Source organism: Rhinolophus hipposideros (assembly GCF_964194185.1).
Source record: "Rhinolophus hipposideros genome assembly, chromosome: 20".
Classification (NCBI taxonomy): domain Eukaryota; kingdom Metazoa; phylum Chordata; class Mammalia; order Chiroptera; family Rhinolophidae; genus Rhinolophus; species Rhinolophus hipposideros.
Window position 1 is genome coordinate 17893366 of NC_138066.1, and position 72089 is coordinate 17965454.

At 44.1% G+C, this 72089-nt stretch overlaps 1 protein-coding gene and 1 pseudogene across 5 annotated transcripts; one reads left to right on the forward strand and one right to left on the reverse strand.

Moving 5' to 3' along the window:
• Nucleotides 1–11364: 11364 nt before the first annotated feature.
• LYRM9 (LYR motif containing 9) lies at nt 11365–36925 on the forward strand. 4 transcript variants are annotated; one of them, XR_013992080.1, is made up of 5 exons: nt 11365–11423; nt 26711–26854; nt 28497–28589; nt 29658–30755; nt 34400–36925. XR_013992080.1 is itself a non-coding variant. In XM_081030252.1 (4 exons), the coding sequence occupies exons 2-4, from the start codon at nt 26729–26731 to the stop codon at nt 29302–29304; spliced, it is 234 nt and encodes a 77-aa protein (XP_080886378.1). In that variant the 5' UTR covers nt 11365–11423; nt 26711–26728; the 3' UTR covers nt 29305–31332. The 4 variants fall into 4 exon arrangements, 3 of the variants coding, with proteins under 3 accessions (XP_080886378.1, XP_080886376.1, XP_080886377.1); XM_081030252.1 differs by lacking the exon at nt 34400–36925 and having other exon boundaries at nt 29290–31332; XM_081030250.1 differs by lacking the exon at nt 34400–36925 and having other exon boundaries at nt 29658–31326.
• A 26564-nt stretch (nt 36926–63489) lies between these two features.
• LOC308489307 (hsc70-interacting protein-like) lies at nt 63490–64518 on the reverse strand (annotated as a pseudogene). Its single transcript has one exon. The product of its transcript is annotated as a hsc70-interacting protein-like (transcript).
• Between the last annotated feature and the right edge of the window lie 7571 nt (nt 64519–72089).

Consider the following 72089-nt stretch of genomic DNA (forward strand, 5'->3'; position numbering starts at 1 on the left):
GGGTGTGGGAAGGGCAGGGATCAGTGGCGGCATCTGCCATCCTTTCTTTTCCTATACTGCCTTACTGTAGATGTCCAGACAGTTCCGTACGATATGCTTGACCTATTTTTTCTTTCTAAGGTACATTTACTATTGAATTTCTTGCAATTGTTGAATTGTGTGTGGTCATCTCATCTATCCTCTGAGGGCATGAGTTCTTTCATGGCAGAGGCTGTATCTTGCACAGCCTTGATCTTGTAGCATTCCTTATACTTAGATGCTCAGGTAGCATTCCTTATACTTAGATGCTCAGGTAGCATTCCTTATACTTAGATGCTCAGTCAGTAGTGCTGAATAAATACATGGGTGAGGAGAAGTGCTTTTCCATTATCCCATTACCTTGTGTCTATGGAGTGGGATTGGTCAATTACATTGTGCCAACAGCACAGATAAATCAGCCTTATCCAGGTCTCACAAAATGTTGGAGCAACGAGGAACATAAACATCCTCTTCCCTGCCCTCTGGTGATGCACTGGGGCCAGAGAAGAGTCAGATCTGGTACCATATTGACTCTACTCCCAAGACAAAAGTCACAATTTCAATGCACCACCACTGTCCTCTCCCCCTTCCCTCTGGCTCTCCTTCATAAGGAAGACCCGCTCTCCCCTTCAGAATGTTAGAAACACTTCTTTTAAGTTAGAATGCAAATATTTGGTGGGGAGGATAGTCATGAGGATTGACATTTTCTAAAGAGTTCTGAAATTGCCCTTCTTGTACATTTTGGTCATCTGGTTTGGGTGTAGAGATGGAAATCCCTCAAATTTACCTCATGACACAGGGTTACATTTTGACGATGCCAGGCCAGCTGGCCCCTGAGAAGTCTGTTACCATGGCAAACAGTAAGGTCACCTTGTGATTACCCACTTGACCCGAGTGTGTTATGTCTAGACACTCACCCTGAGGGCGACATCACCCAGGAAAGAGATCATAGACCCGCTTTGGTTCCTGCTTTGTCACATTTTCTTCAGCCTCTTGGACCAAGTCAAGGTTTCCAGCTCTTTTTCATATTCACATCTGGCATTTCCTTGCTCTCTGCTCTCTCAAGGCAGGGTTACTTTCAGTGGACAGCCGCTGCCTCTCCCTCCCCCAATCCAAGAAGGGCCCCAGCTTCTATGACAGCAAATCCATTGCACCATTTAGGTTTAATTAGAGCACAATGACAGATGATTAGCTTACACATCAAAGCACTGAAACAACTCAACAAATTGGCTCCATCCCAAAGCCTAGCACAGGAGCTGGCCTTGAACTCAGAGGTTCTGCCCGCCGGGACTGCGGAGTTCTCGATAAAAGCTCAGGAGCCCCATGCAGAGGCACACAGAAGGAGTTCTGCTTCTCAAGGGAAGAAATGGATCCTAGCTGTTTCCAGCCCTAACCGTGAGGCTTCGTCTCTCTCACCTTGACTTTCCACCTCTAAGCCCTCCCTTGGCTGCTGCTTAAAGTTCACATGCAATCGACTCTCAATTCTTTGGGGCCTGATTTATCAACCCATGAATTACCGAAGCCCTTTGCTATTATAATTCTCTTTTTTACCCTGTTACTGTCCAAGTGAGATTTTGACTGTTCATTCAGACACCTACCAGGAATGAGAGAGAAAGCAAATAATTTTCAAACCAGGCTACTTTGGCTACCAGCTGATGATTTGTTTGTTTGTTTGTTTGTTTGTTTGTTTGAGGTTTGATGGGGAAGGAGATAGAAACTATAGGTTGCAACAAAGTAAATTAATTATTTCTCAGTCTCCTTCATGCACCCTCTCCCCAGTCCTTATAGATGACCAAGAGCCAGGTGAACACTTGAGAGCTGTCTTTGCCTTTTGTTACATATTTCAGACCCTTTATTGTCACGCTGGGGTTCCAGAGAGGCTGATGATATGTTGGGAGACATAGCAGTTTGATTCTTCTGGCTCAAAAGACCAGATTCATACTAACAATCACTTACTTTGGTGAGAAACAAAATCAAAAAAATCCCTAGAAGTCCATCTGGTAGTTGAAGTGAATCGACCCTCTTACTTGGGTTCATCAAAACAATTGGCATGTCCTGCTTCAAGGTCATACCCCTAAGTCAATGCCAGAGCTGAGACTTGAATCTAGGTCTTCCTTCGTAGCCCTTATCTCTCCGGACTATGTGATCTTTCTAATTGTTGGGGAAAACACAGGGTTGCAGCCACATAAAAATCTCATGGAGCACAAAGGCTCAAGCCTCTCTCCTGAACAATTGATGGAGACGCAGTGCATGGTGGGCTTGTCATTTCCTGGCCGAGGGCCTTGGGGGTGAGTGGACATCAGCCTCACCACTGTGATGTGGGCAGACAGATGAATGCTGGCTGCCTCTAGCACAGGACAGTGGGCGGAGCTGTACTGGGTCCAGATTGCTGTAAGCAATGCACTTCAGGAGGAGGATGACATGGCATTATTAGCATAAACCAGGAGCCTATTGATCTGGCTGATTAGAAAACCTTCCAAGGCACTGAGGTAATTAGCACAATTTACGGAGTAGCAGTTATCAGCTTCATTGCTTAATTAACAGTGTAAATATCTTTCTAAATGACATTTTGTAATCATGATCAGACCCTCTAGCATTTGCCCTGTTCATTGCGAATTTCTTCCCAGATGTATAGATAGTCGCCTAGTTTTCATGCCTAACATCACATTTCTGCATCACATACGATAAAGCAATTGCACGTGCCCCACATCTTCTCTGTTGTATCTTACTAGGGATCTGTTCTGCCTTCCTCTCTCCAGCCCCAAATACACAGTCTGCCGATTGAATTGCCAATTAAAAGTACTTAATTAGACATGAAAGGGGAGTTCTGTCATGTTCTGGATTCTGAACTATTTTTTATTTATGTGCTTAGCAGGATAAGTCATCTTAAATTAGCATCACATTTTTTTCCTCTGAAGAGCATGTGAGAAATGAGGCTATTAGGAGGAGAGGCTTAACACAATATTTGTGTACACTAGTCAGGGGTGCAGAGAATCATCCCAAACACATATGTTGCTTTGGCAAGCAAGATTACTTTTCATGTTTATTTTGTTTCCTTATCATTTCTTGTTGAATTCATGTTTGCGATAGAATCTTTGGCCTGCCTAATGAAACCTATGTGCAGGGAACTTGATTGTTTTATTTTATTTTACTTTTTCTATATTCAATTCATCTATTCTTTTGAGCATCAAGTGCCACACTAAAAGATTATTGTTCCATGTCTAAGTTCCAAATGACATAGACACAAATTCAAATCTTTATGGAGACCTGGGAGTGGAAAGTTCAGAGGCTCATAACCTTCACTACAAAGAATGCCCCGAAGGCTTTCCATTACTGGAGGCCTGATGATTTCAGTTGCTGGATTATTCACTTCTGATTTTTTTGCCCCCAGAACTTCATGGTCAATGCAGTGACTCTTTCACAAAGTGTGCAGAAAGGGAATTTAATACAAACCCGTGTATATTACATTGATAAAGCGATAGGGAAGGCAAAAATGAGTTTTAGAGGAATTTGCTGTAGGTTTTAATTAACCGTCTTGCCCTTGTTCCCCATTATCATCGATTTGTGTGATGAGTGCCAATTATATGTGTCATAAGTATACTCTTTTTTGCTGAAGACAAGAGATCTTATGTGTGATGCAAATAAGGGTTCTCAGAATGCTAATTTTGTAATGAGCCAATGCATTCTTCAAGGAGTTTATAGTCGAGTGGGGGAATAAAACATGTGCATAAATAATTATAATGCAAAGTAGGAAACTGGTGTGTCAGGAGACAGTACAGAAAGAATTATGGGCAAAAAAGGGGCTGGAGAAATAAATTATAATTGAGAGATTCAGGAAGGCCTGCTTGCAGGTTGGAGAAAATTGGCATCAAAGCAAATTGAGAGTATTGGGTGTGGTTTCCAGATGATGGAAACAGCAGGAAGAAAACACAGCGGTGGGACAGTATGAAATTTACGTGAAGAAGAAGAAGTTTACATGGCTGTTACAGGAGAAATGTGAAGGGAAGCACTGTAGAGGACGCTGTGAAGGTAAATCAAGGCTTCATTACGCAAGACCTAGAATCCAGGCTGAAATCAGCACCGTTTTCTGTAGATCAGAGGTCGGCAAACATTTCTTTTTTTTTTTTTGTAAAGAGCCAGAGAGTATATATTTTAGGCTTTGCAGGACATGTGGTCTCTGTCACAACTACTCAACTATGCCATTGTAGCACAAAAGTAGACACAGATAATATGTAAATAAACAGGCATCGCTATGTTCCAGTAAAACTTTACTGATGGGCCCTGAAATACGAATTTCATATAATTTCCATGTGTCATAAGACATTTTCTTTTGATGTTATTGCTGTCCTCTGTTATTGGGGCAGGCCGGGGAGTGAAGCTGTAACGATCCCTGAGCCTCTGAGTTTTGTTTTATTTTATTTTATTTTTTTAATTGGGGAAGGGGAACAGGACTTTATTGGGGAACAGTGTGTACTTCCAGGCCTTTTTTCCAAGTCAAGTAGTTGTCCTTTCAGTCTTAGTTGTGGAGGGCGCAGCTCAGCTCCAGGTCCAGTTGCCGTTGCTAGTTGCAGGCGGAGCTGCCCACCATCCCTTGCGGGACTCGAGGAATTGAACTGGCAACCTTATGGTTGAGAGCCCACTGGCCCATGTGGGAATCAAACTGGCAGCCCTCGGAGTTAGGAGCATGAAGCTCTAACTGCCTGAACCACCGGGCGGGCCCAACCTCTGAGGTTTTTTTTGCCTTTGGCCATATCCCCATAGCCACAGAGAGCCACGTGCTGATGAGCTTGGATCCAGTGGACGAAGATCCTCAAACATAGGGCATCAAGTGACTATAACGGCATATGCATGCATTGGGCGTTGTGCTTCTATCACTGCTGTGGGCTCAGGACCAAGCTTCAGTAGGCAGCCCTAGGGCAACATGGGGGCTGTGTGCTCCCAATGGACTGAACCATATTTGGTAATTAAAAAGAAAGACCTAGGTCAAGAGTTTGGACAATCCATGTATGGTAAATGTAGTACTCAGAGTGTCCTCTACATTTATGAACCCACACTTTGGTATACTGTACTCTGACAGCCCTAAGCCGCCTTCCCTGGGCTGAATTAGGTCTTTCCATATATCAGCAGGCTAATAATAACTTCCATCCATCTCTTGGGTGAGGTTCTGTAGTTTCCAGCAAATGATTTTCCTCCTCCCACCCCTACACCCCTCACTGTACCAACCTGCCCTCTAGGACTAGAGTTAAAACTGGTGGTCTGGTGGGAAGTCTCACAGCCCCTGCCAGCTTTCCTTCCTGCCCAGATTCCCTGAGAGCTAAGACAGGGCTGAGGGAGGCAGGTCTGGAAGGAATGTGGAACCAGCTTTTTCCTTTGTGAGCTGGATCAAAGCAGTTATCTATCTTGTTTCTAGATGTATCTGACATAACAAAGGGTTTTTAAAAATCATAAAATACAATGTATTTTTTTCCGATTTGGAATTACATGTTTATGCTTGAATAAAATGAATCTCATTTATCTCCTTCCCCTTCATCTTCTTTGCCCTTTCTTCTCTTACCTAGAAAAGTCTTTAATTTTTTTTTCTAACAAGAACTAACACTGAACAACATATGGCAGGGAAAGGGTTAATTAGGTGACTGACTACATTTTACAACTTTCAAGAAGGAAGGTGTAGTCAGCTGACCCAAGGATGCTGAGAAGGGCAGAGATGGAACTGTTATGTATGACAACAGGGAAGCCATTGGAAACCTTGTTAAGAGCAGGTTCAGTGCTGTGAAGATGGAAGCCAACTGTATCCCCTGAGGGGTGAATGGGGGAAAGAATGAAGAAGGGTAGACAACTCAAATGATGGCTTCTTGTCATTTAGGTCTCAGTTTAAATGTCACCTCTTTGTGCATACGTAAACTTTGGAGTGATCTAAAGTAGCCATCTGGTGAGTATTACTTGGCCATATTTTTTCTCTGCACAGAACTTATTTATGACCTGATCATGTCTTCTTCCTTTCTTTGTGGTTCTCTGCCACTGGGACACCACGTGTGTACAATGATGATAATGTTTTATTTTTCTGTATTCCCCAGAACCTAACAGGCTCCTTGGTACCTGGTAGGTGTTCTATAAACATTTGTTGAATGAGTGGATAAAAGTTCGGTGGTGACTGAGAGTGGAGAAATTTCATGGTGCTTCTCAATCTTTAATGTGTCTAGGGATGACCTGGGGATCTTGTTAAATGCAGATTCTGATTCTGCAGGTCTGGGGTGGGAGATTCTGCATTTCTCCCACGCTCCCAAGTGAGGCCAATGCTATTGGTCCATGAAAACCACATTTGGAGTAGCAAGGTCTCTAGACCACTTTGGTATGTTGCTTAAAATGAACAGAATTGATTAATGAAGGAGGAGAGAGGGGATAACTATATGAGCAAAGATTTTAGGAAGGCAGAGGGAAACCTGTGGAGGAATTGGTTTTTCAAAGGTGGAGGGAAGCTTTCCTCAGTGTAACAGGAAAGGAGAAGCGGTGAGAAGAGGAGAAGTTCTTGACTGAGGGTGTCTAACTTTTCTATGAGGTCATCAGCTACCAGTGAGGATAGAGGTGGGTTATGGGAGTTCTGAGAAATAGTCATTTTTTTCCCAGGCAGCATCAGTATGCCTTCGAATTGGAATCATAAATTTAAATTAAAACCCATCAGCTCTGTTGTGTAATTTTCTCAACAGTAACCTGCTTGGAGAAGGATGGTAGGTTCATCTACAGTGAGAGTGACAGAGGCTGAGAGGAACCAGGTTGTTGAGGGTATTGGTAAGAGGGAGTGATTTTAATGGTAGACCACAGTGAAGCACAGGCACTGGGAGAGACACTGCTACTCAGTCCCTGCTCTCGTGGGGCTGTAGTGGGAAGACAATATACATACATATGCATGTCCCATATGCAAATATATCACATGCAAATGTATCATATGCAAATCTGTGTGCATACGTAATTAGCAGAACCACCCCCAGACTGCCTGAACCTTACCATTGTGTACACTTACAACTAGCTAACTTACAACTGCCAGCACCTGAATCTCTTTGCTTAAGATCATGGAAGGCCAGAAGTAGTACCAGGGGGTTAGCACCCCTCAGAGCATCATTCAATCAGTAACTAACAGGAATTAATGTATAAATACCCAGCTCTCACGACTCTAGGATGGGATAAGTGGTGTGTGTTCCATATTGGTTCCCTAGCAGCATGAAGCTCAGTTGCCCATGGTGGTAACTTGCTGGGCAAAATTCTCTTTATGAGCTGCCTTCCCTTCACGGTCTCATTTCCCTGACTGGGTGTTTTCTAGGATCATCTACCAAATAAACTACTTGTTCTCGAATCCTTGCTTTAGAGTCTTCTGGGAGAATCCAAACTAAGGTAGATACAGTAATTATAAACTGTGATGCACGCCATAGAGATAGTTCCAGGCTACTATCTGGGGGCAGAGGGTTTCTGCTTCAAAGTCGAGTGGATGTGGGGACAGGGGGCATCAGGGAAGTTGAGGAAGAGACCTGTGAGTTGGGAGCTAGAGGAGGAGCAGGTAGAAGGAACATGGGGCATTTGAGGTTCTGAAAGGTCATTTTGGCTGCAGCAGGGGACCAGGAACATGGAGTGAAGCCTAAGACACCAGACCCTACAGGGTCTTGTAGGATGTGATAAAAAAGTTTAGCCTATTTATTCTGAGAACAATGAGAAGCCATTCAGGGGGCTCAAAAAGGACAGGGACAAGATCAGATCTGCCTCTAACAAAAAGTGGACAGGAGATCAGGAGTGGGAGAGAGGGAGTTCAGGGGACTCTGCTATGACACAGGATTTTGCATGGAGATTTGCATTTGGAGGAATCTCAATAAATGTTTACTGAAATGCAACGTAACTATTAACTATATATTTGATTGACCAGACACCTAATTTCCTGGTCAAAATGAATAATGGTTTCCCTTAATTAATGATGACCCTTTGTTCAGGGCTGCTTCCCTTAAGTTTATCAGGTCTTTCTCTTTGGGAGAACACCAAAAGGATAACTTCCTTCCTTTTTCTCATTCATCCCCCCCCCTCTTTCTTCTTCTCTTCTACAACCCTCTATCTCTCCTTTTCCTCCAAATAATCCTATTTAATATTCATTATTTTGTAGTCTCCATTTCTATTAATTGTAGCATCAATTCTTACCTGTGGCTATCTTAAGACTCTACAGATGTAGTCAGTGGAAACAGAATTATACTTTGTGAACAAGGTTATTTTAAACCGATCATTAGTCAAATGCTATCAAAATGCAAAGAAGAAGAATGTTTCCAAGCATGTTCTCTCCTTTGTTAATATCACCATATACATATCCAGCATTCACTTGTACTTTTTATGGGAAAAAATCCATTTCAAAGGTGATTTATACAAAAAATTGTGTGTGTGTGCATGTTATTTATAATCTGAAATCATGAGACATTGAGCATATTTTTAAGAGATGAAAAAGTGGAGACATATTCAGAAATGACATACATCTGATCATCGGTGTGGTCTCATGTGTAGCCACTGTAAATATATTACTACAAGAAATATACAAGGATATTTACCAGTCAGCAAGTTTAGATTTATGGAGCTGCAGAAAGTAACACAAGACAGAGGTCCAGGAAGGCTTAAAATCCAGGCTGTAAATTACTCTCTAAGAGTATGCTGTAAATAGTCACAATTGTACCCTTTTCCCTTTTGTGCTCCTTTTTATAAAAAATCTTGAAATCCTCGCTCTTCCCCTTCTTCAACCCAGCAATTAAAGAAAAAAGACACTAGATGTCTGAGATTTCACATAATCTTTATACCCAATATTTTCATTGTCTTAAAACAAATCTTCAGTAGTTGGTGAGGGTTATGCTTTACAGCACCCTGAGGTAGAGAAGATCCGTTCATTGGGTTTTCCATTTTTACTCTGGTGTCCCCTTTTGACACATTCACCAGTCACCCCAAACCTCTCACCCTGTGTGTTGGCAGGATTTGAGACATGCAAATTGCAAACTGGTAAATAGCAACTTTGCATATTTTGAATAGAAGAGAACAACGTGGTACCACTCATTCTGTTCGCAGGGAAATCTGAGATAATGGAGTTGAGAGCAAGGGCAGATCGAGGGTCCTAAGTGTTTTCTTCAAAGTGTTTATTATGCTTATTAAATCTATTGTAAGTGATGAATTAATTTGAATTATTTACATGGTCAACCTTTGAGACAATAACCTGATTTAATCAGTGATGCAAATGTATCATTTCTCTTTAAAATCTAAAAACAGGTTTAAACCGGAAGAAGCATCAAAACTTGCATCTTTTCCTACAAATATTGGTTACAAACCTACAGTTGTCAGGTTAAATGACATAATGTCAGAAATCAAGAGAATGTGGTGATGTATTTCTTAGGAAAGTTTCTAAACTCCCCTGTGAGCATATGTCCCCTGTACAGTCAACGCTTGGGTGACAAATACTTCGAGTAAAGTTTTTAATTCCATTTATCTGTAAATATCTTGTATTGTCTGACATGAGGGTGTTCATCTGCTAAAGTTTCAGCATAAAGGAAAATGACATAGTAGTAAGAAAGGTTGGGTTTTCATTAGACTATGAGCCTCGTGTCATTTTAGGGACTATTTGGACTGATAAGAATTCTTTAGTTTTACTGCTGAGGCTGTAAGAACCTAAAGTTGATGTCAACTTCAAGGTATTATAATCCAATTATTTAAAATATTTAGGTTACCATTATGACTTGGAAAAAAAATTGGAAATTGTTGTCCAAGCCCATCCTACTTTGGGTTATTTTTTTCTATAAGGAATTGTCTAAAGACAGAAGAGGCACAAGGGATTCTGAAGGTGCAGTCTTTCCGAGGTAGAGTGAACAGCTTGCATCTTGAATATTTTATGAGATCTAGGTACTAAAACAATGTTTCTGATGCAGGAACACAGCAATCTAGGAACAAAAGGGAGATGGGGCCAAAGAACAGACTGTGAAATTTCTTCAAAATAATAGGTGATCCTAAGGCTGAAAACAGGAATGGATGGTGATACTGCAGATTGTTTCTAATAAGGGTTTTAAGAGCTTAATGACTTATTGATTGAATCTGCACTAATGATGTGACCCTGAATATGCATGTATAAATAAGAGGGCTGAGTTATGACGGTTCATTTGTATCTTGCAGATATATCTGGTTTAAATTTACATGTTAAAAATAAATTGAAAGGTTGAGGCAATTATCTGAATATTTCAGGGGTTGGACCCCTCCCCCCTGATTTAGAGCAAGGCTAGTATGTAAGGTGAAGAAGTAAAACAAAAAAGGGAGAGAAAACTCTACAGGGAGTTAAGAAAAAACAAAAGGGAGAAAAGACTAAAAACCACTTCTGTTAAGAAATATCCTCCACTTCTCTTATCCAAAAAGAAGAAAATAGATTCACAGGTGCCACAAGGAAGCAATGTTTTTCCTTGGAAAAAAAAGAAGGAAAAGAAAAAAGAAGAAAAGAAAGTTGTCCTGTTAAATCAGCTACACATTGGAGTCTGTCTGTATAAGGAAATCAGCCTTTTCATTACAAATAGATTTTAAAAGCCTTAGAGAAGAGAAACATGAACAGAGCAATATTATCCACTAACAACCTAACTCCCTTTTAGACATCAGCTGAGAGAAGATCATCATTGAACAGGGGGTTTGTCTGAAGATAAAGACTCATCTTTATTTCTTTCAGGACATAAAACTTGTATTTAAATAAATTCAGAGAAGCACTTTAGCTTTAAACATGAGAGAGTGGGGAGAGCTTATTTAATAAAATAGCATTATTTCATTTTCAAAGAATGATACTGGCAGTAGCTCTGAGTTTAAATTCTGTGTTCTTTTCTTCAATTGTAATTATAGATGGGTCTGCAAGGAAGCGTGCCTATTACTGTCATATTTATTCTTTTGACAGGTGTTATGGGGCTGTAATTTGATGAAATGACTCAAAACGCAGATTCCAATCCAAATATAATTCCTGTCATCAGCACGAGTGGTTTAGGAAAAGTCCTCTAGCAAGCTTTTCACAGATCTTGAACACCCCTAATATTTTAGCAGCAATCCATGTTCTGCTAAATATGGGGGAGAGCCTGCCTTCGGGGCTTATTTCCAAGGTAGCAACAGCCAGACGGACGAGTGGATGTTTATGGTAAAGGAGGCTGTTAGTGGGACAGCTTTCTTTTTCAAGTGGGTGGGTCTGATCAGGGAAGGGGCACCCAGTAGGTATCGCATGTTGGGCTCCCTTACAAACAGACCCCGAGTCCCGCGTGTGGCCGACAGAGGGCGCTCCGCCCACAGGAGCCAGGCGGAGGCGGGGCTGCGCCGGTCTGGGCGCGCAGGCGCACTCGCGGCCCCGCGTCCGCCGCGTCCCGAGTTGAAGTCCCCCAGTGGAGGTTGGTGAGCCGAGCGGCGCAGGCGGAGGGCGGGGGCGCGGGCGGGCGCGGCCAGGAGCCGCTGGGCGGCGGGACCAACTGGGGTGTGAGGCATCGGGCGCAGTCGGCTTTGCGTGGCCCGTGGAAAACCTAGCGGCGACCCGCGCCGGTCCCTTTCCTCCCTGGCCGCCCTCGTGGCCCTGGAGAGCCAGGTGCCCAGGACGCGGCTCCCGGACGCCCCAGGCCTGTTGAAGGCCTGGCCGGGAAGGCTGGGAGGGGCGGGGAAGGCCCAGGACGCCGCGGGGGACGTGCGGGCCACGGGCAACCCAGGAGCCCGAGGAGCCCGGCAGCGGGGCCCACGAGTGAAATGGGCGTTGGCTGGCACGCACCTTTGAGGTCAGCTTCAGTTTGCCCATTTTAAAAGGTAGAAGGGGCCCCTGCACGCTCCATCTGACCAGAGCACCCGGTGAGCGCGGTTACCTGGAGTGACCTTCACGTGTCGATTCCTGCGTCTGAATACCACGATCCGGTCACTCCGTGGCGGAAACCCTTGAGCCCTTAAGACTAACCTTTTGTTTGCTTTCACGTAACATACAATCCACCCATTTAAAACGCACAATTTCATGTCGTTAGTACGTTCACAGAGTTGAGCATCGTTCATCACCATAATGTCAGAACATTTTCATTACCCCCCAAAGAAACCCCTCCTGTAGCTGTCACCACCCCAGTCTCCCATTGCCCTCAGCGCTAGCAAAGTGCTAATCCATTTTGTGTCTATAGATTTGCCTATTCTGCACATTTCGCGTAACTGGAATCATACAATGTTGGGTCCTTTGTGGCTAGCGTCTGTTGCTTAGAATGTTCTCAAGGTTGACCCATGTTGTAGCATGTTGTAGCATGTATGAGTAGTTCATTTCTTTTTATAATAATTACAAAATAATATTCAATTGTATGAAGGTACCATGTTTCACTTATCCATTCATCAGTTGATGGACTTTAGGATTAATCTTTTTTTTAAGATTTTATTGGGGAACAGTGTGTACTTCCAGGACTTTTTCCAAGTCAAGTTGTTGTCCTTTCAATGTTAGTTGTGGAGGGCACAGCTCAGATCCAGGTACAATTGCCGTTGTTAGTTGCAGGGGGCAAGGGCACAGCCCACCATCCCTTGCAGAAGTCCAGCCGGCAACCTTGTGGTTGAGAGCCCACTGGCCCATGTGGGAATCTGACCATCAGCCTTCCGTGTTAGGAGCACAGAGCTCCAACCGCCCGAACCACTGGGCCGGCCCCCTTAGGATTAATCTCAACTCCTCACCACCTACCAGGCCCTTCTGGATCTGACCTCACCTTCCTGGCCAGTATCTTCTTTGCTCTTGCCTGCCCTCCCTTCCTCTTTGGGCTCCTGTGGGCCTGGCAGTCCCTTTCTCCCTTAGGCGTTCATGCAGGCTGAAGGCTGCGCTCTCTGCCTTCACCATCCCTCCATCTTCACCTTCACCCAGCCAAATCCGACTCATCCTTCAGATCTCAGATTAATTGTCCCTTTTTCAGGAAAACTTCTCTGACTCTTGACTCGGTGAGGGACCGGGTGAGCCAGTCTCTCAAGGACGTGAATTCTACTTTGTAGTATTTAGTTATAATTGAATGATGGGTTTTCACCGTCTCTTATTAATGTGTAAGTCCATAGGATCAGGGGCTGTCTTGTTTGTTTCTGTATCTTCAGCAACTAACACCTTGTTGGTGCTCAATGACATACACACACATGCTTACTATGTGTCAGGCACTGTACTATACTAGGAATACAGCTACAAACAAGATAAACTCCCTGCTCTTATGGAGCTTACATTCCAATGGGGGACTACAAATAGAAACAAATGTAATTCAGGTGGTGAAGAGTGTCATGAAAACAACTAGAAGGGACTATACAAGGTGTGACAATTAAGTTCGTGAACTTGTTGCAATGATATTGCTAACCTTTTTTGATATCAGAGGGATTATTCATTACGAATTTGTACCAAGTTTAAACAGTTAACCAAGTTTACTATTTGGAAGTGCTGAAAAGGCTGCATGAAAAAATTAGGTGACCTGAACTTTTCACCAACAATTCATGGCTCTTGCTCACAACAATGCACCAGCTCACACGACACTGTCTGTGAGGGAGTTCTGAGCCAATAAACAAATAACTGTATTGGAACGGCCTCCCTTCTCACCTGATCTGGCCCCCAGTGACTTCTTTCTTTACCAGAAGATAAAGGAAATGTTGAAAGGAAGACATTTTGATGACATTCAGGACATCAAACGTAATATGATGACAGTTCTGATGGCCATTCCAGAAAAAGAGTTCCAAAATTGCTTTGAAGGGTGGACTAGGCACTGGCATCGGTGCATAGTTTCCCAAGGGGAGTACTTGGCAGGTGACTGTAGTGATATTCAGCAATGAAGTACGTAACACTTTTTCTAGGATGAGTTCGCAAAGTTAATTGTCAGACCTCATAGTGTGATCAAGGAAGGCCTCTTGAGTGAGACCTACAATATGGGCACCCTGAAGAGTAGTTAGGTATGTGAGGGCCAGCAAGGAGGCCAGAGGGAGGGGAAAGGAGAGAAGAAAAGGAAAAACCAGGTACTTTCAGCTCAAGGGTCCTCTCAGACAAGCCCTGGGTATGTGTAGAAAGAGCTTGAGTTAGGAAGGCAGAGACCTGGGTACAAAGCCCAGCTGTGGCTCTCACCTAGTTCTGTAAGCCTCAGTCTTTTTCCCTCTGTAAAGTGGGACTAATAGGGCTGTAGAGTAAGCAGTCTCTATAAAGTACCCAGCCCAGTGTTTGACACCTGGTAGGTATTCAATACATTAGTTCTCTTCTTTTACCCTCAAACCAGGGTGGTATGTTGTGGCCCGTGATGGGAGGCCATTGGCACAAAGCAGTCTGATATTACAATGATTCAGTCAGGTTGCTGATTGCTGTGCTCTGAGACAAACCTGTTTGCCTTTTGCATGATTTTTCCAGTTTGCTTTGTCTAGGATAGCTCACCAGGTTCCCGTGAGACTTGTAAAGGCTCGGGGCGGTTTGGGCTGACGGATGTGATGTTCAGGGTGATTCCTTAGCCTTTGAGATAGCAGGTGTGGTAGGAAGAACTGAGGATTCAGAACCACAGGGCCCGAGTTTGAGATGTGGCTCTGCCACTTGTTGGCTTCGTGACTTCAGAACAGTCACTTGCCTCCTGGCTTTAGTTTCCTCTCTCGTAAAAGGGAATCAATCAACACACATTTATTGAGCTTCTGTTATGTTTTGGGCACTGTTGCTTGTGGAGGGGTGTCTAATACAACATAGTCTCTAGGTTCCAGAAGCTTATAGTCAGCAAGGAACACAGATAGCCAGGTAGAGTAGGAAAGGGTAAGATGTTCAAGCACCTAATATGTGCCAGCCCCTTATGTTAGCTTGCTCGATCTTTGCAAGCCCCCCTCCACCCCATGAGGTACATATTCTGTTCTCCAGTTTACAGAGGAGGAGGTAGAAGTCCAGAGAAATCAAGCAAGTTGCCCAGGATCACACAGCTAGTAAATGGCAGAGGTAGACTCCTAAACCAGAGTTGTGTGTCTTCAAAACCTACTCTATGCTCTTCCATCACATTGTTACATAAATGATTATAGTACAGAGTGATGACCCCTTATAGGAATATGGATAGCATGGGGTGAAAGCCTGGAGGAGGTGACCTAGGAGCTGGATCTTTAAGGATAAAGAGGAATTCTTAAATGACTGGATGAAGACATTTTTCCAGTTTGCTCTGTCTAGGATAGCTCACCTATCCTACGATGGAGTATTACTGTGCCATGAAAAAGAGTGACATCTTATCATCTGCAGCAACATGGACGGACCGAGAGGATGTAATGCTAAGTGAAATAAGTCAGGCTGAGAAAGGCAAATGCCATTTGATCTCACTCATGTGTGGAATCTAAACAACAGAAAAAATGAACAAACAAAACAGAAATAAACTCATAGCTATAGAGAACAAACTGATGGTGGCTAGATGGGAGTGGGGTTGGGGGGTGAGCGAGAAAGGGGAAGGGATGAGGAAGTACAAATTGGAGTCCCAAAATAGTCACGGGGATGTGAAATACAGTCTGGGGAATATAGGCTAGATTGTAAAAACTAGGTATGGGTCAGATGGGTACTGGACTTATCGCAGGCATCATCTCATAGATTATATAAATGTTAGCTACTGTGCTGTACACCTGAAACTAATATAAAATCATGTTTACTGTCAACTAATCAAAAAGTACTGGGGTGCCAAAAAATGTATACATATGACTTGTATTCATCTTTTGTTATTGGTATATGTTCAATATTACAATTTTAATATAATTTTTTCCTTTCTTAAAACGTGTATACATTTTTGGGGCACCCTCTGTGTGTATATATACATACATATATATATATACACATATATGTGTGTATATATATATGTATGTGTATATATATATATATATATATATATATATATATATATATAGTCATGGATGTAAAGCAAAAACAAGGAATTCTTGAGGTTGGTAAAGATTTCAAGGTGGGAGAAGGAGAGGTGCTGAAAAGCACAGCACACTTCAGAGGTGCTGTTCACAGTACCAATGAGCAGCCAGCACCGGGGATGTGCCAGGCACCAGGCTAAGTGGTTGAAGGGCCTTATTGAATCCTCAGAATGATTGTATGTAGGAAATACTGTTAGTGGCTCCGTTGACAGATGTGTAACAAACTCTGAGATGGAAGTTAAGAGACTTGCCCAGGGTCCCACAACTGACAAGTAATGCAGCCAGGATTTGAACCCAGACTGTCCCACCCTAAAGCCCATGAACTTAACCTCCAAGTTCAGAGCGTGGCTAAAATACAGGAAGGGTGAGAAGGACGGCAGGAGACGAGTTTGATGACAGAGGTTGGAACCAGCTTTTGGAAGGCCAGGGGTAAAGAATACTCCACAGAGGTTTTGGAGAAGGGAGGGTGACAGGGTATGTTTTTTAGAAAGTGTCCTTTGGCAATGTGGGGGCTGGACTGGGAGGAGAGGGGCTGGTTGGGAAGTATTGGGATAGTCTGAAGGAGGCGTTGTTACAAAGCTGGGAACCAAGATAGTGCCCAGGGGGTGTAGAGGGGTACGGGGAGGTAATGAAGGGGTGAGGACTTTAGGGGAGTGTCTTGAGAGCATTGACAGGGTAGGAGAGGGACTAGATGAGTGAGGATTGCTGCCCCATTTCTAGCTTGGGAGAAGGTGCACGTACAAACTGGAGCCCCAGAGTTGGGGGCAGCAGAACCACTTTGATCCTATATCGTGACTTTTCTAATCCAGAAGAATAATTGCACATTTAAACAATGGCCTGTGCAGGCTTAATTTTTAGCTTGCATCAGTGCTCAATAGGGTATAATTTCTGGTTGTTTTCTCTAGTTCCATTCTCTTTTTACACTCCTTTCCTTCCAATATATAATATTTTCCCACTTAGTTTTAGGTGCCCTATGTCAGGGCGCAGGTTAGGGAAGGAGACAGTGGGGTTAAATGGGGCTGTAGGCCTGTTTCTTAGCATCTGTGCCAGTGATACCACTTGGCTCCCAGGAAATCCCTCTGTGGCTTTATTTTCCCTCTTTACCTTTATTCTGTCATGTTTTCTTTTGGGTTTCCTAAGAGCCTTTTTAGCACGCCCTTAGTTGCCCCTTTCTTTTGTCTGTGTAATTGACATCAACCCGCTGACTTCTTTTCATCTTTATGCAGGGGGAACCCAGGTGTCCTTGGGTTTCTGAAAAGCCTGAAGAAAGGTTTTATGGTGAAGGTTGAAAAAACAAGTACTGAACAATAGAACAATCAAGTGCTCTCATGAATGCTTGGACCTGGTCCTGAACAAGCCGGGCGGGGAGTTCTCTGCGAGGTCCTTAGCCTCATTTGGGCAGTCTTTTGTGGATGGCTCAGCTATGGACATAGCAGGTGGTGTTAGAAGCAGGTACCGGCATGGGCTTTGGAATCAAATAGACCTGACCCTGTACTAGCTGTATGGCCTCTGGCAAGTTACTTAACCTCTCAGAGCCTCAGTTTCATCTATAAAATGGGGCTAATGATATGAACCCCATACGATTGTTGTGAGGATACATGAGATAACACAGGTAAAGCTTTCAACACCTACCTGGCACATGGTAGCTAGTAAGACATGCCATCAGCTTTGCAGAAGACTTGGCGTAGGCCTGCTCGGTAACACGTCAGGCCTTTCACCTCTGTCGTCCTAGGGCCACGTCCACCGCCATGCACATGCTAGGTGCTCTGAATGGCTTTGGATGGGTGACCAACACAGCCTGCTGGAGCTACTCTCTCTCTTTGTACCCCATTTGTACCTGGTATGTGGTTGTTTCTGTGCTTTTGTTGTGCTGAACTGAGTTGAGTTGGATAACCGACAAGGCCAGGCATCCCAGAGATTGTGGCAGATTGTGACTCTGGACTGAACTAACAAAATACAAGATGGGAAAACAAACTTAAGACTTGTTCATGGAAAACAAAAAAGAATAGCGCACAGAACACAAAAGAGCGGTTCATGGAAAAAAGGTGCCTTCGAGTTGAATGCCAGGGCCACGGAAGGGCCCAAACAGAGAATGCGGTCTGAGTTGCATTCCTTAAATTCCCAGGTAGAGGAGAGGTGAGCTTGCCACCTGAGCTCATGGAGCGGGTGAGAGAACGCAAGCCAACTGTGGTTTTCAGCGTGAGGTTGGTAGAGGTTGTGTGTGTGTCCAGAGGAAGGTGAGAGGGTGGGAGAAGTGGGGAGATGACAGCACCTTCAGGATGGTAATCTGGGAAAAGAAATGACTGAGGGGCTGGGGTAATTGGAATAATGAACGACTGGACTTGGGGGAAGTTTCGCAGAGACTTTAGCCCTGCAGGACAGAGCTGAGACCTACAAGTAGAATTTTACAGAGCAGGTTTTAGCTCAGAAATAAAAGGGTTTTCTGACAGCTCGGGCTGCCAGACAGAGGGAGAAGAGATTTGTTTTACCCTAGAGGGGAGAAGGCGGCTTTCAGCTCTTCAGTGTTCTGCTTTCGGAAGATTGCCCACTTTGGACTGTTTTTCTGTCCCTTGAGTTAACACCTTTTACTGAGGGCCAACGATGAGCCATGCCATGCTGCCTCAGGGATTTTTATAACTTTCTGCCTCATAAAAGGCTACAGGATAAATAACCAGAACTCAGTTCTGATTTAGGAAAAAGCTAAATAAATTTCACCTGGTCAAAAGAAAAACAGGTTTTTTTTCCTTCCTGATATATTCAGAGCTCACTGAATCGATGAAACCCACAAACCTCTGCCCCAGCCCGTTTGTAGCAGAGGCGTCCTTCGACAGGCCATTCTTGTTTTGGATAGAAGCATTGAAAGGGCATCCTAACACACTGCATTTGCTACTTTTCCAGGGGTGGAGAAGGGCCGGGGAGAGGGACCTCCTATTTAGTGAGCTGCTGCCACGAACCACGGACGTGTGCTCTCATTCAATTCTCACACAGTCCTGCCATGACTTGGGCCCCATGTGCTCGCACTATTCTCCTCAGTCTTCAAGGTACAGGAAAGTAGCCTGAAAGTTGTTGGGACGAAGGAGGATTCCATTGGAGCCCCTCTATTGAGTGACCCCTGTGTGCCAGGCACTACAGGGGAAACAAAGTGACAGAGGGGCAGAGCCAGGAAGAGGGTAGAGTGCACGGGGGATTTGGCTACAGGTGGTGGTTGACTGCGCAAAGCCTTGAACACTACCCTCTTCCCACATGTAGCGTGGGACCACACTCCAGCATATGCATAGCGATGGCCCTAGAGTTTGTTCTGTAGGTGCCATTGAAGGATATCAAGCAATGGACTGAAAGATGAGTTTTGGTTTTAGAAGCCCATTCTGGCCGAGCATAGGGAAGGATTGAAAAGGAGACATGTCAGAAGGGTGTTGGATCAATCCAGGAGAGCGGCTCTGAGAGCCTAACAGAGCCTTGGAAAAGAAAAGGCCCCCTTTCCTTCAAGAACGCAGGGAGCTGAAAGCACTAGGACTAGAGCCAGGGCCCACATCCCAGTCCTGCCTCTCCCTACTTGTGTATTCGTGGGCATGTCAGCTCACTTCTCAGCTTCAGTTTCCACATCTGCAAACTGGGGATGATAATGCTTTTTGTAAAAGTGTTTAGTGGTGTTCTTAGTACATCAGTTAGCTCTCAGGCAAGAGTGAATTTCACGTGGGGGGAACTGGAGGATATTCTTATCTGATGGCCTCTCCAGACGGAGTGAAGTAGGGGGCGTCCGTTGCCTGCAGGGAGTTCCTGCCCATGAGCTGGAGGGAGGCTGAGGAGACTGGAAAAGGCGTGGAATAGATGAGTGGAAAAGGGAGGGTGTTCTGCCAGAGGTAATGGCCAGGTGTACCCAGGCCATGGTGGACCCTGCGGAGAGCAGAGGTCATCCCTTTATAATGGGCAGGAGCACAGGTCAGTCTCAGCCACATTCGGATCCCCAGGACCAGAAGGCAGGGAGAAGGCTGAGCTGTTGTTTTCTCAAGTTTGGGGATTGGTCAGATTTTGAGGTTATTGGGTCAGCAAGCATTTATGGAGGAGTCCACTGTATGCCCAGTGCTGTGCTAGGCATTGAGGGAACAGAGATGGAAGAATCTGACACAGTCCTTGCCCTCGTGGGCATTTGGTGTGGTGGGGGACCTGGACCCTAGGAGCACGGGGGGATCTCCTGACCTAAGGCTGTAGTCAGACAGGTAGGGAGAGAGTCTAGTTCTGTGTAAAAGGGGATTGGAGGGAGAAACCAAAAGGAAATGTATTGAAAGAGTGTTAGGAGCTCATAGGCTCAAGGGAGAAGGCTGGAGAACTGAGCAAGAATCTAGACATTTCTGAAAGTCCAGGCAGCAGGACCTACAGGGACAGTGCAGAGCAGGAAGAAGCTGGTCAGGACACGCTACTGCTGGGGGACATGGACCCATTTTCAGGCTCTTTGTAATAATGTTCATGAACCGCTTTCCAGAGGTGGGAATCCTCAGTTGGCCTAGCTTGTCTCTAATGCTTTCCTTGTGGCTAGGAGAGATAGAGCACTGGTGAAAGTCTCTGCAGGCCAAACTCAATGGGAAGACGTCATCCCTTAAAAAGAAATTGGGATGGGGCAGCTGTTAGGAAGAACCACAAATGTCAACCACAGGATGAGTACAAATCCATTTGGAGGCTGGGGCTAGTTTCTGGCAGCATCCACCATGACTCTTGGAACCAGACTTCCTGGGCAGAAATCCTGGCTTCTGCACTCACAGCTATGTGACCTTGGACAGATTTCCTACTTTCTTTTTGCCTCTCTCTTTTTTTTCTTTATTGGTAAAGGGAGAGCATAATGGTATCCTCTTGTAGAGCTATTGTGAGGATTAAAATTGGTTCATTCATGTGCATTGTTTAGGACCTATCCCATGATAACTATTCAGTAAGGCAGCTGCAGTAGTAATAGTAAGTGATTTTTGTTGTTGTTAGTAAAGGAACTTTATGTAGGTGGTGTGTCAATGTACCTGGCAGGGAGGGGAGTGATGTGGGGTGAATCTGGGCAGGTGACAAGGCTTTAGGAATTGGTATCAGCCTTTATCCATTCAGTGATGGGAATGCTCTGGAAGGATTTGTCTAAAATAACTTTTTGTTACGAAAATTTTCAAACTACATAGAAGTTGAAGTGACCGCACAGTGCCCAGCCTTATACCTGCCATCTAAAAACAGTCTTAACATTTTGCTTTCTCTTTCTCGCCCTGTCTTCCCCCTTGCTGCGTTGTCTTCTGCTGAACCACTTGGAAGTCAGTTGCAGACGTGATGACACGTCACCTCTAAATAATTCCACTCGCATCTCCCAAGGATAAGGACATTCTCCCACGTAAACCACAACATCGTTATTATACCTGAGAAAATTAATAGTTAATAGCACACACTGTCACGTCATGTCCAGCTGTGGGAAGATTTTCAGTTGGGAGTTAGAGAAAGTGCTGTGACGGCCATGTGGAGGGTGGCTGGAAGGGGGCTGAGGGCAGGTAAATAACTTTCCAGTAACCCAGGTGAGAGGTGATAAAGTCCAAACTAAAGTGATGTGCGGTGATGAGGGCTGAGCATGGTGGCAGGGGCGCTAGGTCAGTAAGGGCTTTCTGGAGGCAGTACCAGACCGCAGGACAGAGTGTTGAAGAATCAGGAGCTACAGGAAACGGGTATTGTGGGAAGGAGTAGGAAGATGGATATTGAACATCTACTGGGATGGATAAGTTTACGTGTCAACTTGACCGGGCCATGGTGCCCAGATATTTTGCCAAACCTTTTTTTGGATGTGTCTGTGAGGGTATTTTTGGATGAGATTAACATTTAAATCAGGACGCAGAGTGAAGCAGATTGGCCTTCCCAACGTGGGTGGTCCTCATCCAAGCACTTGACTTGAAGGCCTGAATAGAACAATAGACTACTCTCCTCTGAGCCAGAGAATTCTCCTGTCAGATGGCCTCAAACGGAGCATCAGCTCTTCAGATTTTGAATGTCTTTCTTCCTATCTGTCTGTCTGTCTATCTATCTATCTATCTATCTATCTATCTATCTATCTATCTATCTACCTACCTACCAGTCATTGGTTTTGTCTCTGGAGAATCCTAACACATCTGCTATTTGCCTGGCCTTCTGTCATAGCAGGTGAACATGACACAGGCGGTCGTGGAGTGTGCCGCTTGGAGCTCAGTTTACCTGCCTTGGCGGTGAGTAGCGAGAGATGTGCTGAGGGGTGGGCAGGGGCCAGAACAAGAGAGGGCCTTGTATGGATTCTATTCTGGAGACCAGTACTTTCCAAACTTCAGTACCACTTTCCTGATTTTTGTCATATCCACATTTCAACTGCCTTCTTATTTGCTTGATACATTTGAAAAAAATTAGTTTTATGTCATTCATTTTTAAAACTGTTTTAAGCCACTATACCTATGGAACTGTGGGATTTTTTTTCTCATTACACATGAAACTCAATATAAAATCGTTACAATAAAAAGATGTTGGTCCATACACTCCTTAAAATAATTTCATATTTGCCCCACATTTTGGGAAAAGTTGTCATAAGTGATAGGGCGTAAGGGTGGATATTAGGAGTTTTAGGTGGGAACATGACATGCTGAGAGTTATGTTTTGGAAAGATTCACTCTGGCTGATGAGTGGAGAATAAATGGGAAGACAGGGAGACCCGCTGGAACTCTTGGAGTTGTCATGCGAGTTATGGTAAGAGCCTTCACCAAGGATGTGCAGTGGAAGTAGAGAAGGGGGGACTGATTTGAGGGGCCATGCAGAGGTAGAATTTGATAGGACAGAGAGACCATGGGGCATGGGAGGTGAGGGAGGCGGAGGAGTCTGGGTTGGCTCTATGATGGTTTTGGTGTGGTTGCCTGGGAATATGGCATTGCCTTCACAGAGGCAAGGAGCCCAGGTGGAAAGGCTCAGGTCAAGTCCAAAGAGCAGGATGTGTGAAGCAAGTGCTCCCAAGGCCATAAGGTTGGAATAGAGTTTTAGCAACGATGTTGTGAGTTTCATTGCCCCTTCCATAATAGCAAACCCACACTTCAAATTAAATTAAAGCATTTTTAGTTTAACTCTTCTGAGTGGACCCACACATGCATTTTCTGTTAGTTATTACTGAGAATGACTAAGAATTATAATTGAGCTGAAAATAATCTCCCGCCTATACTTGCCGGGTTGGTTTCTAAGTATTGCTTGGATTTTTAAGTAACGAAACAAAGTTGTGTTCTTTCCAAAGGTTAATTTTGAAGACTGCAGCTGGTAACCATCTGTCACACGACTAGCATTTTACAATATTTGATTAGCACTTTATATGGTTTGGGGAAGCCTGCTAGTGGAGTCTGCCCATCCGGTTGGGGGCTTCCGTGGTATGTCGTCTGTGATGGCCCTTGAAGGTCTTTGCCCCCATTGCGTGGGTTTCCCTCACTTTGTTGGACTGAAGCGTGGCCAGTCAGCCAGGCAGGTTGATACTCGTGGCAACAAGACTTGAGGGCCTTGCCCTGTCTGCATTCTTCCTTAGAGCTGGAACCATCAGAACTCATCGTGTGAGCAGAATCTGGGAGATTAAGATTTTTCCATCAGTTAGGACTCTTGGTTGCAAGTGACAAAACAACAAACCCAAGCTGCTTGGGTAAAGGGGACTAATTGGCTTGGGTCATTGAAAGGTCTAGGGGTGGGACTGCAGGGGTGGGACTGCCTTCAGGTGGATGGTTTTTAGGGCTCAAATGAATTCTTCAGACTTGGTTTTGCTGAAGTTCTTAGCTCCGCCTTCTGCTGTGCTCCAGTCTCAGGCTTCAAGAAGAGGCAAGATGGCTTCCCTAAGAGAGGATCAAGTCCTCTCAGCATCAGGTCTAGAGACAGGGAGCTGAGTCCTTTCCAGTCATTGCTGCAGAGGTGTGGAGATTCTCTCAGCTTCCATTATGTGCCCATCTGAACCAATCCCAGTGACCACATGGATGCAGGTCTCTGATTGGTCAAGCCTGGAGTGACGCCCCACCCAGATCTTGTGGGCTGAGACCTGGAGAGGAATGGATCGCCAGTCTCACATGTAGGGCTCTTACTAGAAGGGAGGATGGATGGTGAGGGCAGACAACCACTTGCCCACCCCAATGTCCCGACTAGAGCCTAGAGTACCAGGAACAATTGGCACACTTAGCTGTGGAGACAGACATTTATTGTTGCCAGGAAGTAGAATGCTGGAAGTGGAATGAAGGAGCCTCTGACACCAGCTACTTAATGAGTTTCTTTATTAGTTTAAGGACCACTGATAGTTTTAGAATTTTAGAATTCTGGTTCTCTTTTTGATGAGGAGAGAGTTGCCTTTCTTTCTTTCTTTCTCTTCTCTTCTCTTCTCTTCTCTTCTCTTCTCTTCTCTTCTCTTCTCTTCTCTTCTCTTCTTTTTTTTTTTTCTTTTCTTTCTTCTTTTACTTTAAAACTAAGGCCAGTCACTTCATCTTGGTCTTTTAGCTCCTTCATTTGGAGCATAGTCAGCTTCTCTGTCATGGAGGGGAAATCTGCAGAGAGGAGATACCAGATTCCATTCAGTCTGGTTCCACAAACAGGGCACAAGCGCTGGGGCCTGGGCCAGGCTCCGCAGGCCTGGTAGCAGATGAATCCCCGGCAGTTTGGGAAGCACTGTAACAGCTCCATGAACAGGGTACTTCAGTCCCCCGAGGGAGGGACAGTCAGGAAGGGCTTCCCAGAGGAAGTGAGACTGAGCTGGACCTGGTAGGATGAATGTGAGTCTCTCACCCGGAGAGGGGAAGGGAGCTCCACACTAGGGGGCTGCATGTACAAAGGCACCGAGAGGTGACATACTTGCGGGTTTGGGGGATCTGGGAGAAGCTCCGTGTGTCTGACTGTGGGATGAGCCCAGGACACGGAGTCAGTGTGGAGGAGACTGGGAAGTGACAGGCCGGAGCCAGGGATGCCAGGTAAGATGCTATGGCCGAGGTCCAGGCAGGAGCCTACCAGGCAGTGAGCATAGAGAAGGAGACGGCTGTGGGCTGCAAGCTACTGAACGGAAGCCTAACAAGTCCTTATGTTCTACCATTGGAAACAGAAAATCTATACTCTTTTTTTTGTTAAATGTTGATAATTCTCTCTCTCTCTCTCTCTCTCTCTCTCTCTCTTAAATATTTATTGGGGAATATTGGGGAACAGTGTGTTTTTCCAGGACGCATCAGCTCTAAGTCAAGTCACTGTCTTCAATCTAGTTGTGGAGGGTGCAGCTCACTGGCCCATGTGGGGATCGAACCCGTGACGTTGGTGTTATGAGCACTGCGCTCTAACCAACTGAGCCAACCGGCCACTCCCAAAATCCATACTCTTAATTAGAGTGTCCTGCTTTAAAAAATAAGAGGCCAGATTAGAGTTGTGGGTTCTTTGGAAAAAGCCATTATTATACAGAGTTTAAAAATACGGGTTCTGCAGACCCAGCAGTTCCTTTTATGGAAAACTCAGGAAAATGCAAACTAATCTGTAGTGACAAAGCAGTGGTTGCTGTGGGAATGGGGAGTGGCGAGGGCAGGAGGAAGGTATTACAAAGAGACACGAGGAAACTTATGGGGTGCAGATATTGACTCTTGATTATGATGATGGTTTCTTAGGTATATACTTGTATGTATGTCCAAAGTTATCGAATTGTACACCTTAGATATGTGCGTTGATTGTATGTTAACTACATATCAATAAGACTTTTTTTTTTTTTTTTTAATAAAAGGTGGGCTCTGGAGCCTGTCTGGGTTCAAATCCCAGCTCTGTCCTTGGACCAGCTGTGTGACCTTGGGCAACTTGTCAGACCTGTCTGCTGATTGCTTTATTTTTTCATTTTATTTATTTATTTTTTTATTGGGGAACAGTGTGTTTCTCCAGGACCCATTAGTCGTTCTTCAATCTAGTTGTGGAGGGCGCAGCTCAGCTCCAAGTCCAGTCGCCATTTTCAATCTTAGTTGCAGGGGGTGCAGCCCACCATCCCATGAGGGAATTGAACCGGCAACCCTGTTGTTCAGAGCTCACGCTCTAACCCACTGAGCCATCCGGCCGCCCCCTCTGCTGATTGTTTTTTTAAATGTGTGCATTAATCACAAGTAAAGCGAACAGGACAGAACAAGCGCTCAGTATTATTCCTATGAGTATTTATAACACACAGTAAAATGAAATCATGTGCCCAGGCCCTGGTACACCCCGACAACTCTGTAAGCAGCTGCTTCTTCATGCAGAGCCCTCTAGAATCGTGTTTCTCAAATTTTAATGTGCATCTGAATCTCCTGGGCATCTTGTTAAAAGTGCAGGTTCTGTGTAGTAGGTGTGGGGTGGGGCCTGAGACTCTGCATGTTAACCAGCTCTCAGGTGATGTGCATGCCGCTGGCCCAGGACCACCCTGGGAGTAGTGAGGTTCAGACCTCTGGGCATCCTGCCCTCCGTTGTTTGAGGTTAGCTGGTTTCTCAGCAATTGCAATGGCGGGGTTTTCCTGCCGGTCTGCCCTACTCCACTTGTTAACGACACATTCTAACCCACCACCTGAAGATGGCATCCAGAAAGAAGACACCAAGATGAGGCTGCACATTGTGCCCTTGGTCCTGGAAGGCTTGCTCTGGGCGGAGACTTCTGCAGGACTAAATGCCCAGCCCGAGCTCAGGGTCTGGGTTCCGTATGGTGTGGCCTGTGGGGGTTCTGCCTCTACGCTGTATGAGGCCTGCTTCACAGAGCGCTGGAACCTGGGGGCCAGGGCTGAGGACTGGCTTGATGCCTTATAAGTGACGCTGTGTTTTCCAGGAACAGACAGTCTTGCGGATGGCCCCACTACCGGGGGCAGAGCTGGTCCAGACGCCGCTGCAGCTCTACCGATACCTGCTGCGCTGTTGCCGGCAGCTGCCCACCAAGGGCATCCAGGAGCATTACAAACATGCTATCAGGCAGGTGGGAGCAGGGTACGCCACCCCTGGGGCAGGTGGGGGGTACTTTCTCTAATAGGAGGCCTATCATGGGGTCGGGAGCCAGGGGCAGGGGGCAGGGATGGTCTTTCAGGTGGTGGTGGTGGGGCCACATTTTGGTAAAAGCCACTGGAAGCCACTGCTGGGCAGCCCAGCTCCTCTGTCTGGTTTCTGTTTAGGAAACAGAGTATGCAGCCTCCAGTTCTGTGCCTGATGTGAATAAGGCAGCTAAGGGGAGAATTAAAACAGCGTGGGGTACAACGTCATTTTGACAGGCGTTTCTGCCAACCATGCACACCTGAATTTAATTATGAGAAAATAGCAGGTAAACACAAACTGAGGGACCATCTACCACGTAACTGGCCTGTACTCATCAAACGTGTCAATGTCATGAAACACAAAGAAAGGCAGAAGAATTGCTCTGGTTTAATGGGGATTAAAGAGATGTGACTACTACATGCAATGTGTGATCTCAGATTGGATCCTGGACCAGAAAAACGCAATTATTAGAAAGGACGTGGTTGGGAAAATTCATGAAATTGGACTATGGACTATAGATTAGATAATAGTATTGTATCAATGTTAAATTTTCTGAATTTGATTACTGTGGTTAGTAAGAGAAAACCCTTGTTGTTGGGAAATACACACTGGAGTGTTTAGAGGTTAAGGGTATGATGTCCTCCACTTTTCAATGCCCCCCAAAATTTGATACAAACACATATGAAGAGAGAATGATAAAGCCAGAGTGGCAAAATGTTAACAATTGTTGATTCTGAAAGGCATTCTTTTATATTGAAATTATTGAAATTATTTCCAAATAAAAAGTTAAAAACTAAAATTAATACAAACATAATGTGGAAAGTGGAAAAAGAAAAATAGTGGTAGCAACAGAGGGCTGTGGAAACGTGGAGAAGGGAGCAGTCAGTTGTATGAGGGAGTCAGGGAGGGCTTCCTGGAAGTGAGTATTTGAGCTGCTCCTGAAGACGAGGATGAGGATGTGTGGGCCCGAGGGGACCGGTGCTTTGGAAGGGCCCTGAGTGCCACACCAGTGAACCTGACGCTCACACTGTGAGCTTCTCGAGGGTGAACATCTGGACAAAAGCAAACAGCAGCCTGGGCTCTGCACTGGGCGTGGCTGGGTTTCCCAAAGCCACCCCTGCTCCTTCCTTTTCTGCTTGGCTTTCCAGCATGGGCCAGGAGAAGCCCTGTTCTTCCCAGTTGTGAGGCCATGCAAAGGTCTCACCCTAGTGAAAGCTCCTTCCTTTCACTCTAGTGCAAACAGAGAGAGGGAAATTTCCCTTAGGCCCCCACTGCCTTATAACCTTTGGGCTCGCTTGATTTGGGGGTCATTTGGGTACCAGTCTTCCTTTTCACAACTGTCCTGCTGGCAGGAGTATGGGCTGTGCAGTTGAATAGACCAGGATTCCAATGCTGGCACCATTGCTTCATGGAAAGTTAGAGTTTCTGAGCCTCTGCTTCCTTGTCTCTCTGTGGGATGGTAACTCTCCATGGGAGGGTAAGAGATGCTGAGTACAAAGTGCCTGCAGTGTCCTGGCCTGTGACTAGTGCTCTGAAGCTGCCAGACCTGTGAATTTGGTCGTCGTCTTTTTTTATGCTTTAACTTTCAGAGTTTCCAGGTTCATTCAGATGAAGACAATCCTGAGAGAATCCAGCAGATTATTAAAAGAGCCATTGAAGACGCCGACTGGATCATGAACAAAGTAAGTGCTTGGCTGCCACTTCCACCTGTGAGCTGTAATCTCCGTCATGACCACCAGGGGACGTCTCTGCCCCACAGTTGAGAACAAACCAGCTGTTCCCTCTCCTCCAGAAGCTGAAAGGGGATGGGATATGCCGTTCTGATTGCATTTGTTTTCTGCAAGAAGTTGGGGTAGAGGGGCACCCTCAAGTAAAATTAAAGTAAAATTTAAAGTAAATTAAATTAAAAGTAAAATTTTTGCCTAACAATCTGAATAAACTGAGATGGGCAGCAGGAAGAAGAAAAACGGTCTTCCTAGAAGCAATAGTAACAAAGCTGGCAGCGGCCTTGTGATGCCTCAGAGAAGAGAGCTGTCTTGAGGGTAGTGAGCCCCCGGTCTTTGGAGGTATCCACACTGAGGCAGGGTTATTGAGGAAACATTCAAGTATCTGTTTTGGTGGAGACAGGGAGGGAGTCAGGAATATGGACTGGCTTTCTGGTCCCTACACTTTGGTGTTAGAACAACCTAAAGAGCTGCAGCATGCCCTATCTCTCTGTCCTTCTCTATCGGAATCTCCATATACGGCGTCCTGGATTCGTTTTCTTGTCTTGTCTTTTTTTTTTTTTTTAAACAAATGATTTTTTGTTTTATTTTTATTTTATTTTTTATAAGACTATTTCTTTTTTTTTTTTTTTTACATTTATTTATTTTTTTAATTTAGGATTCGTTTTCTTGAACTCAGTGATTGGCTTCTGCGGGTCCTCCTCTACCTGAGATTCTTTTTCTCTGGACAAGATTCATATTAAAGAGAATGATGACTCCGCAATGATGGGCATGCTGCCATGTTCAGTTCTAATTCCTCTGTGTCTTTCTTATCCTCCCCGTCAACCCCATCCGCGTCCTTTTCCATTAAAGAAGAAAGGGAATCCATGTACCAACTAGAGACGCGACCCTCTGAGTGCCGCCACCTTCAAGAAGACCCAGCAGGGGGTGTCTGAGGCCTAGATGACCCTGTTCTCAGGATTTCCTGGGTCTTCCCTCTCCCGTTGGCTTCCCTCGCCCACTTCTAACAATCTCTCTGTCTTTCAGTATAAAAAACAAAACTAAGACTCCAGGGCCCAAGGAGTGAAGCTGTCCTGAAGACACTGAAGTTGAGAGATCTCTCTTCTGGAACTAATCAACTGTAGCAGTTCTGGAATATCCGTTGGCCTTGTTAGATGAGAGACCAGGAGATCAGGGGTAGGAGAAAGGGACATTTGCTCAGATGGCTTTTCTCGCCATGTTTGTGACCCCATCATTCTTTATGTCTGCTTTTCCAGTCGGTTTAGATACGAGATTTGGGGAGAATGTGGTTTTTCACTTTGCTTTGAAAGTGATTCATTTATTCTGGGCGTCATTCTTTGAGACTGCAGTGGGTGTCTTCTTGGATGGCAGCCTGTCCAGAGGACAGGGCATGGATTTTAGAACCAGACAGATCTGAATTTGAATCCCAGCTCAGCGGCTCTGCAAGGGTGTTACCTTCGAGCTCAATTTCCTCCTTTGTGACGTTTGAATAAGATGAAGTTGAAGAGCCTGACACACATGTGGTACCAGGCAGTGCCAATAAATGTCTCTCACAGAAAGCCGTCCTCCCCGCTCCCTCTTCTACTCCCACTGTGCTCCGCGCATCTGCCTTTAGCCCATTTCACGCCGGATCTTAGTTGATTGATTGTGGACTTGTCCTATCCCTGCTTGTCACCTCCCGAGCCCCTGAGCCTCACAGTCACACTGTGCCCAGCAGCCTGCCAAGCAGCCACTCCTCCTGACACCGGTGCTCCCCGCCCAGAGGAGCAGAAGCCTGGTCCTTACCTTCATGGAATTTACAGTGTCCCAGAGTGGTGAATGCAGCCTGCGTGAAACAAGAACACCAAAGCAGCTGCAGTAGTGCCGATGTGTTTAGGCTTTTGTGAACCTGCAATCCGTCTTGACTGACCCTTCCCTCTTTTGCCACCATCTTGGAAGGAAAGGAGGGAGGAAGCAAGCAAGCAGTCATGTATGTTCTCATGAGCCTGAAATCGGTGGAGAAAGCCAGACCCGGCTCACATCCCAATTCCACTCAGGTGGTTCTTTCCATGACCTTGCATCATTCAGCCTTGGTTTCTCCGTCGATCCTCTGGAGTAATGACCGTCCCTACCCGCAGGGCCACGGTAAGGAGTAATTAGCTCTAATCACGCACAGTGGGAGCCGGCTGAGTTTAGATCCCAGTTCTGTCACTTAGCAGTGGTGTGACTTTGGGTGAGTTCCTTAACCTGTCGTCCACACTTTCCTCACCTGCAGCAGGACGCACATCCCACAGGGCAGTGAGATTAAGACAGTGCGCAGATAGCAGTCAGTCACGTGACCCCCTCCCTGGTCTTCGGTTTACCTGCTGGTGCCCTTCTCTTTAGGTGGGTCTCTCCTCTGCCCCCCAGTGTGGGCTGCACGAGCCCAGTGCCAGCAGGAAAGGATCTGGTATCTGTTGTCTGCACCTTGGCTGGTCTGCACTTGCACTCACACTGCCTTCCTGGCATTCACTGGTGGGATAAAGCTTCTAGGGCTATCTGTGCAACGAAGGCGCTGCATGATCATTACAAATCGTTTTTCAGAAAAAGAAAAATGCCTGTGATACGAAGCTCCCTAGAAAAAGTAGTACACAAAATTGTGTGCACAGTGTGGTCATTTAACAAATAAACCATCAGACAAACATGCCTACGTAGAGAAAAGGCACCAGAAGAGAGATCCACCAAAATGTGAATGGTAGTGGTGAAATGGCGGGTAATTTTTTCTTCCTTCTATTTTTCTGAATTTGTCAAATGTTCCTCAGTGAAAAAAACTACACACACACACACATGCACACACGCTCTCTCTCTCTCTCTCTCTCTCTCTCTCTCTCTCTCTCTCTCTCTCTCACACACCCTTTTTTAAAAAGACAGCCACCCAACCTGTGTAAAATGAAGCATGCATCTAATATGATAAACCCCCAGGCATTGGGATAGGAGAGGAGAAGGAGGCCCTGGGGGGCACGTATTCCTCCAAGGTTACTCCCCTTCTGGTTGTTCAGGTTCCTGTGCAGTCCCAGCTGTCCCCTGACCATCTTTGTACCCTCACTGTGGGTACCCGCCAGGGCTGGGCCCTGAGGCTGCGCTCAATGTTCTTATGGGACTGAGACTGACTGTGTCCCATGTGTCTTTGTGTCCCCAAAGCCCAAAGCAATGCCCTGTGTGTGATAAGAGCACAATGAGGGTTGAATAGAGATAACCTTCAAGGTTGTCTTTTTAGAACTTATGATTTGACGAAGAGACCTGACTTGCCAGACAGCCTCTGGGACCAGACGGGAACTGAATATCAGTGTCATTAGTGCACCAATATGAGAAGAGGCATCTGGAGGACTCACTTATCCTAAACCAGCCTCACCATTATTTCCTGTCTTTTCTGATTAGGCAACCTCTTCTTAGATAGTGCAAAGGTGTCCATCAGCTCAGGGATACTTAAACTGTGGGGTTTGAATGGATGATACTCAATTTTCATTATCCAGTTGCTATTATAATTAGTTTATCCTGATATGACACTTGCAGGCAAAAATCTGGCTATATTTTGGGCCAAACTATGTCCCCTGCAACTTAACAATGACCCTACAAGGCTCTTCCAGTCCAGCTCCTTCCAGGGCTCCCTGCCCCCTCCCATTCTGCTCCAGCTGCATCATGTAATTGGCCAAATGGGCCCAAGCCCAGCCTTTGTTTGTGTTGTTGCCCTGCCTGGTATGCCCTCCCCTTAGTCCATCTGCCAAACTCCTCACCCCTCTTTCAGGGCTCTTTCAAAGCTCCTTTACAAAGCCTTTCTCGATCTCTAGAAAGGTAACACTGATCTCTCCCTAAGAATTCTACGATCTCTAGAACATGTCTTGTGCTTATTCAATATCCACCCTTTCTGCATGTATTTAGTGGGCACTTGATATGGAGCTTGGTGCTTGGAATATGTTTATCTTGGATTCTGGCAGCAACCATGTGAGGAAGCACTGTTGTTTCCACTTACTGATGAGGACACGAGGGCTCAGAGAAGTGAGGGATGGGCCCAAGCTCTCACAGACATCAATAGTAGAGCCAGGATTGATGCTGGGTTTGTGTGACTCCAACACTTAGTCAAGTTTTGCTGGATTGAGTTGGATTACTCAGCGAGGTGGTGGCTGCTGCAGGTGATGGTGGCTGTGCATTCTCCACAGTCGTCGCAGGAGGGGCTTAGGGTAGGAGTCTGGTTGCAAGGGAAGTAGCTAGGAGATGGTCTGAAACTGCATTTGGGCAGTAGTCATACTGCTTTTCACGGACTGCCTGTTTGCATAAGGTGACTTTAGAGTGGCTCGATGGCGATTGTGGGGAGCTAACACCCCTCACACACACTGTGGATGGAATCAAGGAAAAGTTGGGGGCAGAGGGCTGGACCAGGGAAGCAGAAGGCAGAACGGCAGTTGCAGGAAGTCACGTGTCTATATCAGGATGACCAGTCACCCAAATTCATCATCCACGCTGAGTCAGATCCAACAAGGCATTTCACAGAGAGCAGATGAGGCTGGCCGTTCCCTAGAGGAGTCTCCAATCCAAAAGGGCGTGTGAGAGAAGACATTTTGTGGGTGCTGATAACAAACAACCATTAAAAAAGCTAGCGTTAAACAGCATTTCCATGCTCCTGAGGAGGGAGCCTCAGTTACTATTTATTTTTTCCCCAAAATAAAAAATTAACTGGGACTAGCAAGAAACAATTGCTGTTATTAACAACAATAAAATCAAGGAGAGCCTCTTAACGCTAATGCACAGGGGGAAAAAACAAAAGCTCTCAGTGATGAAAACTAGTAGGAATGATCAGAACCTAACGGATCTTGGGGGACAGGCCCTCCAGTGCACGTCACCGAAATTAGAAGTTACTTAGTGAGCTGTTGTGGGCAGAAAGAGGAATTGGGTACATCTTTGTTGACTGGAAGTGAGATGAACCTTGGATCTTAGTAGACAGAAACCAATGAGCTGTTGTTCCCTTTACTTTCCTTGTTGGTCATTTCAGATTTGTTTGGGTTGGTAAAGATATTCTCAGCAATCCTCAAACGACATCAACAATAGTGCCACACAGGATTCCTGTGCACAGGGCAAAATTCAGCACCCTCTACGTTGACCAATCAGGGATGAGTAACTTGCTTGTTGACTTTTGATCCCTGATACCTGTGACTCATTTGTTCCCTTCAGCTTTAATTGGTGCCCCCTTTGAGGGTAGCAATTGTTATAGATGCTGTTGCACAAAGAAGCATTGAAGTTATTATCTGTTTCCTCTATTCTTCATCCTTTTATTACTGATTAGATGCTAGGTTCTGGCTTTGAATACGTCATGGCAAATATAGTAAATAAATAATAGCACATCAAGCTTTATTTTTTTTTATTGAGATGTAATAGACAAATAACGTTATATTATTTTCAGGTGTACAACATAATGATTCAATGTTTGTATATAATGTAAAATGATCACCACAATAAGTCTAATTACACATCCATCACCACATATAGTTACAACTGTTTTTTGTCGTGAGGATTTTTAAGATCTACTTTCTTAGCTACTTTCAAATATACAATATATTTATTGTTTTTAACTATAGTCACCATCCCCTGGTATTATTAGTTACCATTATATCCTCATAACCTATTGATTTTATAATTGTAAATTTGTACCCTTTGACCCCCTTCACCCATTTCACACACCCTCTACCCCTGGCCTCTGGCAACCACCAATCTGTTCTCTCTATCTGTAAGTTTGCCTCTGTTTCTTTGTTTTTCAGATTCCACCTGTAAGGTGAGATGATACGGTAGATCATCATTTTCATTGGCATTGATGCTATAATCATTTCCCAAGCCATTTTGCTTCAATTCAGTGCAATTCAATGTGTCTTTGAGGTGCTACTTATTCCAAGCATCATATGAGGCATTGAGGATATGACACAGCATCTTCAAATATGGCTTGTGTCCTCAAGAGGCTTACACTCTAGAGGGAAGACAGACATTAAAGAAGTAATTAGTATATGTCTATTTAGAATCATCGCCAAAGGAAAGCACAGCCGGAAGACTCAACCTAATCTGGATGGGTAGGATGGAGAATGGACTTAGGGAAGGCCTCCCAGGGGAAGTAAGACCCCAGCTGAGAATTGAAGGATGAGGTTTTTTGTTGTTGTTGGGGGTGTGGTGTGGTGATGGGGGCAGGAAACAAAGAGCATTTCAATGGAAAATACAGCAGAGCAAAGGTCTAGAGAGCTTGGCATGTTCACGGGCTTAAAGGGAGTCCAGGTGTTTCACAGCACAAGGCGCAGAGTCCTAGGAGATGAGCAGGAGAGCCCAGCCAGAGAGCTATGCTGTGGGTGTGAGACTTTATGCCGGCAGATTGGGAAGCCTGGATTAAGTGTTTGGGATGTGTTCTACGAGGCAAGTAGGAAATGCTGGTAATACGGGGACAGTGCCCAGCTCAGCAACAGCACACTCTTCCAGTGCGCTTACTATGTGCCAGTCCTGTGCTAAGCACCTTACACACATTAGTTAACTCACATAAAGGCCCATCAGAATCCACCTCTGTTTTCTGGTGCAGGGAGGCAGGACCAAGCCAAAGCCTCTGAGGCAGAGCCAAGAATCAGCTGCTGGGGAGACCAGAGAACAGAGGCAAACCCTGCCGAGTAGTCTGGAGCCAAGTCCTCAGGGCCTGTCCGAGATGGGCCTGAGGAGCGCAGCTTGGGAATAATCCAGGAGCGCCAGGTGACGGGCACAGACGGCTTTGGGCTTCCTTAGTTCAGCTTCAAGGGCAGAAGATGCCTCACGCCCAGAGCCTGGTGTGCCAGGCTGGTCTGTCTCCTGCCTTTGGTGTGAACTGTCGGGAATAGTGGAGCTGACTCAGATGCCCCCTGCATAGCGTATGTGGGCAGCAGGCTGCAGATGCCAGACCAAGACATGAGTAAGGGGCGCATTTCTGTTCCGATCAAAACCTGAGTTTTAACTGGTACCAGCACTGACTGGCTGGTCACCTGTCAAGGGGCAATATGGGTAATGTCCACTACATGTCCATCTCAGGAGTGTGGCGTGGGGTTGGCTTTAGGGACAGGATGGCACAAGGAAAAGTACCCTGGTCTGAAGAGGTTGGCCTCTAGTGCTGGTTTTGCTATCTTCTAGCCACGTGAGCTGGTGTGAACCACTTGCTCTATCTCAGTCTCAGTGTTCTTATCTGCAAAAAGGGCTTTATGGGATTGTTATGAGGATAAAATGAAATCTTATGTGTGAAAGCATCTTTCACATGGTAACATGTCACTGTGTCAAGAGTGACTGGCTGTGCTCCAAACCAACGTTAAACTGGTGTGTCCCAGAAGCCACCTTTATCGTTTGGAGTAATTTGGGAAATGCATTTGACAGATATCGACGTGTGCTTTCAAGGCATTCTCTTCCCAGAAGAAGGCCCAGAGAATGCAAATGAGGGTCAGATGGTCGCAGCAGAGTGGACAGTTGTCATGTGGTTGGTGTGGCAGGCTCTCAGCCCAGTGGACAACTGCCACAGTTGCTGTTTCAGTGTCCTTTCCCTCTCCTTTTCCTCTCTCTCTGATAATAGCACTCTTATCTGACTTTGCAAGAACCAGCTATGCTCCACCCAGATGATCATGGCTAAGTCCCAGTCTATGGAGAAATCCAAGAGGGGTGGAGTCACATGAGCTGCAGTGGTCAGAGAGCTTTGAGCAGACCCAGGAACTTGAGCTAGAATCTGAAGGGCAGGTAGAGTTGGGATAGTCAGGGGGAGGGAGAGGCATTTCGGAGGAGTCAGCAAGAGCAAAGGCTCACATCAATAAATGTGGCGATGTGCTAAGACTCAGACTAGATGGCAGGGTGTTTGCAGGAGATAGAATATAATCAGCAAAGCAAATCAACCACAATCCAGAGTCTGGACTGTATGCATGGCAATAACCAACTTACTACACTCCTGTTCTTTCTTGGTTACTCGTTTTATGATCCAACATCCATCCACTCATTGTCCGAAAGTTCTTTCTTATGTCTAACGCAAGTCCACACTGCTAATGTAAAGTCGTTTACCCCAGTTTTGTCTTCAAAAGAGGCAAAAGACACAGTTTATGGAAAGTTCCAGCATGAAAAATATACTGATCTTGTCCCCATGGAAAGCTTTTAGCATCTAAAATACCCAAGTAACTGAAGCAGCTGGCTCCTGCCTCCAGGAAGGGGCTCGGGCAGCTGCCGGGCTCCTGGGTAGTTCTTGTTTGTCCTCTTGACTGGTAAAAGACTTGACATTCGCCCATTCAGCTCATATGCATGAAGCCACAGTGAAAAGGAAAGAAAAAAGGAAGAATTCATCTTATTTGGAATAAAAATATTTTATAGATGCCACGTAGTATATTGAGGTATAATATTTAAAAGAAAAAAAGGCACAGTTTTTTTAAAAAGCTAAATGTTTATTTCTGATTTAAAAAGTGAATGAGTTCTGGCATCAGAGAGACCTTGACTCATATCCTGACTTGGACATTTGTTAATTGTGAGAACTTAGGCAAGTTACTGTACTGTTTTGAGCCTCAGTTTGCTTACCTGTAGAATGGGGCAGGAGGAGTGCAGGGTAGTAATCCTTTCTCCATAGGCTTGTTTCTAAATGATCACGTTATAGCACACACACAGACAGAGTTGACGAGCCCCACTTCTCATTTTTTTCTGTTGCTCCTTTCATTTATTTGTCCCCTCCCAGTCTTGCTTGCCTGGTCTAAGCCTTATGCCTGGCAGAGGAGACTCCAGGACAGAGCTCACAGCTGCTTTTCTTCATTAGCACTTGGAGCCCATCCACCTCCCCTGCCCAGAAAAACAGGGAACTCCTTCTGGAGGTGAGCCCGTTTGTCTCCCTTTCATCTTCCTTATCGAGCCAGGGTGATGACATCGAGTGGCTTGAGACATGTACCTGTGCTATCAACTGCCCTTTCCACTGAATTTAATCAGAACTCACAGATCAAACTCTATAGGTTGTTGCAATTGGGGAGCTCAAGGCTTCCTGGCCTTACCCACTTGGTGCTGCTTTTCCTGATACTGCAAGTCCGTTTGGATACTTTTTATGCAGGAAAGCACTGAATATCAGACTTTTTAATAAGAATTCCTTGTGCTGAAGTGATTACATCTTAGAAGCCAGTTGCCACTTCAGAAACCAATGATGTAGCTTTTCAGCAAGGAGCCTAATTAAAAAAGCTTGGGCAAGTCCCCAAGCTGATGTGTCTCTGTGAGGCCATGAGACAAGCCTCGTTTTGGGTTGAAAGAGGGAGACCCTTTCCTGGAAGTGATGCCAGTGGACCAGAATAAATAATTTTATCCCATGCTCCTTCCCAAAGGCCCCAAGGGTTCCTTTGTTGGTGAATCCCCGCCAGGAATTACGGAGTGGGGTAGGGGCCAGGACTCCTTAAAACCTTTTCCTCTAAATAACAGGGGTATACTGGCTGTAGCCATTTGTTTAACAAATTAATTTTCTAATTCATTGGTTCATTTAAACAATGAATGTGGATGGGAGGAGGGAGATGAGGGTAAGGGGGATCAAATATATGGTAATGGAAGGAGAACTGACTGGGTGGTGAACACACAATGGGATTTATAGATGATGCAATACAGAATTGTACACCTGACATCTATGTAACTTCACTAACAATTGTCACCCCAATAAATTAAAAATAAAAAAGCCATGAGACAGTAGAAGTCATTAGAGAGAAGAAAATGAATAGCAGAAATGAGTTAGTAGCTACAGAAATTATTATGAAATGGATTATAAACTTAAATGCAAAAGGTAAAACAATGAAGCTTTTAGAGGAAAATATAAGAGAATAGAAGTACCAAAATGGACCAGCCCTACAAGAGGGAGCGTACAATAACCTACTCTATGCCCTTATGATATGGCAATTTCTGGAGTGGCTGTTTTGTTCCAGAGTTGCAGTCCGGACCTACAGCTACAGTAGTATCAGGAACTGTGCTTCATTTCTCCTTCATGCAAATAGGGTTCTGGAAAGCCATTCCATTGGTCTTCAGACCTGTCTGAACCCCAGGTTGGATTCAAGCTGGTATCACTATTCAAATCTCAGTCAATATACACCAGGGGCAGCAGTCGGTGTCTAGAGACCAAGCAAGGTACCTCCAGAATGTAAAGATAAGGGGCTTCTCTAGCCGGCCAACACTTCATTTCTCCATGAAGACTGTTTTCTGCTCTCCCTTACTTCCACATGAATCCTTACAATAAAATCGTATCACTAGAGGTAAACTGAACTTGTCTCTGATTCAACCTGTTGTTTACCTGACCAATATTATTTTTCTCTTCTTTTGCTAACAGCATACCATTTAGCCTTTCGAAAACCATTCTTTACATATTCAGATTACATGTGATTTTGTTGCCTGAGATGCTGACGCAATCCTGCAGTTCCATGTTGGGTCCACGATCCAGCCATGGTTAAGTACAACCTTATATGCAGTTGGTATAGGGATAGGACACCTGCCCAGCCAGGCCAATCAGTGTGATTCCTATGACTTTTTCTGAAATCATTGGGAAGAAGGCAATCTCTTTCTTTGAGGTTACCAGCCTGGCTGAATTAAGCCTGGAGTTGCTGATGACCATCTTTCCAACTCAATGGGAAGAAAGCCTTGCCTGAGAATGAAACCACCATACAGGAAAGCAAAGCAGATTTTTTGTTTGTTTGTTTGTTTGTCTTGTTCCTTTGTTGCTTTCAGTTTTATATCCCACATATCAGTTTAGTGGTTATCAGAGGGTAAAGAGGGGATTGGTAGATGAGGGTAAACGGGATCAAATATATGGTGATGGAAGGAGAACTGACTCTGGGTGGTGAACACACAATGGGATTTATAGAAGATGTAATACAGAATTGTACACCTTAAATCTATGTGATTTTACTAACAATTGTCACCCCAATAAACTTTAATTTAAAAAAAATGAATGTAAATTTATTTAGTTGTAGAACAGGTAAGATAGTTGCATGGTTCAAAATTCAGAAGGTACCTTGTTCAAGCCTCCCTCCAACCCGCTTCCCAGCTACCTGGTTTTTCTCTCCAGAGGTAAAGCAACATTACATGTTTCTTAGGTCTCCTTCTGGAGACATGCTATACACAGAAAAGCTGTACATATTTCTTTCCTGTGCCTGGTTTGTTTGCTTTTTTAATCCACACAAATGGTAGTCATTTATAAAGTCTGCCCTGAACCTTGGTTTCTTTAAACTTCATATACCTTGGAATTCTTTTAAAACAATGCATAAAAGCCTTCATTATTATTGTTTTCAATATAAAATACTGTACTAGACGTAAATAAAAAATAAATCGCATATATATGCAGGTGGCTATTTTTAAGACTTGAATTTATGTAACTTTAAAACACTTGCACTCAATTTATCCCACTGTCTTATTTATGATAGTACAAGGATCCTGAGATAATTTGAGATTAAAAAATAAACAGAATTGGACAGTGAAAATAATATTTTATCCAGAGACCACAGAAAAAAAAACACACTGTGATTTTCTTTCTAAAAGTTTCCTTTTTTTCTTTTTTTTTTTTTTTGTAATGACGGCCAACTATCTCACTTCAAAATACTATAACTCATTTTATCTGAGTTACTTTAGGTCAACAAGGCAATAGATTGAAAATTCTTCGTCAGCAATAAATAGAAACATTAGAACAAATAAAATCTTCTGAATATCTAACCATTTAAAATAATGCCAAAATGTTTATATATTTAATATTTATGTAACATTTACATGTAATATAAGTGTGTACCTATATTATATATAATTATCTTTTTCTAAAGAGATTATGAAGGAGTTTGTCACTACCTTATAATCTATTTTATATTGTTATTAACATTCTATTCAATTCAATATAATTTTGGTGATTCTGTTTTCACAAGTGTCAGTCAAAAAAGGTGCAGTGATAAGACAGTCTAGTTAAAAGAATTATTTCTACTGAAAGAATTCAAAGTATAAATTTGGTCTCCTGAGAATCAGACGGGATTCATAAATTCTCCTTCAGTGCGATTACCCCCCCCATAAGATTTATCATAAAGCAATCTGAAGGTATTTACAAGCATTATAAATAACATATTATGCTACCTGCCATGTCAAAATTGAGCCCACCAATAACAGATGTCACAGGGGTGTGCTGGGGCCAGCTCACACTGCCCGCCCCCACAGCCAATGGTTAAATATTCAGGTACTTTGCAAACAGGCTATTCAACTATTGGTAGCTTGAAATCTTCCATAGTGAGAGTATTCACCATGGAATTCAGCATGTGCTACACCCCCAAGAGCCAGCTTATCAGTGTCTGCGGTCTAGGACGGTATTTGTCATTTTACCTACTAGAACTACCATAGTTTGAAAAGCAGTCCTCCCAACCCCTAACCTGCCCTATGCTTTGCCTGGGTACACACTGAGCTATGATCTTATGGCCATGACACTGAGCCTACTACAGGCCCATGTGACAGAGACCCACACGTCCCTCTCCTTCCACAGCTGTGTTTTACCAAACTTCCCATAATCATAGAATGCCAGCCTGTACATCCATTAGGAGAATTTCCTCGATAACATGTATGCCTGTTTGCTTTGAGCCTGGGTATTTAACGTGTATTTGTACCATGTATTTGTTCATATATACCAGGGGTGCCCAAACAATGTATATACACTTTAAGAAATGTTATCTATTGTCAAGCAGTAGTTCACTGTAATCAGAAGTGTCTGGACGCAGATGGGAACCACTTTGAGCACCTCTTGTAATTGCAGAAGTCAAACATGACTTGTATTCACCTTTCATTATCGGTATATATTGTGTATTACAATTAATACAGTTTTTTCCTTTCTTAAAACATGTATACATGTTTTTGGCATCCTTTGTATTTCCTTGCCCTGAGTGAACAGAAGATATATTAAGTACTTATCATCAGGCATAGACTTGGGTAGGGAAAAGAAACGTGCATAGAGAAACTGTCTTCTAGGTGTCTCTTGCCCTTCGTTGCTCCGGTGGCTGTGTCACAGCCCCTCTCCCACTGTGAACTGTGTAGAAAGGACTCAGAGACCCAGGAAACCTAGAAATGGACTCAGTGGTCTTTGAGCATGTGACTGTGACCTTCACCATGGAGAGGTTGTCTTTACTAGATCTTTCACAGAAGGAACTATCGAGATGTGATGCGGGAAACCTTCAGGAAACTGGCCTCAATTGGAAAAGAAACTGGGAGAATCGTGATCTGAAAACTGAAGATCAGTACAAAAACCAGGGGAGAATACTAAGAAGTCATGTGGTAGAACCTGTGATGGGAAAGAAGGTAGTCAATGTGAAGAAAATTTCGGCCCTATTCCAAATCTCAATCTGAACACGTAAACTCTTCCTGGAGCAAAACCATGGGAATACAGTGTGTGTTGAAAAGTCTTTATGCATCATTCATCCTGTAATATGCACATCAGGTCTCAAACTGCCACTTGCATCACAAGCCATACAAGTATCAGAATTATGGAGAGAAGCTACATCCATATAACGTGTGTGGGAGAGCCTTCTATTATCTCCAGTGTTTTGAAAAACATGAAAGAAATCACAATGGAGAGAAAAACATGTAAATGTGAGGAATGTGGAAAAACCTTTAGTTCTTCAACTGCACTTCAAATACATGAAATAACCCATATGGGAGAGAAACTCTTATCAATGTAAACAATGTGGAAATGTCTATAGGTAAAATTAAACTTTTCAAACACATGAAAGGACTCACAGAGTAGAGAAGCCCTATGAATGTAAAAACTGTAGTAAAGCCTTCCGTTGTCTCAGTTCTCTTTGAAGACATTGAGAGAACTCATATTGCAGAGAAACCTTATGAATGTAAACAGTGTGGCAAAGCCTACATATGTTACAGTGCCTTGCAAACACATCAAGGGACTCACGCAGGCAAGAAACCCTATGAATGTAAGCAGTGCAGTGAAACTTTCAGTTCTCATCTAGGTTTCCAAACATGTCAAAGAATTCACTCTAAGTAATGGGGGAAAGTCTTCAGATGTTATCAAAGTTTTCAGACACATGAAAGAAATCACACTGGACAGAAACCTTCTGAATTTAAGGAATGTGGGAGAGCCTATAGGACTGACTCACAGAATCTAACAAGGACACAGAAGGACTCACACTGGAGAGAAACCCTGTAAATGTAAGCAACGTGGTAAAGCCTGCAGAGATCACTTTCCTTAAAAACACATACAATAATTGATACTGGGGAGAAACCTTATGAATGTAAGGAATGTGGGAAAGGCTTCAGATATTATCAAACTTTTCAAACATGAATCACCAGAGAGAAACTATAAGTATGTACAAATGTAGTGAAGCATTTAGTTGTCTCAGTTTCTTCAAATCATGAAATAAATCACACTGAAAAGAATGTAAAAAATGTAGTGAAGCATTTAGGTATCCCAGTGATCTTCAAAAACATGAAAGAAATCTCACTTGAGAGAAACCCCTTGAATGTGAACGATGTGGTAAAGCTTAGAGAGATCCCAGTTCCTTAGAAACACATGAAAGAACCCATATTGGAGAGAAACCCTGTGAATGTAAGGGATGTGGAAAAGCCTTCATTTATCACACAACTTTTTTTAGCTATGTAACAATTCTATTTTCCATCCTAATAAACAATTGGAATAAATTTTATAGATGGCAAGTTTGTGAAAGAATATAGTTTTATGTAAATTATTGTTTTCGTATTTGGTCCTTTGCTTTTTGAACTTCCTTTTGACTGGTATTTGGTGAATAGATTTTGATTTAAGAAGAGAGATCTTTGATAGAGCAACAAAATCTAGAGTTGGAGATATGCTCACCCACGGGTAATGTTAGGAACTTGATTTTCCAAAATCTACTTTATGGTTCCATGTTTGATTCATTAATAACACCACTTGCATGAGATGTGGAAGGCAAAAACGAAGAAGGCATTAGTCAGATTTTGGAGCCACCATTCTGACAGATAGACAGACATATAGTAGCTACGAGAACACCATCTTCCAACCCATTATTTGGATTCTTTGACCTTCCAATCAAGACTATCCTTAAAACCACCACCGTTTGATATTTATTTTCCTAGAGGTGTAGCTTTCCACTGATTGCTTCACAAGATCCATATCAAAGATCTATCAGAATTTGGATTTTTCTGTAAGCCCTCTTGTGTCCACTAGGAAACAGATTTAGATTTTTGTGTTTATATTAGATTCCCCTCTTCTCTAGATTATATTCTCATAAGGTCTCAGTTGTGTAGGAAACACCTTATGCAGTTAACAATGTAGTGAGTGTGCTTTTCTGCTTCACTATAACTTGTACAATGGTGCCTTTGAAAAGAAGGATGTGGGAGTTTGTTTCTCGGCTGCATATGCAGCGGCTGCCTTGACCCAGCCCTTCCATGAGAGAATAAGCACCGCCTGGGAGGAGTCCTCTGAGGCCAAGTTCAGCCACATTCTGTGTCCTGCCTGAGGCCACCTGGCATGAGCCACAAAGCAATCCAGGGATGGCCCCTGCCCACGCTGTGCTTAGAGAGGCCTTAAGAGGCCAAGCCAAGAACCAAAGCCAGCTATCACTAGTGCCAGGCTTAGGGCTGCTCAGCCAGATGTACAGGACATATTGAAGCCAGATGCTGCTTGTTTGGGTTTTGTGAACCTATGAGAGATTTTAAGAAAGTTTGCAGCATAAGCCAAGGCAGGCCGTTTATATGGAAAAGCCACTGGAAAGGGCTTGGGTGTGCCCAAAAGTCGGGTGGGGCATGGTCTCAGGAAATCACTAGGGCGAGGCAGACGAAAGATGAGAGCCAGTTTGATGGAGACTCAGATATGGTGGCCACCTGCATCTGCAGGCCAGGAAGGGGGAGGGCTCAACAAAGAAACAATAGCCACCAGGCCAGCTCCTCCGGGAGAAAGCTCCCCCATCCATCCCTCACCCTGAAGCCAGACAATTCAGTTCCTCTCTGTATGTCCCTAGAGCCTTTCAAGCCACTGCCCCAGTGCTGGAGCTCAGAGCGGGTGAGTCCATCAGCAAGTAAGTTCGTGCGTGCGGTCTGTTTAAGAGGAGCACCTGGGTATGCAGCTGCCCTCCATCTCACTCAGCCATAATTTCTGCCGGTTTTCACAACTAGAAGTTATGGGAACTTCTGACCCTGGCACTGGAACCCTGGGCTGGGGAGGGACCGGGACCACAGCCGAGATAGCCCTCCCAATTTTTAAGGGTGATACGTGGGCGTAGGACTACCCTGTTCTGTGTCTCTGCCCCTCCTCCCAGGCTTGAGGTGGCTTCTTCTGCATGTCCCTAGTTGTAGGGCTTCAGTTCAGCTAGACTTCAGGCGATTCTCAGTAATGGTTGTTCTGTGGTTTAGACAATTGATGTGGTCCTGAGAGGAGATGAGCATAACATTTACTGACTCCGCCATCCTGACCGGAAATTTCAGGTATTCTGATGTCCAGCCAGAGTTCAGTCTGCTGGTCTAGAACAAGTCATTTTAGCTCTGCGCCTCATTTTCCTCATCTGTAAAACGGGGAATCATATTACCCATTTTGGAGCACTGTGGTGGACTTGCAAGTATGTATAAAACATCTGGCAATGTGCCTGGCAAATGTTAGCATACAACACCGAGAGCTGCGATCATCATGTAATAGTGTCTTACTTCTCTTTCTTACCACCATCACTCATTTCAGAATGAATCTGATGTGTTCTTCTCTCTCTCCCCTTGTGTTAGCCACATTAATCAGAACTTAGTCTGTCTTATCAGTCTCCTAGTGGTACCTGTTATGTCACAAGGTGTTGTGAATATTAAATGAGATAACATGTAAGATCCTTAGCAACCAGCCAGTCAACAAGGCAGTATTTACTGAGCAACTACTCTGTGCCGAGCATGGGGTATAGCTGTGAAGCAGAGGGTCCCTATCCTCAAGGAACTTACATAACTATTGCTTCTTTGTGGAGGTCTCAGGGATTAGATCTTTGACCCTTTCATGAAACCGCTGCTGCTACCTCTCCAAAGCTGCTTTGCTCTGTCTCTGAGCTATTTTGATTGGTTTGTTGTCATCATGTTCTAGGAGCCAGTGAATAGGCTGGGCACTTGGAATTCTACTTTTGATCTTCCAGTGGCTCCCTGTCTGTTTTCACACAAATGGACTTGTTGGTATCAGTAACACCTTCTGTTCTCCATATCTACGGTTCTGCAGGTCTCGTGGTGGCCTGATGCTATGACTCCCAAGACAGAAACCGAAGCTGGAGTTAAGAGCTTGCATTTCCTTCTAACACCGTCCCCATCCCAGAACCTGAATTTCCATGCTTGGTGTAATACCCGAGCACTTCAGTAGTTAGTGGTACACTTGTCAAATTCACCAGTGGCTTTCACGGTGCTAAACCCAACGCTCAGCTATCAGTCCCCATCTTAGTGGCCTAGGAACTGCGTTTGGCAGAGTTAACCCCTCCCCTCCCTTCTCCCTCCAACACCTCCTTCTCTTGGCTTGAAGGACACCACACTCTCTTTTGCAGTTTCCTCCTCATCTCTAAGGTGTCCAAAACTGACCTCGTCTCCCCACTCCTCACCTGCCTGCCAACTTCTCCCTCTCAGCTAAAAACACCTTCCCCCTTCCAGTTACTCAAAATCTCTGGAGTCACCCAACTCCTGTCCATCTCTCACACCCCACATCTAATCCACTGGCAAATCTTGTTACCGGTAGCTCTGCTATCAAACTGTATCTAGAGTTTGACAACTTCTCATCACCTCTGCTGCTACCACCCTGGTCCAAATTTATTTTTGACCCCAGTGGCCAGGTCCTTTTCAAGTGTGAGTCAGATCATACCGCTCTGCTCAAAACCCACCAGTGGCTCCTTGTGTCTCTCAGAGAAAAGCCAATGTTCTTAAAATGGCCCAGAAGCTCTGCGTGATCTGCCTCGGCGACTTCTCACATCATTTTCTGGGGAGTACTGTCCCCTCTCCCTCTGATCCGGCCACAGTGGCCTCCTTGCTCTTTTCTGATGTTGCCAGACCCATCCCACACAGGATCTTTGCACTCATTTTTCCTTTCCCCTCTGCTCCTCTCCCCCAGAGAGTTTCATGATTTGCTTCCTCACCTCCTTCAATTTCTTGTTAAATTATCACCTGCTCAGTAAAAACTTCCCTGCCCACTCTATTTAAAACCGTAACCATCGACACATGCTACCCTCTTCCCTGCTTTGTTCTTCCCACCTCTTCGTAGACTGTGTGATGCCTTTTGGTTTAGTTTTCACCTGAGTCCTCCACTCCAAGATAAGCAATAGGAAGGCAGGGATTTGTGTGCGTGTTGCCCACCATTGTATCCCAAGCACCTCGCACAATGCCTGGCACACAGTGAACACGTAATAAATATTTGTCCAGTGCAGGCTTACCTGACATTTAACTGGTTCTTACTGTGTACTAGGCACTGTGGTAACTGCCTTTGTGGAGTCTCTAATTTCATCCTCTAGCAACACTGTGAGGCGGGCACTATTATTGTTTCATACATTAGGAAATGAAAACTTAGGCTAAATAACGAGCCCAACGTCAGGTGGTTAGATAGAGGTAGAGGTAGGGTTTGAACCCACCTAACCTGCCTCCGGAGCCCACTTGCCTGACCTCTTTGCTAAGTCTCAGGCCGAGTCCCTGCCTCCTGGAGGCCTTTCTGACCCCCCACGCAGGCTGGGCTGGATGACCGCCCCACACCGCTGGTACTCACCCAGCACCAGCCACCGTCTTGGTCATATCCCTCTCCTGCTATTTTAGGAGTCAGTTTGTACGTCTGCCTCTCCCTTTAGACTGTGAGTTCTGCTGGGATGGTGCCTTATTCATGTTTGTTTTCCCTGCGTGGCACGTGGTGCCCAGTGAACCTTCTTGTAGGAGGTTGGAGCTGCTTATGTCTTCCAGGCTCCATGGATTCCTAGAGGCTGCTGGGTGCTGTGCAAGAACCCCAGGGCCGTGGGCCACATCTGTCTCGCGCAGGGATGGAGAGCAGGGTCACGTGCGTCCTGGTCTGCCTTCATCCACACACAGGGTTGACCCTCAGTAACTTTTTGTTGACCTGAGGACACAATTACTTCCTTCAGGAGTTTACTTGAACCTCTTAGACCACACAGAAGGGCTATTTTTTAATGCCTCAAGGAGAGGCATTTGGAAGGGAAGCACGTTAGCAAAGTTTGCTTTGCCAGGGTGCTCATTGAAGAGACCGTTGTGATCTCTTTCTCTTTCTGGTTTAATTGAACAGAAATCCATTCTATCTTGGTTGAGGCACTTTTGATCCCTTGTTAAAATTATATTGAAAGAAGATGTTTTCGCCTATAGGAACTGAGGATGCTATCGCACCTACAAATTCAATACAGCACAGCTGCTGGCAGTATAGGTACCAACAGCTGTATCAGGACTTGGGTTAAGGACCGTCCCTGGATATTGGTACTTTTGTTACATCTCAGACAGGCGTGCCACTTCTTGTAATTTGGCTTTTTATGTTACTAGCAGAGCACCTATATTTGAGAATGGGATGGGTAGATAAGATGCCAATTAACTGAGGGTTCTAATCGAATGAATTGCAGTCAATTGATTTGGAAAATAATGGGGCCCTCCATCAGAAACATCCTCTCCATCAGAAACCGTCACGCCTCATGGTGACTAGCGTGAGGTCACTCCAGATACTGTAGCTGTTCTGCTACTTTGTTAGTTGACGGTTGTCTTAATAAGCGGTTGTTTTAATTCCCAGAGGTTGGGAATCTTTTGTTCTGTAGGATGAACTCAAAACAAGTCTGGAGGCTTTGCTAGAAATAAATGATAAAGATGTATTCAAGGGTCATAGGGTGTGCAAATTAGAAACACAGCTACGCAAAAACCCGGCAGTCTTCCAAAGATGAAAGAAAAGTTACAATTTCTTATAGCAAAAAGTATCTTCTTGAGCATTATCAGTCCTGTATTCTTAGCCCTAGGATTGGTCCAGGATGGTTATCAGTCAGATGACAGGCAGTCAGGGGAACGAGTGCCAGGTGGTCTGGTCACGTCCTGGTGGTCTGGCTTATGGATGTGAGGTGGATTTATCTGTGAGTCCTTCTAGGGGTAATCGGGAGGCCTGGGTACGTGAGTCCTTCGGGTTTAATTAGAAGGCTACCTGGAGGCCCAGTTGTAGATCCCAGCGTCTCCGTAGGACTGGAAGTTTAATGGGTATCCATCTAGGCATTGCCTATGACTGGAAAGTTTAAAAAGTTTAAGTTTCCAGCCTGATAAGAACAAGAATGGAGTCTTTCCTCATGCCTCAACCTTCATAATGTTAATCATTTTAGCAGCTTGGTTAATGTGACTCCATTTTACGTATTCCCTATCTTCACTCGTCCCTCAGTTCTATAGAGAGTTTTGCAGGCAGGGCTGCTGCTTGTTGTCCAAGAGCTGGCTGAAAGATAAGAACGTGGATGTGTGTAGCTGTGTGAAGTGCTTTGTGCAGGGCAGAAAAAATTGTTTGGAGCCAGTGCACCTGCCTGCATCCCTGGGCCGTGATGCAAAACACAATCTTTTCAAACAAAGGAGTGTAGGAAGTGATTGTCCCTCAGCCTCACAATCAATTCAAATCGGATCCAAGAAAACAGATTCAAATCAGTGACCCAAACCCCACCCATAGCCAATTCTTTCTGAACAATAGCTGTAACCAATGCCTCCCTGGGCATTAGGTGCCCAATTCTATTTTAATTCTATTTTAGCATGGGAGCTAACCCCTAAAGTCAGGGTTAATAAATAAATTAATTATATTCTGCCTCTTTCTAAAAAGGGACATGAGGGGTTTTATAATTTCAAATACAGTGAAAATGAGCATTTCCAAAAAGAGACTGGAAGCTTGTTACGGAAAAGCAGGAAATATTCTATCAGGAATGTGGATAGAGTCATTGGAGCATGAAATTTAACGCCGAGCTTTCTGGCACCAAAGGCAAGAAGAGAAATGGTGGGCCATGTGAGTCTCATCATCCTCTGAACAAGAAGACGGAAAAGGAGAAGCAGAAGGAGATGGTGGAGGAGGGAAGTAGCAGTAGGGGCCACATTTGTTTTTGTTTGGGTCAGCAGACATTCACCTGGCATCACATTATTGGAAAATTAGATTTTGTAGATCCTCACACAAGGGACATGAGATGACTTGCTCCAAGATGTCTTCTACTGTAGTTTGGCAGGAGCACAAATGGTCTTGGCCTCACCGTGAAGAGATGAAAGCGCAAATCAATGATGGTTCTTCTGAGGAGAGCAGTCAACTCATAATTAGGCTCCTGCATCAATGCCTGCTCCCCGTCATATTTATTTTTATCTTTGGTTCAGGAGTGCAAGGTGGTTGCTCATAATGAGTTGACTTCCAGAAAGATGGATTTTAGAGACACACCAGTACAGATAACACAAACAAGCCAGCTTGAGCAAAACATCAGAAATCCCCATGCCTTCTTTTCCACAGGTTGCTCAATACTGTATTTACCCCCTGTGAAGCTGTCAAAAGAGAAAATGAAATGACCAGGAGAGTCTTGGCCAAAGGAGACACAAAGAACAGCCCTGCCTTCACGGACTGAGCAGAAGTTTCAGGTGTTGGAAATATCCAGTGTGTACATTTTAGCATTTTCACGTAGAGTGTGGACTTCCTGAGATGGTGGAAGAAAGCCAGACCTGGCATCTGTAGTAAGAGTGGTCCCTGCCCTGCCCAAGAGCAAATATCCTGGCCCTGGGCTTTGAACCAGCAGACAAACTGGCCTACTTCCAGTGTTTGGCTTAGTATACAAAGGCCACCATTCTGAACACGCATTTACAGGAGATCCAATTAGGTAATTTTCCTGCTTTCTCTCGTCTGGTTCTTTTGCAACCAGCTGCAAACATCTGCATTGCAAGTACAAGTGTTTAGCACCAGAGTGACCCCTATCACTCCTGTAGACCCTTCCTGGGGCAGGGGTTGGGGGTGGGGACTTCCAACTTCTCTGGATTGATAACCAACACATCTCACAAGGGAGAAGACACAGAATTCAGTGCAGACATTCCAGGGGAATGGGTGAAAAAGGCGAGGGGGACTAAGAAGTGCGAACTGCCAGTTATAGAATAAATCACAGGCACGTAATGGACGGCCTAGGCAATAATACTGTAATGACTGTGTGTGGTGCCAGGTGGGTACAAGAATTATCATGGTGATCACTTGATAAGGTATCTGAATGTCTGATCACTATGTTGTACACCCGAAACGAATATAATATTACATGTCAACTCTACTTAAAAATAAATGTAAAAACTGCAGGCATTCCATCTCCTGCTTCCTGCCCTCTTAATGGGAGAGTTTTCACTTGGAGACAGGTCAGTGATGGATTCTTTGCAGCTGTGTGCCCTTTGGAAGGCACGGGATGATGAGTAACAGTCTTCTTTCCAGGACAGTGTGCTGTTCTATGGCAACAGAGGGCATGGGTTGGCATTGGGCAACAGGGGGCCAGAGCTGTCCCCTTACTGGATGGACATTAAGCCAGTGTCATGTCAAAGGACAGGAAGAGAGCTCCCCAACTGCCCCAGTTCATTAAACTGGTGAATTCTGAGACACCCAGTTCAGTTCTGAGCATGGCAGCTGTGGGGTTTTCCCTGTCTGGGTGAGACAAGTGATTCACCTCTTTGACTAATTTCCTTTCTTGGCTCTAAGTCTTGACTTCACTCTAGAAAAAAGCACTTCTCAGAAATGGGTATCACTTAGCTGCACCACTTAACAAGGGAGCCAGACATCCATGCAGAAATTCTCCAGGCTCCCCCAGAGGTCCAGGAAGTAGCATTAGCAAAAATATTAATAATAACAACCATCCCTTGTATAGCTCTTACTATGTACCAGCTTTTTTTCTAAGCACTTCCCATACTTTTACTCACTGGATACTCATAAGAGCCCTGTGAGGTGGGTGCTATTGTTATCCTCATTTACAGGTCATGAACTTTGGGAACAGAGAGGTTTAGTAACTTGCCCAAGGTCACACAGTGATGGGAAGATGTCTGCTGAACACAGGGTGCTAAGAATGTGTCATGTAAAAGAGGTAACAGTCTGGGTGGTCAGCCAGCCTGGTGAGGCCCTGATGCTCTTGAATTTTCTTTGGGTCCAGGAGCCCTTTGAGAATATGTTGGAAGCATTTCACCTCTCCCTCAAAAAATGTACATATACATTATCACAGAAAAAAAGTCCAATATAGCTTTTTTACTTGAGGAATTGCAACTGATTATTTAACAAGAAATAGTATCATTTTTCTGATATTTGCTGCCAGAGGTGCCATCAAACCTCTTTTTTGCGGGTTTCTCTTGATGAACAGCCTGAAGGACTTCTTGGTCTGTCCTCATAAAATTAGTCATTTGTATTTATTAAAACGTCTTTTGTACACTTGAAATACATAAAATTTTATTTGTCAATTTTACCTCAGTAAAGCCGGGGGGACAAATCCAACAGTCACATTTAAGTTACTGTCTTAATATTAACAATGTAACATAAGTGTTGTGTATTCAAAAACTTCAATCTTGTATTCGATTCCAAACATCCCTCCCCCTCCCAGGCCACCGCGGGGCTCCTTTCCTTCTGAAGTGTGTGTAGTGCGTGCGTGTGTGAGATGTGTCTGCGCTCACCAACCCCGCCACCCTCCATGACCCAGCAATGCCACTCTGGGTATTGATTCCAGATCAGTGAAGAATTACATTCACTCACTGATCTTTGAATCGGTTTAGGTCGGAGGAGACACCAGCTACAAGGGACTCAATGTCAACATCAAGGTCCCGTGGCATATTGAGGGGGGAGGTGGCAGCACTGCCTGTAGAGAATTTAAAAGCAATAAATAAAATTGACAAAAGCCAGTCTGTGTCTATCGTCATCATGCACAGATAGCACGAAATAGCATCAGTACTAGAACACTCCTTCCCCCCTAAGTGGACCTACCCCCTTGGTATGCCATGCTGTCAAGCCAGGTCTTGATGGTCCCTTGAGGCCTGGTATCTTCATGTCCACTCGCAGCCAGAAGCAGCTGCCGTTCATGCCTCTATGCCCAGCGCTGCTTGTCTCCTGGTCTGCAGCAGACCTGTAGCCAGCCCCTCAGCCCATCTTACTCTCCGTGGCTCCTTCTCTGGTGCCTGCAGGCCCTGGCCGTGGGAACCGGGGATGGAAGGGAGTGATTCTTGCCCTTTCTTGACCATACCGCTCCAGTAGCCTCAGGGCAGCTCGCTGGCTCTGCAGACATCTAAAGAGGTGATGAGGTATCTGTCTCCCCATTGTGCAGATACTCACGGATTTTTATGGACCCTCATCTCTCTTCAAACTAAGAGTCCCACTAGTTCCCTTCCCCCCCAGGGAGAGGAAGGATGGAGTAACTTCTTTTCACAAACACTATCCTCCCCCAAGAGGCATCTACTGTTCCTCCCCAACCACCAGCTTTCTATAGACCAGGGTGGTGGGGAAGGGGATTGTGGCTCTGGTTCTTCCAAGTGGTTCTTCCGCTTGGTAGGCTTGCTGGGAAGGTAGCTTTCTTCCAAGCTGGTAGCTCACAGACTTTGCTATGTGATAGATCTAGTCCCTTTGGTTCTCAGTTCCAGTCACAGTTTTGGGAAAACAGAAACCAATTCTCTCAGCATCTCAGTCTACCGTACTGTATTTGTATAAAATTTCACAGGGTTTCCAGACCCATCTAAGCTCAGGTCTGGAACCTCGGTGACAGGGTCTTCACCTCTACGGCCGGTCCCCTTGGGACTGGTTCTCCCTGGGGGACAGTGCTGACCCGGGTCACACAGTAGTGTCTTAATCATCAAGGTCCTTTCCTCGTGGCCAGCGCCCACAAGCCTGTTGTCCTCTGATCCTGTTCTCACTGTGTGGGTTGGACTCTGGACAAGGTCGCCCTCCTACATTTCACTCGCCGAGCTCTGGTGCAGGCTTCTCAGACACTTACCACATGGCCCAGCAATCCCACTCTGGGTTTTTATTCCAGGTGAAAGAAGAAGACTTACATTCACACAAAAACCTATACACAAATGTTTATAGCAACGTGTAATAGCCCAAAGCAGGAAACAACTCAGGTGTCCCTCAGTGGGTGAATGGCTAAGTCAACCGCGGTATATCCATACCATGGAATACTACTCAGCTAAAAATAAGGAATGAAACGTCAATACATGTAACAACTTGAGTGAATCTCCAGAGAGTAATGCTGAGTGAGAAAAGCCAGTCGTAAAGGGTTGAATGCGGTGTCATTCCCTTACAAAAATGGAGAGCAGATCAGTGGGTGCCAGAGATTAAGGGCAAGAGTGGGTGAAGGGAAGTGTATGTGGCTATTAAAGGGCAACTTGAGGGGTCATGTGGTGATGTCAGTGTCCTTTCCCTGCTTGGGGCAGTGTCAGAGAAAGCCTGCTAAAACAGAAGATTTAAATAAAATGCAGAATTTCATCACATACTCTCCAAAATGTCCAAAACTCAACCGGAACTCACCCAACATGCCATGAACCAGGAACATCTCCCCTTGAATGAGAAAACACAGTTAACAGACACCCAGATAACACAGAGGTCAGAATTATCTGGCAAGGATTTTAATGCAGCCATCATGAAAATGCTTCAACACGCAATGACAAAATATGCTTGAAACAAATGAAAAGATAGAAAATCTCAGCAAAGAGATAGAAGACATAAGAATCAAATGAAAATGTTAGGACTGAAAAATACAGTAACAAAAGCTTGACAACTCTGATGATGGACTTAGAAAATAGAGAGGACTGAAGAAATAATTAGTGAACTGGAAGATAGAACAACAGAAATCCCCAAATTTGAACAATAGAGAGAAATAGACTGGAAAAAAATCCGTAGGGACCTGTGAGACTATAACAGAAGATATATTTGTGTCATTGGAATCCCAGGAGAGGAGAAAGAGTGAAACTTAAAATGTATTTAAATAAATGGTGGGCGAAAACTTCCCAAACTTGGCAAAAGACATAGATTCAAGAAGCTGAGAAAATCCCAAACAGGAAAATCCTAAAGAAATCTATGCTAGGACACATTATAATCAAGATTTTAAAAAATAAAGACAAAAAAAAATCTTGAAAGTAGCAAGAGAGAAATGAATGACACTTTACCTATAGGTAATTCAAATGGCAGTATGTTTTTCAACAGAACCATGAAAGCCAGGAGGAACTTGTATAACATTTTCCAAGTGCCAAAAGAAAATACCTGTCAATTCAGAATTTTATATCCATTGACATAGAAAATATCCTTCAGGATTGAAGGATAAATCAAGACATTTGCAGATGAAGGGAAACTAAGAGAATTTGTCTCCAGAATTTGTTTCCCCTAAAAAATGGCTAAAGGAAGTTTGAGAAACAGAAAGGAAATGGTAAAAGAAGGAATCTTGGAACATTACAAAGGAAGAAAGAACAAAGGAATGAGTAAAACTATGGGTAAATACAATAGAGTTTCTGTTTTTAAGTTTTCTAAATTATGTTTCATGGTTGAATAAAAAATAACACTGTCTGGGCCTGCCCGGTGGCTCCGGTGATTAGAGCTCCATGCTCCTAACTCCGAAGGCTGTGGTTCGATTTCCACATGGGCCAGTGGGCTCTCAACCACAAGGTTGCCAGTTCAATTCTTCGAGTCCAGCAAGGGGCTCCGCCCCCTGCATCTAAGATTGAACACGGCACCTTGAGCTGAACTGCTGCTGAGCTCCTGTCTGGCTCAGTTGGTTGGAGCGTGTCCTCTCAACCACAAGGTTGTCGTTCGACTCCTGCAAGGGATTGTGGGCTGCGCCCCCTGCAACTAGAAATGGCAACTGGACCTGGAGCTGAGCTGCGCCCTCCACAACTAAGACTGAAAGGACAACAACTTGAAGCTGAACGGCACCCTCCACAACTAAGATTGAAAGTCAACAATTTGACTTAGGGAAAAAAAAAGTCCTGGAAGTACACATTGTTCCCCAATAAAGTCCTGTTCCCCTTCCCCAATAAAAAAAAAAATAACACTGTCTGATGCAGTTCTGATGTGGTTCACAGTGCACGTAGAGGAAATATTTAAGACAATTATAAATAGGAGAGAGTAAAAGACACTGAGAAGAACACAACATCATGTTTTTTACTTTGCCCGAAATTCATGACCTCAATCTAATCATGAAAAAACATCAGAAAAATCAAATTGAAGATCATTCTACAAAATCACTGACCAGTACTCTTCAAAAGTGTCAAGGTCATGAAAGACAGAGGAATGGTCTCACATTGGGAGAGCCTAAAGAGTGATCACAACCAAATGCAAAAGTGGGATCCTAAATTGGATTTCTAAAATTTCTTCTCTTTTTAAAACATGCTGTTGTTTAAAAAAATTATATCAGTAGAGTACATAAAGTGCACTAATTTTAAATGTACAACCTGATGATTTTTTTATATATGGACACAACTGTATATGGTTTTTTTTAAAAAAGATTTTATTGGGGAAGGGGAACAGGACCTTATTGGGGAACAGTGTGTACTTCCAGGACTTTTTTCCAAGTCAAGTTGTTGTCCTTTCAGTCTTAGTTGTGGAGGGCGCAGCTCAGCTCCAGGTCCAGTTGCCATTTCTAGTTGCAGGGGGCGCTGCCCACCATCCCGTGCAGGACTCGAGGAATTGAACCGGCAACCTTGTGGTTGAGAGCCCCCTGGCCCATGTGGGAATCGAACCCGCAGCCTTCCAAGTTAGGAACACGGAGGTCTAACTTCCTGAGCCACCTGGCCGCCCCGGATTTTTTTTTTATATATGGACACTCAGATCAAGACAGAACATTTTTATAAGATAGAACATACCCACAAGATTCCTTTGTGCCCTTTTTCTGTCTACCCCTCCCAAAGAGGTAACCACTATTCTGACTTTTATCATCACCAGTTCATTTTGCCTATTTTTTAAAAATTACTTTCAGGTGTGCAAAGCAACATAATAGTTAGACATACACCCCTCACAAAGTGATAACCCTCCTTCCCCAAGCTACTACCCCTCTGACATCTTATATAACTGTTACAATACCATTGACTATCTTCCTTATGCTATACTCCCCCTCCTGTAGTTTGGCCTATTCTTGAACTATATATAAATGGAATCACATAGTAGGTACTCCTTTGTTCCTGGCTTCTTTCATTCAACATAATATCTGTGAGATTCATATATGTCATTTTGTAAACCCAAGTTTATTCTTTTCATGCTGTTGTACTACTAATCCATTTATAACTACATTAATTAACTACAATTAATTAATTAATTAATCCTGTTGATGGCATTTGGCTTGTTTCCAGTGTTTGACTACTATGACTAAAGCTCCTATAAACATTTTTGTATGTGTGTTTTTGTTCACGTGTGAACCCATTTCTTTGGATTAATGTATAGGGAATTGTGGGGTCATATTTGTAGTTTTATATAATAGATACTTTGGGCAGTTTCCCAAAGTTGTAGTACTTTCCCACCAACAATGTATGAGGATTTATTGTTCTATATCTTTGTTACCACTTGGTATTGTCAGCCTTTTTTTTGTTTGGTGGGAATACCTTTTGTTTTCACGCCATCGCTTTGTTGAAGAACCTGGGTTGGTTCTCCTGTTAACTTTCCCACATTCTGGATTTGGCTAATTGTGTCCTGTGATAGCATTCCACATATTTCCTTTATCCCCAGTATTTCTCTTAAACTAATAACTAGCCCTAGAGACTAGATTACATTAATGTTTTTTTCAAGAGTAGTTAATAGGTGGTTCTTCCTATTATCTATTGCATCAAATCAAAAAAAACATAGTATTTGTTGTCTACATTTAATTGATATTAAGCAAGATCACTGGATTCAGCTGTTGGCAGCATGCTTTATCTATTATCATATTTCTCATCAACCTTCCACTTGGTGATTTTAGTGGAGGTTATTGCTTAGATCCAGTATTTCATTGGAGTTGCAAAATGATGATTTTCTAATTGTAACATTCCTTTTGTATCTATGATTATTTATTTATAAAGTACTCTTGCTTATCAATTATTTGGTTGATAATAATACACTTCCTACCAGGAAAGCAAGATAATTTGTATCAATTATCAGAATGAGTTGTTGCTTCAACCTCCAAAGTAACTAATGAATTTTTTTTTTTAAATTTTATTGGGGAACTTAGGGAACAGTATGTTTCTCCAGGGCCCATCAGCTCCAAGTCGTTGTCCTTCAATCTAGTTGTGGAAGGCGCTGCTCAGCTCCAAGTCAAGTCATTGTTTTTTTTTGCAATCTAATTGTGGAGGATGTAGTTCACTGGCCCACATGGGAATCGAACCGGTGACCTTGGTGTTATGAACACGGTGCTCTAACCACTGAGCCAACTGGCTGCCCCTTTTTTTCTTTTTCATGATTATCTTGGCCAGAGATCAGCAACCTATGGCTCACATGGCAAATTTGCCCCACTGCCTGTTTTTGTAAATAAAGTTTTATTGGAATACAGTTATGCTCATTTGACTATGTATTGTCAATGGTTACTTTTGTGTTACAAATGCAGAATTGAGTAGTTGTGAGAAAGACTGAATGACCTGTAAGTCTAAAACATTTCTGGCCCTTTACAGAAAAAGTTTTGTATCCCCTGATCTTGGCTGTTCTAGGTCCTTTATATATCTATATTTTTAAAATCCTGCTGAGATTTTAACTGAGATTGCATTGAACCTTTATGTCAATGGCATCTTGCAATATTGAGGCTTCCAATGTATGAATACGGTGTCTCTCTCCACTTATTAATGTCTTCTTTAATTTCTCTCAGCAACATTTTATGGTTTTAGTATGGAGCTCTTGTGCACCTTTCAATAGATTTATTCCTAAGTATCTGATGTTTTTGATACTATTATAAGTAATGTTTTAAAACTTTTTATTTTAAAATAATTTCAGACCTAAATAAATGTTGCAAAATTAGTACAAAGAATTCTATGTACCCTTCTCCCAGATTCCCTAAATGTGAACATTTTATTACATTTGCTTTATCATTCCCCCTCCTCTCTCATGAATTCACACACACACATACGCACAGACACACACACATTACTGGTAAGTGATATTTTTCAACGTTGCTAATACATAGAAATAAATTTGATGTTTTATATGGACCTTCTAGCTAGCGACTTTGCTAGTGTTAGTTGTTAATTCTAGTAATGGGTTCTTTGGCTTTTCTATGTATATAATCATGTCATCTGTGAAAAATGACAGCTCTATGGCTTCCTTTCCAATCTTCTTTTATTTCTTTTTCTTGACTTATTGCCTTGGCTAGGACCTCTGGTAAAGTGTTGAATATATGTGGTGATTGTGGACATTTTTGTCTTACTCTCAAACTCAGAAGAAAGTGTTTAATATTTTACCACTAAATTGGATACTAAGAGTAAGTATTTTGTTGATATTATAATAAAGGGTATCAACAAAATACCTACAAAACCCAGTTGCTCATCAGATAAATTTATATAGCAATGAAAAAAATGAATTACTGCTGCATTCAACAACACAGTGACTCTCGTAGATATAACAAGGAGCTGAGAACAACAGAAACAAAAGAGTACATGAAGTTCTATATCATTTCACTTAAATGAAGTTCAACAACAGGCACAACTAATCTGAATAGTGGTTTCTGAAGCAGGAGATTGACAAGAAAGGGGCCGGGTGAAACCTTCTGGGTGGGCATATAGGCACATGTATGTAAAAATTCACCGAGCAGTGTACATACAACTACTGCACTTAAATAACAAATTTAAAGTTCTGCTTTAAGAGAAAATTCAAGATTCCGTGCAACTATATGGTCATTCTATCAACAGCAGCTGTTATTATCAGCTGATTCACACTCCTCCAGCTTATCTCTAAAGCTTTCGTGAGAGGTTTTGTCAAATGTCCTTTCAGAGATCCAGTTATACGACAGCTAAGATAGTGTTTCTCAAACTTTTTTTTCTCTTTTCCATGCCCTGTGTAATGATTATTTATTCCAGTTTTTAAAGTATCTCTACCAACCAAGGAGATTTTGTGGAAACTCCCTCTGGAAATTTCGATAGCTGCCAGGGGTGCCTGCCTACACAGCTTGAGAATCACTGGTCCCCTGATGAGATAAGCCTTTTGAAAAAGTAAAAAAGACAATCTTCCAATGACTTGTTCTTGGTGAATTTGCGTTGGTCCTGAGGAATCAAGGCACTCATAGGTCATTTATTCAATAATCAGTCTAGAATTTTTCCAAGGTTGGGCAGTAAGTTCTCTGGTGGTGAAAATTATCACCTATTTTATGATATCACAGACTCCGGTAAAACCCCAGGACTTTCATTTGCTTTGGTAAATTTCCTTTTTTGCTTGAGCCAAGTTAAGCAAATAGCTTGGCTGTCTACTATTTGCAACTAAAAACATTCTAACTGATTAAGAAAGGAAACTAGCTCTGAGAAATTATTATGTGGCAAGTACTCGAGAGCCACTGAAGTTTAAACCTTAAAACAGCCAAATGAAGTAAATGCTACTCTCCCAACTTACAGATGAGGAAACTGAGGTTCTGAGAGAGCAAATGACCTGCCCTAGCAGCAGAGTGAGGATTTCGGTTCAGATCCCACATGTTCTCACAACTCATTGTCTCCCTCTTAACCACCATGCCCAAATGTGTTCTACACTTTCTGATGTGAAGACATTCTCTTTGATGCAGACTGATATGAAAACAGATGTTGAATTGTTCTTCTTTTTTCTAATCATGGCTGTCCTAAACTGTAGTATAGCGTCTCCAGCGCTGTTTTCCATGGAACCCTAATGTTTCCCTAGGTGTTAATAGGTATGCCATGAAAAAAATTGTTTAATAGTCAGATGACTTGGGAAATGCTACCCCATCTTAGAGTCACAGGTACATTTGCACTTTAGAGGCTCTGGTAAATCCTGCAGTACATAACCTGCTTGATTTCACTTAACCCGGTGTTTCTGAAACTTGGTCACAAAACCCTGTTTTGAAGGGACATTTATTAAACTTTTGGTGATGAGGCATTAAGTGTTCATTGCAACGAGTGTGGGAAATGCTGATGTAATGGACCAAACCCTTGGGATCAGAGACTCTGTTTTCTAGCCCTTACAAAGTCTATTTATCTAAATGTCAGTGTATCAAAGTAAAATAGGCCAATCATCTCTTCCTGCCTTACAGAGTACGGTTAGAATTCAAATAAGATATGAGCTGTAATAGCTAACATCTGCTATGTGTTTCTCGTGTGCCAGGCTTTGCTTAAGCACGACATATTAGGTTGGTGCAAAAGTAATCGTGGTTTTTGCACTTATTTTTAACCTTTTCAACCGCAATGACTTTTGCACCAACCTAAGACATTAATCCATTTAAATCTCACTCTATCCTATGTGGTAGATTCTGCCATTGTACTTGGGGGACTGATCCTCCTGAGGGTCTCACAGTCTCTAAGTGGAAAAGCTGGGATTTCATCCCAGATAGTCTGGGCCTAGAGCTGTAACCACTGCCCCTTCCTGCCTCTCAGCTGTTACACACCGACAGTGACCAGGAGGCCCTTAGAGTGTTTTCCGTGCATGGAGACCTGTTTTGTCGTTTGTAACAGCTGCAGAGGACACCGTCAGTTATTTAATGTAATCTGCTTAACGCAGACTCTCCTGGTCACAGCGTCTGGCTTGCTGAATCTTGCCCATGATAAAGAGGGAAGGTTCCACACAGGTGTCTGCATACACACCTACACAGAGACCTACCTGACTGTAGGGGGAGGCAGCTTTAAACTGGAACCTTATGAAGGAAACCAGAGGGTCTGATGGCAATGACAAACCCCAAGTGCTGGAAGGAGGACGATAGGCATTTTCCTGGATGGTTATCAAATCTGGATGTGACCACCTACACCTCTGTGCACAGGCTCTATTCTCATCCTGGAAAGCTGGGCTCAGCGCTGTACCACACCTTGGAGGTGGCCACATCGCTGCATGTTAATAAGAAATGGGTACTTGACAATACTTTGGTGGAGAGATGGCGAAGAGCCTTTCCATTACACACACACACACACACACACACACACACACACACACACACGGTCAAACTTCATAAAGATCCCCAAACCTCCTTGCGATGCTTGTTGCTTCTTCTCTTGCTCCCCAACCTCATTCACCTCCTGTTCTGCTGCATCTTCCTCTCGGTGCTCCCCTTGTTCCCTGTCTTGTAGTTTTGGTTGTAGGTCCTTACTTTTCATCACTTTAAATATTTCCTGCCAATCCCTTCTGGCCTGCAATTTTTCAGTTGAGAAATTAGCTGACAATCTTATGGGAGCTCCCTTATAATTTACTAGTTGCCTTACTCTTGCTGCTTTTACTATTCTCTCTTTGTCTTTAACCTGTGCCATCTTCATTACAACGTGTCTTGGTGTCGGCCTGTTTGGGTTCATCTTGTTTGGGACTTTGTGTGCTTCCTGGTCTCGTATGTCTATTTTCTTTTCCAGGTTAGGGAAGTTTTCAGTCATTATTTCTTCAAATAGGTTCTCAATCCCTTTCTTTCTCTCTTCTCCTTCTGGTACCCCTATGATGCGACTGTTATTACTCTTCGTGTTGTCCCAGGGGTCTCTTAAACTATCCTCTTTTTTTTCCTTTCCCTTTTACTGTTCTGATTGGGTGTTTTCTGCTACGTTGTCTTTCAAAGCACTGATTCGATCCTCTGCTTCATCTAGTCTGCTGGTGATTCCTTCTAGTGTATTCTTCATTTCAGTTATTGTAGTCTTCACTTCTGATTGGTTCTTTTTTATGGTTTTTATGTCTTTTTCTATGCTTGGTATCTCTTTGTTGAAGTTCTCACTAAGTTCTGTGAGCATCCTTATAACCAGTGTTTTTAACTCTGTGTTTTGTAGGTTGCTTGCCTCCATTTTGCTTAGTTCTTTTCCTGGAGTTTTCTCCTGTTCTTTCATTTGGGATGTATTTCTTTGTTTCCTCATTTTGGCTGCCTCTCTGTGTTTGTTTCTATGTATTAGGTAGATCTGCTACACCTCCCAATCTTGCCGGGTGGCCTTATGTACCAGGTGCATTGTGAGGCCCAGTGGCACAGTTTCCCTGGTCACCTGCACTGGGTGCTCCAGGAGTGTCTCTTGTGGGGGTTGTGTGTGCCCTCCTGTTGTAGTTGAGCCTTGATTGTTATTGGCACATCAGTAGGTGGGATTGACCCTCAGGCTGACTGAGGGTTATCTACTTTTGGATACAACAACTTGTACTGCAGTGTGTATTGGTGAACATATGCAGTCACTTGGTGGAGTGGAATTGTTAGGTCATAAAACATGCATATCTGTAGCCTATCTATAGATACCTGTAAATACTGCCAAACAGTATTCCAGTGTGCTTGTACCAATTCACACTCATCAGCAAAGTTTTTTCAGATCTTTGGTACCACGTGGTATTGCCAGTTTTTTTAGTTAGCGCCATTTGGGTAGGTGTGTCATGGTATCTCCTTATGTGTTACCCTGATGACTAATGATGTTGAGCACCTTTTCAAATGCTTGTTGACCAGTTGGAAATTCTCTTTTTTGAAGTAAAAACTGTTCCTTATTTCTAAAAATTTCTAAAAATTGAATTGTCTTTTTCTTTCTTTTTTTTGTTATTAGTGAAAAAAAAATGTAGGGTTTATCATACCTTTTTAATTTGGTTTTAAATATTTTTAAGGTTTGAAAGTGTTTAAAGTTTGTAATTCCTAGTAGGAAAACATTATCTGAACAAACATCCTAATGGTAAACCACTGTAAAGTGGTACAGCTGCATTTGGGGCACAGGGGTAGGGATTCTCTGCAAAGTGCCCCAGCTTTCTTCACAAGAAGGTCAGAGGTACACTGGTTTGTTTTATTGTGACATCCATTGGGTGATCTAAGTTGCTTCCCCTTCAGCAAGGGCTTTATTTGTCAGAAGGGCATTATGCTTGACCTCCAAACTTGGCTGACAATTTACTGATGAGACTCATAACTTTTGGGTTGCTCTGGTATTTTGACATATTTGCTGGGTTCTGGGCCGTGTCCTGGAAGACCGCCATAACTTCTGGGTCCTGCATGGCTGCAAGAACCTCTGGATCACTATGAATTTCATTGAGCCCAGGCATTGCTCCCATTCCAGGCATTCTCTCAGGAAAGTGACCTGGAAAAGAGCCACACTGAGCTCCTGATTGTTGCCTGGCTTCTTTCTCCCTCTGGGATCTCAAATTTTCTTCCAGAGCCTTCTTAAGTCTTTCCGTTTTTTCTTTCATGTCTCGCTCTTCACATTTCTGCTTATACTTTCTCCAACATTCTGCAATTTTCTGGGCCCTAGGTTGAACTTCTTTCAGCATTGCACAAGTATCTTCAACATAATCCAATGTACACACAAGGGCAAGATCAAGGGCTGCTTCTTCCCAATAACTGAGAAGTCTGTGTGCTTGCCCTCGCCACTCGTAGGGCTGAACTGAATCAGGAATGATTTCAGTAGCTCTGTCACAGGCTCAGATGGCAGCCTTTGGCTCCTGTAATTTGATGAGGACATTGGCTCTCTTGGCATACAGAATGGCCAAGCGAGGATTCAGCCTGATGGCAGCTGTGAACAAGTGAATGGGTTTCTGTAGTTCCCCATCATTTAGGGCATCAATGGCAGTCCCACCCCTTTATTGATGATGAATCTAATCCATCATCTCCTCAGTTATCGCTACATTTTCGCCTCCCATTTCTTGAGGGGCATCAGTGTCTGTTTGAATCACACCTTCAATATCAATTTCTAGATCACTTTCTTCACTTGATGTTTTGTCTGTCTTTATGTTTTTTTCCACCTTTGTACTGTTTTTCCTTCCTTGATGTTTTCTCTTGATTTAGTTTCATGAGTAGCAGGTGGTATTTTACCCCCTCCCCCACGCTCTGCACCCACTCCCCCAGAAAGCACATTTCCTCAGTGTGCAGACGTTTGGATCCTGCTTATACATTTTCATGAAGGCACACAGCTAGCTCACTTTGTGGGGGTCCGTGTTCGGGAAGCAGCGGGTGTGGCTGAGGCTGCGGCCTGATTCCAGGCTCTGGCGTTAGCTCGGTGTGACCACATAGATGTGAATTGTCTTTTTCTTGTTGATTTACAGAAGTTATATATTTGGGATACAAATCCCTTGTTAGATATAATGACCAATATCTTCTTTCAGACTACGGTGTACCTTTTTACTTTCTTAATGTCTTTTGATGAACAGACATTTTTAATTTTAATGAGGTCCAATTTATCAACTTCTTTTATGGCTAATGCTTTTGATGTTCTGTTTAAGAAATCTCTGCCTTGCCCAAAGTCATGAAGATATTCTTCTGTTTTCTTCCAGAAGCTTTATTGTTTTACCTTTCAGATCTAGGTCTATAATCCATTATGAATTAATTTTTGTGCTTGACATGAGGTAGAGGTCAAAGTTCATTATATTCCATATGGCAACCCAATTGTTCCAGTACCAATCAGTGAAAAGACCATCCTTTCCACTGGGATAAGAGGCCTGCATTTAATGTTGAATTCTAGTCTTTTAACGGCATCTGGACACCTGTAGTGTGTTTGAACCTGAGGGTGATCCCTAGACTGTGGCCCAGGAGGAAAATATGAAGGGGTGAGGGGTCTAGATGCTTTGGGCTGAAATAGTATGGAACCATCAACTCTAAAAGGTGGATGAGGCATATAGGGAAAGGAGGCTGCTTCTTTCCATCTGTGAAATTCTCCTTCTTCATGACGCTTAGAAAGATGATTCATGAGGCCAAGATTTTTTTTCAGCTGTTGCTGGAAAAACGAGATTTCCAAGAAACTGCCAGTGGAAAAAAATGAACCCATCTTTGCATTTTAAAATGTTTTTATTCTTCATGATGGCTCTGTCAAATTTTCGCTTCCGGAAGGAAGCAGGCTTTAAAACATGGAATATTCAGTAAGCCAGTACTGAAGCGGCCATAACCAGGGAAAGTCCTAAATATTTTGAGGAGTATTGAAAACTGTTTATTTTTGTAACTGAAAGAGAAAGAGTGTCCTGGGCTCAGGTTCTGAAGACATCAGACTGTGGACTAATATTTTCCAGACAGATGACTGCTGTCCAGAGCGTTTCTGGACCACTCCCCAGGGCTTTCTCTCTGGCTACGTGAGCCCCGGCAGCCACTCTGCCATCTGCAAGGGACAAGAAAGCGGCTTTTGTATATATCAGTCTGGTACTCTGAGGATAGGGCAGAAAGGTGCTTATTATGTCTCATCATTTCCGCAGTTTGTGGGCTTGGACTTGTGGCTGGGGGGCACGGAGCCAGAGAGTGGACATGGGGGTGAGGGCCGTGGCCATTGAGTTGTTGCTGGAAGAGAATTTCCTTCCCTGACTCATGTAACCATCCCTGACTCTGTAACCTGACTCTGTAACCAGAGTCACATGAGTGACTCTGTAACTCATGTAACCTTCCCTGACTCAGAACCTGTAGTCTGCAGGGCAGCTGTGCCTGGGGATAAAGCACCCAAGTGGGATGGGTGGGTTCCACCCACCAAGGATCACCCTTGAGGCCCACTCTCCTTGGAAGATGGTAGTGATTGCAATGAGCAAATAATTTATTCTCTGCCATATTAGGTCAGAGAATGTCAATGCATGCACCTAACAATTATTTATCAAGGCAGGCACTATGCTAGGTGCTAGGTATACATAAATGAACAAACCAGACAAAAACTCCTGCTCTCATAGGGCCTTCATTCTAGTGGGGGAAAACAGACAACGAACAGATAAGTAAATTGCATAGGATCTGAAGTTAAGTTCCGGGGGGAGATACATAGAGCAGGATAAGGGGAATCGGGAGGGTCAGGGGAAGGCGAGGCCTGTAATTGTACATGGAAATGTCAAGGTTGGCCTCAGTGAGGAGATGACATAGGAGACTCCCAGGAGGAAAGAACGTGAGACGTGGGATTATCTGGAGGACACGGTGTCCATGAAAGTTTGCCTCAAGCCTAGATTAGATAAATTCTGAATTCAAACCTCCCTCCCTCCCTTTCTACCTGCCTCCCTCCCTTCCTTCCTCCCTTCCACACACATTAATTGGATGCGAACCATACGTGTACCAGACACTTTCTCACCCCCTATGGTTCTCTTCTCACTGCGAAACAATGGACAGGTGTTCTCAGTTGCTGAGCGTTCTCTAGGGCCCTTGAAACACAACGTGGACATCTTCAGACATGCGCCCAATATGGCAGGACAGATGGGAATGTAGTGATGGGTCGTCTCTCTCATATTAGAACCTCATAGATGCCCCTGGAATGATATTAAATTGTAATATGTTCACTCCAACTCTTTTTATTTCATCTTAACTAGCCCCTATCTTCTGAGGCCTTTGATGGGCATTTTAATTAAATCATGAAGAGCCCTTTGTCTCCTGAGAAGGAGGATTGAAATCTCCCCATCCCTCCCCATCCCTCCACCTCCACACCACCGCACCCCCCAACCCCTCTGTCTCCTCACTGCCCTGACTGCTGAGGAACGTACGTTGTTCCCAACAGGGTGTGGGGATGGCAGGACCCAGTTCTGGATACGGTCTCCACCCCAAACTTCACTCCTAGGTTCAGAAGGAGTCTTCCCAGAGATACGGCCGCCATACGTAGATGGAGCAGTTGCTGGAGGTGGGATTCTTAATAAAACATTGTTGAAAACAACCTGCCTCCCCACTCCTGTTCTATGTGCCTCGCTGCTCTGGCCTGTTGTAAGCAGCCGTGAACCTTTTCAACATTACACTTCAGCTTTATGGCTTCCCTGACACGACTGGCCAGAGCTATCTGTTGCTGCACTGTGAATGTCCTTGCCTTGGGGTTAGTCATTCATCTGTTCATTCAGGCATTTTTTTTCATTCTGCAATCATTCATTCATTTCCACCTTCATGTCCCATAGGCATTTCAACCTTAACACATCCAATTTTGAGTCCCTGATCTACTCCCACCCCAAATCAGATCCTCCTCTTGTCTTTTCTGGCTCAGTAAGATGCCACTTACTCAAACAGAGCAGCCAGAAACCTGGGAATCACCCTGACTCCGACCTTGCCCTCTCTCTCCGTCTATCAGCATGTCCTGTGGGTACCATCTCCAAACGTTTTAGTCCCACCTCTGGCACCCACACTACCTGTATAACCTTGGGGATGCTGGTTAACCTCTCTGTGCTTTTTCCCATAGTAACATGGAAATAATATCACTACCTCAGAGGATTGTTTTGACAGGATAGGAGTTAATACCTATAAAGAACAGTATCTGGCACATAGTAAGAGCTAAATACCGTGTTTCCACGAAAATAAGACCTACCCCGAAAATAAGCCCCAGTTAAGATTGTCAGCCAGACAGATGCATTCAGTACGTATGACAATGTTCCAGAAGAAGATGACATGACTGTATTTGAATAAATGTAGATTGTTGTACATGAAAAAAATAAGACATTCCCTGAAAATATTCCCTAATGAATCTTTTGGAGCGAAAATTAATATAAGACCCGGTCTCATTTTCAGGGAGATACGGTATAAGACTCGGTCTTATTTTGGGGGAAACACAGTGTATGTTGACTGACAGATAACAATGTTGGTCATGTCCCCATCCTTGAACCGTGGGAGTTCATAATACTGTGCTTTTAATGTTGTGGGTTTTAGTCTGAGTGCATGGAACATTACATTAAAATGTAATAAAGGATAAAAATGTAAGTTAACCAAAAAAACCAATATTGTAAAAGAATAATGATATGGAAAAAGTGTTTGTTTACATATATTATTGTTAAGCAAAACTAAAAAACATGTTACAAAACAGTATCATGGCATGATCTCATTTTTGTAAAAGAAATTGTGTGTGTGTGTGTGTGTGTGTATGTGTAAAAGAACCAATCCAAATGTTAATAATATAATTACCCCCTAGGGGGTAGGATTACATAGGGTTTTAATTGTCTTTTTGTTGCTTTGTATTCTTATACAACAAGTTCTATATAACTCTTACAATAAAAAAAAAAGTTAACCAGAATAAAAGTAAGCAGTTGCCATATCATTTGGTAGCTCCCTCTCCTATATTATGAGGGGTCCACACCGCTTGGCACAGCCTCCAGGAGCTTTGTGATCTGGTTCCTTCTGTGGCCCAGTCACTCCTCCCCTCCCCTGCCATTTGCTCCTTCTCAGCTGACCTAAGGATTCCCAGCCCCAGCCTGCTGTTCAGGCTTCCATGCCTGTACGTATGCTATTTCCTTTGCCTAGAAATCCTTTTCTCCACTTGCCAGCTCAGTGGATAGATTCTTCAAATCCCAGATCAATGATCCCTAAAAAACAACATTGATAAGTGGTACTTCATCCGAATTTAATACTTTAGATTTGCAAACAACACTTTGAAAAATGGAAAAGACTGGGAGAAAATATTTGCAAATTACCTGTTGGAAAAAGGATTCACACCCAGAGCATATAAAAAGGTACAAAACTCAGTAGCAAAACAAATGACAAATTTTAAAACTGAGGAAAAAACTTGACCAGACACTTCACCAAAGAAGATACACAGATGACAAATCAATGCATGAAAAGATACTCAACATCATTAGTCAATAGGGAAATGCAAAACCACAATGAGATAATACTCAACATCATTAGTCAATAGGGAAATGCAAAACTACAATGAGATCTCCCTACACAGCTATTAAAGGGCTACACAAACAAAAACCTGATAATACCAGGGGCTGACTGGTACATGGAGCAACGGGAACTCCTACATCATTGGTGGAAATGTGATATCGTACAGCCCTTCTGGAAAATAGGTTGGAGCTTTCCCCTACACTTACCACATGACCCAGCAATCCCACTCCTAGGTGTTTAACCTAGAGAAATGAAACTTATGTTCACACAGAAACCTGTATACAAATGTACAGGTTCCTCTATGTAACTGTCAAAATGCAGCTGTCCGCATAATTGTCAAAAACTGGAGACCACCCAAATGTCTTTTCAGTGGCTGACTCATTAAATTGTGGTTCATTCGTGCAGTGGATTACTCTTCAGCAACAAAACAGAATGAGTTATTGATAGTCAACCCCATGGATGATTCTCAAAGGCGTTATGCTGGGTGAAAGAAATCATTCTCAAAATGTTGCACATGCTATGATGCAATTTATATACCAGTCTAGAAAATGCAAGATACAGGGATGGAGAACATATCACTGGTTACCACGAATTCAGGTTGTGCGTAGGGGTTGACCATCAAGGGGCAGCATATGAGAAATTTTGGGGGGATGATGGAATTGTTCTGTATCCTTCGTATGGTAGTGGTTACAGGAATCTGCATAAGTGTTAAATCTCATAGACCTTTACACCAAAAGAAAAAAAAAAGTCAATGCTAATTAAAAAACAAAACTCTGTTCAGGAAGTCCCTGCCCTGAGAATCCTGCCCTGTCTTCCTGACACTCGACTCGCTCCTCTGGGTTCCGACGGGAAAAGCGCGATCACACAGACTGCATGCAAATCTCTTGTGTGGGAAATGGAGTGGGAGAGGAGAAGCTCGCGGGAGGTTTCAGTGAGTCAGGTGGTCAATGCCGTGTAACTTCATGCAAGTGTTTGACCTCTTCGGCTTCCAGGGGAAAAAAAACCCGAGTCTCTATTTCACGGGGCACAGGTGGGTGCACCAAGCCATCATCAAATTGGCTGTTCACTAAAGTCACTTTAATTGTCTTTTCAACAGGAATTTCGGCCGGCCCTCCGCTTCCTCAGAGCCCAGTAAATGCAGTATCAGAGGTACTTTCCAGTGTCCCCTTATCATCATCTAGCTCCTCTCCTTCCTCAATTCCTGGTAAACCGTTTGCTTTTACTTTACCACGAAATCGGAGACTTCCTCAATACAGCAATAGTACCCGTGTTAAATTCTGTGAGGCAGCTGCAAAAATGCAAGTTCCACGCACCGGTTCTCTCGAGGAATGAGTTTCCTGTGGACTCCTCGGGGCAATAAGGAAGTATGGCCAGGAGTCACACAGCCTGGGAAGTTGTGACGCTGAATGCAGTTCTGTCCAGGCCTGGGTTTTCTCCACATGGCCCGGCTGAAGCGTCCTGCTCCTCCTGCAGTAGTCTGCCCTCCCCTCCCCTCCTGAGGGTGCCTGTGCACTCATGGCTTCTTCTGCCCTGTGGCTCCCGCCCTCCACCTTCTCTCTGAGGGTCTTTTGGAGGTCTACTCTGCTATCAACTGCTGCTCCTCTGTCTCCAGTTCAAACCCTTGGAGGCAGAGGGTCCACAGGCCACCTCTGAAGTCACTGGCTGTCTCAGGGAGACGTGTCCACCCTTGTCCAATCAACTGGGAAGGGTCATATGATACACAGCAGGGAGACAGGCCCAGGAAACCCCTCAGAAGTGGCTGGGCTGCGGCAGATGTCCTGATTCTTCTAGAAGGACTCTCTCTGAATAGGAGTTAAGTATGAATGACAAAACAATCCCTACGGAATTACAGACCAAACAGGGGCCTGGAACAAGGTTGCAATCACAAAGCCGCCTGTGTTTCTGTGCATTTTCCCCACCTCCCCCAACCCAACGTATGCTGCGATTTTCCTTCTGGTCAAACTGAGAGTGTATATTCCCCCTGATACATCCCTTGGTCAAAGGTCCACAAGATCATCGGACAACTTAAACAGCAGCTCGTGAGGTGCATGTCGCCGTTGTCTCCGTGTTACATGGAACCAGGAAACCAGATGGGGCAGGTTATGCACATGTGTCAGGAGCCAAAAGCCAGGGTCACCTCCTACAGAAAGGCTCCAAGGAACCTTAACGGAGAGAACAGAGGGCTGACGTGGCCCAACCAAAGCTGCACAGTCATATAAGGAAGGAGCCAAGAGGACGTGCTTAAATGGCGGGAAGGCATTTAGAACTTCTTCTTGAATCAGCATCCAACATCCTCAGAGGATGAAGTTGGGGGGAAACGGACCAAACACTTCTTCCTCCTCCGTTTGGCCTCACCCTAACCCACCTGTAGCTGTGCCGCCTGCCGTCCGCCCACATGCCTCATTCCAGTGCACCCTATGAATTGCAGCTGTCAGTATTCGCATCTCTGGGCCTGAGGGCTTTTCCAGAACCGAGGAAGGCCCCTCTGCTCACAGCAGGCCTCGGGGTGTTAACCTTCCCTGGGAGCAGCCTCAATCAAGGATGCTCTGGAATGACAGGGCCAATAGCCAGTAGCCTTGCCTCTCAGTTAGGGCCGCTCTGAGGCCTGAGTTCTACACTGTTCCCTAAATTTCCCTGTGGGGTTGAACTCCTATTGCCCATCGTGGTAGCTGACTTAAGAGCGAAAACTTGATGACTGCCTGCCTTTCCCCACTCCCCTACGGATTCCCCCCACACATCCCAAATGCACTCCCACCTGAACCCTTGTCCCTTGAAGTACCACAACTCAGGACTTGCCCGGATAATTCTCAACCCAGGAAGCAGCATGGAAGGGCAGAGAAGGGAGGGTGTTCTGGGGAGGCTTGACAAGAAAATTCCTGGTTAGAATGCCCTTGAGAGCTGTTCAAGTCCTTACCCACTGTGCCAGCCCTGCCAGTGA

Excerpts from the sequence above, each read along its gene's own strand:
- LYRM9 (XM_081030250.1), top strand. The coding sequence starts at position 26,729 with ATGGCCCCACTACCGGGGGCAGAGCTGGTCCAGACGCCGCTGCAGCTC. Across the intron at positions 26,855-28,496 it reads ACAAACATGCTATCAGGCAG|AGTTTCCAGGTTCATTCAGA; the intron begins GTGGGAGCAGGG and ends TTTAACTTTCAG.